This window comes from Macaca fascicularis, chromosome 17, assembly GCF_037993035.2.
Source record: "Macaca fascicularis isolate 582-1 chromosome 17, T2T-MFA8v1.1".
Taxonomy (NCBI): domain Eukaryota; kingdom Metazoa; phylum Chordata; class Mammalia; order Primates; family Cercopithecidae; genus Macaca; species Macaca fascicularis.
In genome coordinates this window covers 66,517,284-66,589,372 of record NC_088391.1, presented here as the reverse complement: position 1 = coordinate 66,589,372, position 72,089 = coordinate 66,517,284, and the positions used below count along the sequence as shown (strand labels likewise).

The window sequence follows — 72,089 nt, the reverse complement described above, 5'->3', positions numbered from 1 at the left end:
CCTGCAGAACCATTAGCCAATTAAAACTCTCTCCCTTACAAATCACCCAGTCTCAGGTGTTTCTTTATAGCAATGGGGGAATGGCCTAATACATTCAATAAATCCCCAGTATCTACATAGGTATCAACTCTAGAATATATAATACATATGAATAAGTTGCCCTAAACATTTTATCTCTTATGTTTGATTAATTTAGCTAAAGAAGTCACTTTCAAGAGATCAGAAGTAAGATGGCCAAATAAAAGCCTCTACCAACCATCCTCCCCACAGGAACACCAAATTTAAGAGCTATCTACACAAAAAAGCACCTTCATAAAAACCAAAAATCAGGTGAGCAATTACAGTACATTGTTTTAACTTAAAATCACTGAAAGAGGCACTGAAGAGCGTAGGAAAAACAGTCTTGAATTGCTGACACCATCCTTCCCCTATTCCCCAGCAGCAGTGAATCTGTATGGCTTGAGGGAGGGAGAGTACAGTGATTATGCTGCCCTGTCACAGTGGAAAGCAACACTTGGCAGAACTCAGCCAATGCCCACAGAGGGAGCATTTAGACCAGCCCTAGCCAGAGTGAATTCATCCATCTCAGTGGTTGGAACTTGAGTTCTGGCAAGCTTTGCCAGTGCAAGCTCAACTGCTCTGGAACCCTAAATAAACTTGAAAGGTGATCTAGGCATCAAAGTCTGGACTTTGGGGGCACATGACCTAATGGGGGACATCAACCAGAGCAGCCAAAGGAGGGTTTGCAGCACCCCTCCTCCAAGCCCAGGGAGCATAGCTCACAGTTCTGAAAAAGACTACCTCCTTCCACTTGAGGAAAGGGAAGAGTAGAAGACTTCATCTTACAACTTGGAAACCAGCTCAGCCACAGCAGGATAGTGCACCAGGCAGAGTCATGAGGCCCCCGTGCGAGAAGCTAGCTCCCAGATGACATTTCTAGACACATGCTGGGCCATAAAGGACATTGTTGTCTTGAAGGGAAGACTAAAAAGCGCATGGGCCCTGAATAATCAGCAGCAGTAGACAGGTAGTACATGCCATGGACTTTGAGTGAGACTCTGGGATGTGCTGGCTTCAGGTGTGACCCAGCACACTCCCAGCTATGGTGGTGATGAGGAGAGACTCCAGATTCAGAAAAACAGAGAGAAGAGTAAAAGCGGTAGTTTAGGTACCAGCTCACCCACAGTGGGGCGGAGCACCAAGAGGGCTCTTGTGGTCCCTGATTCTAGGCCATAGCTTTTGGACAGCATTTCTAGACCTGACCTGGGCCATAGAGGAGCTCACTTCCCTGAAGGATATGTCCCAGGCCTGGCAGCAACCAACCACAAGCTGATTGAAGAGACCCTGGGGCTTCAGCGAACATCAGTGGTAGCCAGGCCGTACTCACTATCGGCTGGGGTGGTGGAGGCCACAGAGACTCCTCTGCCTATAAAAAGGGGAGGAAAGTGTGGGAAGAACTTTGTCTTGTGGTTTTTTTGCCAGCTTAGCCACAGAAGAATAAAGCACCAGGTGGATTTTAAGATTTCCAACTCCATGCCCTGGTTCCCAGATGGCATCTCTGGACCCACCCAGTGCCCAGGGGGACTCACTACCATGAAAGGAAGGATACAACCTGGCTGCCTTTGCCACCTGTTGATTGTAGAGCCCTAGGGCCTTAAGCAAACATAGGTGGTAGCCAGGTAGCGGTTACACCAGGCCTTGGGCAAGACCCAGTTCTGTACTGGTTTCAGGTCTGACCCAGCACAGTCCCAGTGGTGGTAGCCACAGGTGTTCTTGTGTTATCCCTCTCCCAGCTCCAGGCAGCTCAAAACAGAGAGGCAGGGGAAGGCCATTTGTTTGGGAAACAGTAAGGAAAGAGAACAAGAGTCTCTGCCCAGTAATCCAGAGAATTCTTCCAGATCTTATCCAAAACCACCAAGGTGGTACCTCTATGAGTCTGCAAGAACCACAGTGTGACTAGGCTAATGCATATGGTTGCAGTGACCAAACACTTAGATCACAACACCCAAGTCCCTTAAAATACCTGGAAAGCCTTTCCAAGAAAGGGGGTGGGGGGAAACAAGCACAGACTCTGAAGACTACAATGAATACCTAACTCTTCAATGCTCAGACACTAATGAACATCCACAAGCATCAAGAGAATCCAGGAAAACATGACTTCAGTAAACTAAATGAGGCACCAGGGACCAAGCCTGTAAAGACAGAGATATGTGACCTTTCATATAGAGAATTCAAAATAGCCGTTTTAGGGAAACTCAAAGAAATTCAAGATAACACACAGAAGGAATTCAGAATCCTATCAGATAAATTTAACAAGGAAATTGAAATAATTAAAAAGCATCAAGCAGAAATTCTGGAGTGGGGCCGGGTGCAGTGGCTCACACCTGTAATCCCAGCACTTTGGGAGGCTGAGGCAGGCAGATCACTTGAGGTCAGGAGTTTGAGACCAGCCCGGCCAACATGGTGAAACCCTGTGTCTACTAAAAATACAAAAATTAGCCAGGCGTGGTGGTGCATGCCTACAGTCCCAGCTACTCAGGAGGCTGAGGCAGGAGAATCACTTGAACCCAGGAGGCAGAGGTTGCAGTGAGCCGAGATCACCCCACTGCACTCCAGCTTGGGTGACAAAGTGAGATTCCATCTTAAAAAAAAAAAAAAAAAAAGGGTGCAGTGACACATGCCTGTAATCCCAGTACTTTGGGAGGCTGAGGTGGGCAGATCACCAGGTCAGGAGTACTAGACCAGCCTGGCCAACATGATGAAACCCCGTCTCTACTAAAAATACAGAAATTGGCTGGGCATGGTGGCAGGTGCCTTTAATCCCAGCTACTCGGGAGGCTGAGGCAGGAGAATCACTTGAAACTGAAAGGCAGAGGTTGCCGTGAGCCGAGATCATGCCACTGTACTCCAGCCTGGGTGAAAAAGCAAAACTCCATCTCAAAAAAAAAAAAAAAGAAATTCTGTAGTGGGAAAATGCAACTAACATACTGAAGAATGCATTCTCTTAATAGCAGAATTGATCAAGCAGAAAAATGTACAGGATTTTTATTAGTTTTCTCTTTGCTTATTTGCTAGTTTGTTTATGCAGTGAATGTTAAGTTGTTATCTGTTTAAAATAATGGGTTATAAGATAGTATTTGCAAGCATCATGGTAATCTCAAACCAAAAAACATACAATGGATACACAAAAACATAAAAAGTGAGAAACTAAAACATACCACCAGAGAAAATAGTTTTCACTAAAAAGAAGACAGTAAGGAAGGAAAGAAGGAAGAGAAGACCACAAAACAACCAGAAAACAAATAATAAAATGGGAGGCTCAAGTCCTTACTTATCAATAACAATATTGAGTGTAAATGGACTACACTCTCCAATTGAAAGACATAGAGTTGGTGAATGGATAAAAAAAAAAGACCCAACAATCTGTTGCCTACAAGAAACACACTACACGTATAAAGATACACATAGACTAAATATAAAGGGATGGGAAAAGATAGTCCAGGCAAATGGAAACCAAGAAAGATCAGGAATACCTATACTTATATCAGACAAAATAGCTTTCAAGACAAAAACTATAAAAAGAGACAAGGAAGGTCATTATTTAACAGTAAAGGCGTCAATTTAGCAAGAGGATATAACAATTGCAAATATTTATGCATGCAACACTGGAGCACCCTGATTTACAAAGCAAGTATTTAGACCCTAACACAATAATAGCTGGAGACCACGATACCTATTGTTTAGCACTGAACAGATCATTTAGACAGAAAATCAATAAAGAAACATCAGACTTAATCTGCACTATGGACCAAATGAACTGAATAGACATTTACAGAACATTTCATCCAACAGCTATAGTGTACACATCCTTCTCCTTAGCACACAGATCATTCTCAAGGATAGACCGTATGACTTAAAACATTTTTAAAAAACGAAATAATATCAAGTATCTTCTCTGACCACCATAAAATGAAACTAGAAATTAATAACAAGAGGAATTTTTGAAATTATACAAATACATGGAAATCCAACAGTGTGTTCTTGAATGACTAGTGGGTGAATGAAGAAATTAAGAAGGAAATTCAAAAACTGAAACCAATGGTAATGGAGACACAACATACCAAAACCTATGGGATACAACAAAAGCAGTACTAAGAGGAAAGCTTATAGCTCTAAGTGCCTACATCAGAAAAGCAGAAGAACTTCAAATAAACAATCTAACAACTATTCTTAAAGAACTAGAAAGGCAAGGGCAAACCGAACCCAAAATTAGAAGAAATAATAAAGATTGGAGCAGAAATAAATGGATCTGAACAAACAAAAAAAGATCAATGATACACAAAATTGGTTTTTTGAAAAGATAAAATTGACCAACCTTTAGCCAAACTTGCTTAAAAAAAAAGATAAGACTCAAATAAAGCCAGATATGAAAAAAGAGATATTACAACCAATACCCTAAAAATTCAAAGGACCATTAGAGGTTACTATCAGCAACTATATGCCAATAAATTGGAAAACATAGAAGAAATTGATAAATTCCTAGATACATACAACCTACTAAGATTGAACCATGAAGTAATCCAAAACCCAGACAGACTAATAACAAGTAATGAGATTAAAGCTGCAATGAAATGTCTCCCACCAAAGAAATGCCTAGTACCTGGTGGCTTCATTGCTGAATTTTCCCAAACATTTAGAGAAAAACTAGTATCGATCCTATTCAAACTATTCCAAAAATAAGAGGAGGTGGGAATACTTCCAAACTCATTCTACCAGGCCAGTAGTACCCTGATACCAAAACAAGAAAGAAAGAATGAAAGAGAGAAAGAGAAAGAGAGAGAGAAAGAGAGAAAGAAAGGCAGGCTGCAGGCCAATATCCCTAATGAACATTCATGTAAAAATCTTGAACAAAATACTAGCAAATCACATTTGACAACACATTAAAAAGTTCTTTCATCGTCACCAGGTGGGATTTATCCCAAAGACGCAAGGATGGTTCCATATATAGAAATAAATCAGTGTGATACGTCATATCAAAAGAATGAAGAAGAAAACACATGATTATTTCAATTGATGCTATAAAAGCATTTGATAAAATTCAACATCCTTTCATGTTAAAAAAATTTTTTTAACTGGGTATAGAAGGAGTGCACCTCAACATAATAAAAACCATATACAACAGATCAACAGCTAGTATCATACTGGATGGAGAAAAACTGAAAGCCTTTCCTCTAAGAACTGGAACATGACAAGGATGTCCACTTTCACCACTGTTATTCAGTACAGTACTGAAAGTCCTAGCTACAGCAATCAGGCAAGATATAAATGGCATCCAAATTGGAAAGGAAGAAGTCAAATTTTCCTTATTTGCAGATGATACAATCTTATATTTGGAAAAATCTAAAGACTACACAAAAATACTATTAGAACTGATAAATTCAGTAAAGTCACAGGATATAAAATCAACATACAAAAATGAGTAGCATTTCTATATGCCAACAGTGAACAATATAAAAAAGAAATAAAAAAGTAATCCTATTTACAATAGCTCCTAATAAAATTAAATACCTATGAATTAACTTAGGCAAATAAAGCTCTCTACAATGAAAACTATAAAACACTGATGAAAGGAATTGAAGAGGACACCAAACTATGGAAAAATATTCCATGTTCATGGATTGGATGAATCACTATTGTTAAAATGTTCATACTACCCAAAGCAGTCTGTAGATTCAATGCAATCTCTATCAAGAGAGCAATTACATTCTTCACAGAAATAGAAAAAAAAAAAAAATCCTACAATGTATATGGAACCACAAAGGACCCAGAATAGCTATCCTGAGCAAAAAGAACAAAACTGGAGGAATCACATTACCTGACTTCGAATTATACTACAGAGCTATAAAATCAAAATAGCAGAGTACTGTCATAAAAACAGATACATAGACCAATGGAACAGAATAGAGAACCCAGAAACAAATCCACACATCTTCAGTGAACTCATTTTTGACAAAGGTGCCAAGAACATACATTGAGGAAAGGACAGTATCTTAAATATATGGTGCTGGGAAAACTGGATATCCAAAGCAAAAGAATGAAACTAGACCCCTATCTCTCACCATATAGAAAATTCAAACAAAATGAATTAAAGACTTAAATCTGGTTGGGTGTGGTGGCTCCCATCTGTAATCCCAGCACTCTGGGAGGCCACAGAGGGCAGATCGCTTGAGGCCAGGAGTTCAAGACCAGCCTGGCCAACATGGCAAAAAACCTGTCGCTACTAAACATACAAAAATTAGCCAGGCATGGTGGTGTGGATCTGTAATCCCAGCTACTCAGGAGGCTGAGGTGGGAGGATCACTTGAACCTGGGAGGCAGAGGTTTCAGTGAGCCAAGACAGCACCATTGCACTACAGCCTGGACGACAGAGCAAGACTCTGTCTCAAAAAACAGAAAAAAAAAAAAAAAAAGAGACAAATCTAAAACCCTAACCTATGAAACTACTACAAGAAAACAATGGGGAAACTCCAGGACATTAGACAGGGCAAAGATTTATTGAGTAATACCTCACAACCATAGGCAACCAATGCAAAAATGACCAAATGGAATCACGTCAAGTTAAAAAGCTTCTGCACAGCAAAGTAACCATCAACAAAGTGAAGAGACAACACACAGAATGGGGAAATATCTGCAAACTGGCCATCTGACAAGGGATTAATAACCAGAATATATAAAGAACTCAAACAATAGGAAAAAATCTTTAACAATCGATTTTAAATTGGGCAGAAGATCTAAACAGAGATTTCTCAAAAGAAGACACACAAATGGCAAATATGAAAAGTGTTCAACATCACTGATAGAGAAATGCAGATCAAAACTACGATATTATCTCACCCCAGTTAAAATGGCTTTTATCCAAAAGACAGGCAATAAAAATGAGGATGTAGAGATAAGGAACCCTCACACACTGTTGGTGGGAAAGTAAATTAGTACAAACACTATGGAGAACAGTTTGGAGATTCATCAAAAAACTAAAAATAGGACCACCCTAAAATTTAGCAATCCCATTGCTAAGTACACGCAAAAGAAAGAAAATCAGTATATTGAAGAGATTATCTGTTCTCCCCTGTTTAGCGCAGCACTATCCATAACAGCCAAGATTTCAAAGCAACCTAAGTGTCCATCAACAGATGAATGGATAAAGGAAACGTGGTACATATACACAAACGAGTGCTATTCAGCCATAAAAAGAATGAGAGCCTGCCATTTGCAACAATATGGATAGAACTGGCAGTCATTCTGTCAAGTGAAATAAGCCAGACACAAAGACAAAATTCATATGTTCCCACTTATTTGTGGGAGCTAAAAAGTTAATTAAAAACAATTAAACTTATGGAGATAGAGAATAGAATGGTTGCTACCTGAAGGTGGGAAGGGTAGTGAGGGAGTGGGGATAGTTAATGGGCACAAAAAGTTCAAAAGTATGAGTAAGTCTAGTATTTGATACTACAACTGTGTGATATAGTCAATCATTTAATTGTGCATTGAAAAATAACTAAAAGAGTATATGTAGACTATTGTAACACAAAGGATAAATGCTTCAGGTAACAGATACCCCATTTACCCTGATGTGATTATTACAAGTTGGATGCTTGTATCAAAATATCTCATGTACGCCATAAGTATATACACCTATTATGTACCCATAAAAACAAAAAGTTAAAGATTAAAAAAAAAAAAAAGTCACTTTCACTTGGCATTTCATGCACCGTTTAAAAAGAAAAAGAAAAAGAAAAAAAAAAAAACAGGAGATGGCTACTAGTCCTTCAAAAACTAAAAGCCTTCACTAGAATACTTATGACAACTGATGTACATGCTTTAGTCTTCCAAAATGGGGAAAACAAGGTAAAAACTAAAACCATGAATAGTTTGCTTTAAACATTCTTCAAGTTTATATTGCCCGTAAGCCATGTTTTCTAAAGTTCTTAAAATCAGTACTTTTGTGCTTTTATCTTGAATACTTCAATGTACCTGATTATAGTAGCAGAATGTGGTTATAAGAACAAATGTCTCTATCATATTAATATAAAAAATATTTAAGGTATTTGCATTTTGTTTTAAAATGAACTCTTCAGAATACATCTTTTAAGTTATACCCTGACTATGAAATATCATATTTTGGTCTTGATGGTGAAATATATGCACAGAGTAACATTCCCTGTCATACATTGCCTGCACACTGGGATCAAATGTATATTATTTCTGCAGTGGTGGAAGAAGGTTCTGGTTTCAAATACTTAGTATTCAGGGAGAATAAAGAAAATACCCCTCTTGAAAAGTGCTTTCTTGGCTTAGTCACACAGGAAAATTCAGATGCAGTTTTTTTTGTCATCATCTCTCACTGCTTCTCAGTAAGCAATGCAACTTTTCATCGGACAGGTTTTACTACATTTTTAAAGAACAGTCTAATTTACAAACTTTGCATGTGCTTCAAGTTTTTCATGTTTAACATACAAATAAAACCTCAAGCAATTTGTTTTCATCTTGTAGTCATAAAACATGTGCAGAACACAGAGATCCTTTAGCTCTTAAAGGACACACTATTAAACATAACTTATTTATTTGAGTATCAACTATGTTTACATATTGATAAAGATTACAGTTCTGAACCAAATAATTGTGCCATTCATATCACTTAGCTGATTCTTATTTTAAATAATTCAAGTTATACTCATTTCTACCTTGTAGATAATAAGAGCTACATTATATATTTCTAAGCAATTTTAAATTAATTTTGCAAAGTAGTTTTCAGTATGGTCATATACATTTAGTGTCCCTAAACCAGGGCTTTCCTTATCAATTAGACAATAAGGAATTGCTCATAATATCCAGCCTTTGTCTTTATAACCTCCTATATAATATCTAGCTGTAGCCTGTGGAAAAATGTCATACTGAGGACCCTCATCTATCAAGCTGGTAGAAGCAACAGATAGCTTCAGAACCACTATCCTAAACAAAGAAGTCAAGAGAAAGATCTAGAGTAACTTTTACTCAGAAGGAAAACAAGTGAGAATACGCATGAAACTGAGGCATGTTAGGTTGGTCAGATCAACTGGCACCAGTGACACAAGAAAATTAATGCCCTTCACTGGAATCTTCTACAATGCCATAGTTTATGTACTTTAAGGAGGCAAAATTTTGAAAATCAACAGAAGCAAAGGAAATGACAAAACATTTGCTATCTGAAGAGTATATTCCACACTTGGTTTTTAGTAGCAATGTTGCTGAGAACACAAGGAAGCTCATTTTAAGATCTTACCAGGGAATCAGGTGACATTAACTATTAAACTTTATGTATGTGTATATAAATCTCTCTAAATTAGTTCTAAAAACCTGATATAATGATTACAGGTTTTTTTGTTGTTTTTGTTTTTTGTTTTGAGACGGAGTCTTGCTCTGTCGCCCGGGCTGGAGTGCGGTGGCCAGATCTCAGCTCACTGCAAGCTCTGCCTCCCAGGTTTACGCCATTCTCCTGCCTCAGCCTCCCGAGTAGCTGGGACTACAGGCACCCGCCACCTCGCCCAGCTAGTTTTTTGTATGTTTTAGTAGAGACAGGGTTTCACCGTGTTAGCCAGGATGGTCTCGATCTCCTGACCTCGTGATCCGCCCGTCTCGGCCTCCCAAAGTGCTGGGATTACAGGCTTGAGCCACCGCACCCGGCCTCTGTTTTTGTTTTTTGAGACAGGGTCTCACTGTCACTGGGGCTAGAGTGCAGCAGTGTGATCTTGGCTCACTGCAGCCTTCACCTCCCAGGCTCAAGCAATCCTTCCACCTCAACCTCCCGAGTAGCTGGGACCAAAGGTGCACACCACCACACTCAGCTAATTTTTGTATTTTTAGTAGAGATAAGGTCTTGCCATGTTGCCCAGACTGGTCTTGAACTCCTGGGCTCAAGCAATCCGCCCACCTCTGCCTCCCAAAGTGCTGGGACTACAGGCATGAGTCACCATGCCCAGCTGATTACACACTTTTCAAAGTGGTTTTACTTAACTTCAGTCATGGATTTAAATAAGACAAGAAAATTTAAACCAAGGTTATTTGCCTTTTCAAGGTATACATATGTGTGAATGTGTGTACATATATATACATGCACACATACATATACATGTAGATACATGTATATGAGTATACACATATACCTACATAAGATTTACCTAAAAGAAATAAATTTCTATGAATAGGAAAGTTTTTTAAAAGTGATGGAAATATGCCTCTTTGCAATTCTTAACAGCACCATTAGAGGAATCATAAGCCTACAAATGCTTCTTTTGAAAGATACAGTAGTAGACAAACATTCATGTCTAAAAATACCTTTTAAGCTCTACTATTTTCATTAAATAAGCAGTTTGTATGTTATACACAGCCCAGTGATAAAGCTTACCAAATAAGGCTTGCACACAAATCAAAGATGGAATAAAATAAATTTAAATCAGATTCATTCAAATATGTTTTATAAGGAATCAAAGATAGTTTTCATTTTAGATAGCTTAAACTTCGGCTGGCCATAGAATGCAGGTAACTTCTGCTTTACTCACAAAGGAACATTGAAAATATTCAGGTTAAGTATTTAGGGGCTCATAAAAGCTCGTCTGTTTCAATAATTTAAAGCAAACCATTATACCCAGTGAAAGATGATGTTCCCAAAAGTCCACCAAGCAAAAATATTTCGTTCTAGTTCTCATTTTAGTTCTATTTTCCCTGCGATCATGGTCATTAACAGCAGTATACAGAAAATAACCCACAACTTATCAACCTTAGTATCTCCATGAGTTTTCACACAAAGTAAACTATTAATATTTTCTACAAGTGCCAAGTTTTACGAAAGTGACTAAACAAAAGTATTGTAGGGAATAGAGTCGAGAATTAAAGTTTACACGTAAGCTTAAGAGAGCAGTAAAAAAAGTTTTCAAGCTGTCTGTTCCACAAGGGACTACCACCTTAAACTGTATGCCAAGAACGCTAGCTCTAAGTGCCACTCCCTAAAATGATAGAAAATGTTGTTCATAATACATGGAATATTTTTTGAAAGAACTGAGGCATTCTATAATTGCCCCCCTCCAAATATACCTGTAACTTTCAAAAAAGATTGTTCAACCCAGTATTTTCAAGATACTTGACTTCATAATCTTTCTTACCCATTAAGAGTTCTGCAAAGTTAGTGTTCCTCATGCATACTTTGAGAAACTATGTAAATTCTAGGTAATGTGTCACTGATTTAGGATCTTTTAAGAAATCATATAATTGAGAGAAATCCAGCAAGGCAACAGGCAGAAAACTGCTTAGGAATGTTTAAAATATTTAAGGTAACACACAAAAGATAACATAACAAGAATAGAATACATGGGTCATTATTATTGGTATGGTAAGCATCATCTGCATAGACAATCTATCAAATTGTTTCAGATTATTTTTTCATCCGTATTGCCAACATTTCACCCATGCCCTTTTCACCATAGAATAATGGTAAGCTTAAATATCTTTCGAAGTTATTTTCCTCGTTATAGTCTATTTTTTCTAATCTAGTGTTTCCCAAACTTAATTTATTGCTTATGAATAAGAAGGGATCTTGTTAAAAATGCTTAACTAATCTAATCTAGTGCTTCCCAGACTTAATGTATTGCTTACGAATAAGCAGGGATTTTGTTAAAAGGTTTTGGGGGTGGGGTCTGAAATTTCCCCTTTCTAAGAAGCTCCCAGGTAGTACTGATGCAACCACACTTGAGTAACAAAGACCTAGTTCATTCTGAAAGCCACGCCTTACTACTCTTACTACTACTCTTACTACTCAGTGAATTGTGTGTAAACACCTATATTCAATTACTGGCCAAAAACTTCATTCTGGACCAATCTGGTTTTTCTCTTAACTACTATACTCATTTCAACCCAACCCTGGTTTTTTCTTTTAAAGATAAAACATACATGAAGTACAGATTTTAAATATACAATTCAGAGTTACGATAAATGCATATGCCAAGTAACCACTACTACCTCCCCCTAGTTTAGGTAAAATGCATATACAGCAAAGTACAGATTTTTTATGTACAATTCAATGAGTTTTTATAAATGTATATACCCGAGTAATAGCTACTTCTCTCCCAAAAACATATAGAACACTGTCATCACACCAACTGTGTTTTGGCCCAACTCTATAAATGCCCTTTCACTTTTCCACGGCCTTTCCACCTATCCTTAAAGACTCAACTGAAGCACCTCCTTCTTCAAAGCACAACCAAAATTCACTCACGTACCACCATCTAAATTTATTTACTATTTCTGAGACACAGTCTCCCTCCATCACCCAGTCTAATGTGCAGTGGTACAATCATGGCTCACTGCAGCCTCGAACTCCTGGGCTCAAGCAATCCTTCCCGCCTCACCCTCTTGAGTAGCTAGGACTACTGGCACATGCCACCGTATCTGGCTAATTTTTTCCATTTTTTTTTCTTTTTGTAGAGATGGGATCTTACTTTGTTACCCAGGTTGGTCTCGTATCCCTGGCTGCATGCCTCAACATGTTGGGATTACAGGCGTGAGCCACTGCACCTGGCCTCTATCTAATCTACCACTTTTAAGGCCCAGCCATCATCATCCCACTGAACAACTACAGTGGGCACCTCACAAGTGTTTCTACCTCTATTCTTGCTTCCTTCCTCAATATATTACCCATAGAGTTGTCAGAGTGACCTTTTAAAATTATAAATCAAAGCAGGTCCCTATCCTGCTTAAAACTCTCCAATGGCTTACCATCACATTTGCAATGAATCCAAATGCCTTTTTCTGTATCAAAAAGCCCCTGCTTTTCTGACCTAATCTCTTGCTACTTTCCCTATTACTTTCTATGCTCTGGCCTCTTGAACCTCCTTCCTGGTCCTACAATACAGCAAGATGTTCCTACTTTAAGGGACTCCACATTAATTACTTCTTCTGTTCTTCCCCACCACCTTTATGACAGGCTACTTTTAGTCATTCAGATCTCAACTTCAAAGTCACCTCCTCACAGAAGCCTCCCTGACATCAAAATCTAAAGCAGCTGCTTGGTCACTCCCTAACACAAATCCTACTTTAATTCTCCACACAGCATCTATCATTGGTATTTATCTTGATGTGTTTGTTATTTATCTCTTCTCACAATAACATAAGCTCCATGACTAGTACATTTATCAACGGCGTTCAATGCTTTAACTTCTGAACCCAGAACGGCATCCATCTCATTACAAGTAGATGCTTAACAAATGTTTTCTAAATAAACACGTTAACATAGATAATATATATTCATGTTATGCAAATGGAAATTGTGCCTGGTATCCCAATACAAAATTTCCTGTAAAATATAAAGAGAATAAGAAAGCTATTGCTAGTTTTCAAACCCGATAAATCCTTCACAAGAAAAAGAGGAGGAAAGCAATGCGCCTTTAACTTGGAGCAAAAATAACATAAAACACAGGTTAAGGCAAAGTTTAACTCACATAAAGTTTAATCATCAAGTTAAGGAAAATATCAAAATGTTTGAGTTAGTGTATGACAGAGAAAATTTAGTTGCAAATCACACAGTATTTGGTGTTTCCATTATTGACAAGCTATGCTGCAGAAAGAGCAATCGCATTAAATCTTAGTTCATCAGGGTCACGCTCCATAAACTTCTTGCAAACTTCTATGGCATCCTATGGAGGAAAAAAAAAGTATGATTTTTCAATGTATAAGTGTTTTACTTATAAATGATAAACATTTATATTTTTCTAATTCATACTAATTTTATACTGCAAACTTCCTTTTCCAAATGAGAAATAAAGAACACCAGAAGAGTGAACAGCTGGGTGTCCTAATTTGCTTCATACAAAAGTATAAGATATAGTAAGTGTTCTCTTTTTTTTTTTTTTTTGAGACAGAGTCTTGCTCTGTCACCCAGGCTGGAGTGCCGCGGTGCAATCTCGGCTCACTGCAACCTCTGCCTCCCAGGTTCAAGCAATTCTCCTGTCTCAGCCTCCCTAGTAGTTGGGACTACAGTCGCACACCACCATGCCCAGCTAATTTCTGTGTTTGTAGTAGAGACGGGGTTTCACCATATTGGTCAGACTGGTATCGAACTCCTGACCTCAGGTGATCCACCCGCCTCGGCCTCCCAAAGTGCTGGAATTACAGCCGTGAGCCACTGCGCCTGGCCATAAGTGTTCTTAAAATGCTATTAAGAAACTTTTCACCTAGAAATCACATTTCATTGATTCTAAGCCACACAATTTATTCATGTTTTAAAATCTCTAAAATCAGGATCAAGATACAATTAATGGTATTCTAGATTTGATGAAATCTGGGATATAATGAGTAAGTCTTTCAATACTATTCTTGCCTTTTCAAATTTTACATTTGTTCATAGAGCTCTGAAAACCTCTTTATTTGTTGCAGATTTTTAACACTAATATAAATTTTCTTTTTGGATTTTCTAGAGAGAACAAGGATAAAGAAGTATCCAAATACAAAGAAAATGTTATACAAGTGACTTTAGAGATGTTTTAAAGATGACAAAATATTAATAGCACTTAAGATGGGCCAACAAGTTTTACTGTTACCTCTAATAAAGTTTCATCACTAGTTTCACCATGGTTAATTGGAAATGGTTTCCGCCCATCTGTGGAAAACAGACAAACAATTGAATGCTTAGCTGTTTTTACAGGATAATGTACTTTCAACTTCCATTTTCCTCTTCCCTCAGTGAGGCGAGAAAAGTTAAAAGTCATTTTAAATAATATATCCTAAAACAAATGTTTTAATGTGCTACCATGAATATTTTTTATTAAAGGTTATTAGTTAGAACTTTGCTTCCATATTCGAAAGCCTAAATTATCTTCATGAACAGAATTTATTACAATGCCGGCTTTCGTTTCCGGAAATTAATATGCAAAATTATTACGTCCGTTTTTAAAAAATTATCACCCCAGCTTTTATCCTTAGAAATTTTAAAAACTTCTTTTTTCACTTTAAATAGGAAGATCTCAAGTAAGATAAACATGTTTAAAACAATGAAAGGGAGCCACACTGTCATGGCTTATACAATACTACTACTAATTGTGTACTACCAATGCAGTAATATAGAGGAATAATTCAAATAACCCAGGGTTATTTTACTGACCACCAAAATAACCAAATTCACCATCAACTTAAATAAACTAGTACTTTTTGAATATTATTTTTTAAAAAGTCCAGAATTATTTAAACTCATGCTAACCCAAAGTCAACTAACAGTTATATATCCAAATCCATAATCTCAGATGTCTTGTAAATGGCTCTTCATTAAGTTCAATCCATAAAACACAGCCCCTTCTACAATTCCATGGTTTCTAACCATAATAAAAATTTCTGAATATACATATAGTAATAGACTTGGTTGTTAGATACTTTTCAAAAAATGAATGAAAATTAACACATAAATAATCTCCATATAAAGTAATATTAATTTATATAAATTATATCATCAGAATTTGTGATTCCTACTTTTGGACTAACATTGAGATAAGTATTCAAAATCCTAAAGAAACTTATCCCTAAATTACAATGCCTGGGATGTAATTCCTAAAGTTTCTAAGAACATTTAGGAAACATTTTCCTGTAACTATATTACACATGACCACTTAATTATCCATATTTCTATGAACTTATACTATCTTTCTAAGTTGTAATGTATATTTCTCAATAATATATCATAAAATGTCTTCTTAAAATATTATTTTGTGGCAAATGTTTATTCTTCAATAGACTATTCTATATTTACATGACTATCATATTCATTATGTGCCACCTCATTTTGTATTATTTTTTAATGTTTGCATAAAAGCAAAAGTATAAGTAAACAATGTAGGCTGTTCCCTCCCTAATGAAATTATAAATTAATATATATTTTTTCCTTTTGTATTTTTCTTTCTTCTTTTTAATTTAGAGACAGGGTCTCACTTATATTCCCCAGGCTGAACTTGACCTCCTAGGTTCAAGCAATCCTCCTGCCTCAGCTTCCCAAGTAGCTGGGACTGCAGGCACATGCAAGAGCACCTGGCTTAATATATGTATTTTCCTGATTTCCATCATTTTTGTGTGTGTGTCATTCATGAGACTAAAGAGCTAATAAACTTAATTATGGCTGGGTGTGGTGGCTCACGCTTGTAATTCAAGAAGATTGCTTGAGGCCAGAAGTTCAACACCAGCCTGGGCAATACAGTGAGACCCTACCTTTACAAAGAATTAATAAATTAGCCAGGTATAGTGGCACAAGTCTGTAGTCCCAGCTATTTGGGAGGCTGAGGCAGGAGGATCACTTGACCCCAGGAGTTCAAGGATGCGGCGAGCTATGATCATGCCACTGCACTCCAGCCTGGGTGACAAAGTGAGACTCTGTCTCTAAAAAAATAAAATAATAACATAAAATAAAAACAAAAAATGGCAGTGAGCAATTTTCCTTCGAATGCAGCTGTTTAAAGTAACATATAATTAATTTCAATTATTATAGACTAAGATTATTAAACAATTGATTCTGAAATGTCGAAACTGTACAGTCTATTTTTATAATAGCAGTATAGAACAAAGATTAATTATGATTTTTACTGTTATTCTATCCATGGGCCAAATCCAGCCCTCAGTATATTTTTAATGCCTCCTTTAAGCTAAGACTGGTTTTTACGTAGCCCACAAAACCTAAAATATTTACTACTTGGTCCTTCACAGAAAAATTTTGCCACAACAATAAAATGTAAAATTTGCTGTTGTTCCAAACACCGCTACCACAAAACTGTCACTTGCCAACAACTTTGGATGTAATTTCAGTAAATGCATACTGTGCAGAAGAATCCATGAGGCTCAGAGACTGTCACACTTACAGGCCCCTTCTAAAAGAGGCAGGAAAAAGCTGCACCTTGTACATGGGTCATGTAACCTAAAAACCCCAGTGCAAATGGGCTATGCCACTTCCAGGCTGGACAGGGAAGATAATAGTGGCCTGACGTTTTGGTTGTAACTAACCAATTCATTCAGAACTTGTTTTTGCAGAGTTTGATCACAAGCCCCCAGAGAAAGGTGACAACAGAGTTGTACAAGAGACAAGCGACAAACACCATGATATGCTTTTTGGTGCAGATAACCAAGTATCAGCTACTGTCAAATACCCAAGGACAGCCAACGACATGAATGATGGAGGTTAAAAAACAGAGACTACACAGAAATAAAAACTTTTTTTTTTTTTTTGAGATGGAGTCTCACTCTGTCGCCCAGGCTGGAGTGCAGTCGCGCGATCTCGGCTCACTGCAAGCTCTGCCTCCCAGGTTCACGCCATTCTCCTGCCTCAGCCTCCTGAGTAGCTTGGACTACAGATGCCCACCACCATGCCCGGCTAATTTTTTGAATTTTTAGTAGAGATGGGGTTTCACCGTGTTAGCTAGAATGGTTTCGATCTCCTGACCTCATGATCTGCCCGCCTCGGCCTCCCAAAATGCTGGGATTACAGGCATGAGCCACCACGCCCGGCCACAGAAATAAAAACTTTTAAAAATGTACAGGCTTAAAAAACAGATTATACAGAAATAAAAACTTTTAAAAAATGTACAGGCATGCCTGAGAGATATTGTGGGTTAGCTTCCAGAATACTACAATAAATATCACAATAAATTGAGTCACACAAATTTTTTTGTTTCCTAGTGCATATAAAAATTATGTTTATATTACTCTGTAGTCTATTAGGTGTACGTTAGCATTATATCTAAGAAAACAATGTACATACCTTAATTTAAAAAAACACTTTATTCCTAAAAATGCTAATGAGCATCTCAGCCTTCAGCAAGTTGCCATATTTTTGCTGATGGAGGGGCTTGCTTTGATGTTGATATCTCCTGACTGATCAGGACGGTGGTTGCTGAAGGTTGGGGTGGTTGTGAAAATTTCCTAAAATAAGACAATAACGAAGTTTGCCACATTTGACTCTTTCTTTTAGGAAAGATTTCTTTGTAGCATATGATGCTGTTTGACAGCATTTTACCCACAGGAGAACTTCTTCCAAAAATGTTGTCAATCCTCTCAAATTCTGCTGCTGCTTTACCAACTAAATTTGTGTAATATTCCAAATCCTCTGTGGTTTGTGGTCATTTTAACACTGTTCATGACTTCTTTATTAGGAGTAGATTCTATCTCAAGAAATCAGTTTATTTGCTCATCTATAAGAAGCAACTCCTTACTTGTTCAAGTTTTATCATGAGATTGCAGCAGTTCAGTAACATCTTCAGGCTCTCCTTCTAATTCTAGTTTTCTTGCTATTTTCATTATATCTGCAGTTACTTCCTCCAATGAAGTCTTAAACCCCCAAAGTCATCCATGAGGATTGGAACCAGCTTCTTCCAAACTCCCGCTAATGTTGATATTTTGAGCTCTTCCCATAAATCATGAATTTCTTAATGGCATCTAGAATGGTGAATCCTTTCCAGGAAGTTTTCAACTTAATATTCTCAGATCCATCAAAGGAATAACTATGGCAGCTATAGTGTCGCAAATTGTATTTCTTAAATAACAAGAAATGAAAGTCTAAATGATTCCTTGATCCATGGCTGCAGAATGGATGCTGTGTTAGCAGAAATGAAAATATTAATCTCCTTGTACATATATCTATATCAGACTTCTTGGATTTCCAGGTGCATTGTCAATTAGCAGTAATATTTTCAAAGGAATCTTTTTCTGAGCAGTACGTCTCCACAGAGGGCTTAAGATATTCAGCAAACCATGCTATAAATAGATATACTATCATCCAGGCTCCATTGTTCCATTTATAGAGCATAGGCAGAGAAGATTTAGTATCATTCTTAAGGACCCTAAAATCTTCTGAATATCAAATGAGCATTGGTTTCAACTGAAAGTCACCATCTGCATTAACAAGAGAATCAGACTGTGCTTTGAAGCTTTGAAGGCAGACATCGATATCTCCTCCCTAGCTATGGAAGTCCTAGATGGCATCTTCTTCCCAAGAGAAGGTTCGTCATCTACATGGAAAATCTGTTGTTTATGTAGCCACCTTCATGGAAGAGCTGAGCTTGATCTTCCGGATAACTTGCATCTTCTCCATCAGCACGTGCTGCTTCACCATGCACTTTTTATGTTATGGAGATTACTTCTTTCCTTAAACCTCATGAACCAACTGCTGGCTTCAGACTTTTCTTCTGTAGCTTCCTCAACTCTCTCAGCCTTAACAGAACTGAAAAGAGGTAGGGCCTTGCTCCGGATTAGGCTTAAGAAAATGTTGTAGCTAGTTTGATCTTCTATCCAGACCACTCAAACTTTCTCCATATGAGCAATAATGCTGTTTTGCTTTCTTGTCATTCATGTGTTCACTGGAGCAGCACTTTTAATTTCCTTCAAGAACTTTTCCTTTGCATTCACAACTTGGCTTATTGTTTCGCACAAGAGGCCTAGCTATCAGACTATCCTGGCTTTCAACATGCCTTCCTCACTAAGCTTAATCATTTCTAGTTTTTGCCTTAAAGTGAGAGACGTGTGACTTCAATGCTTAGATGCCTTTGTAGGGTTATTATCTGGCCTCATTTCAATATTATTGTGTCTCAGGGAATAGAGAGGTCCAAAGAGAGAGAAAAAGATGGGGAAATGGCCAGTTAATCGAGCAGTCAGAACACATACATGAAATCGATTAAGTTTGCCATCGTATATGGGTACAGTTTGTGGCATCCCAAAACAATTACAGTAGTAATATCAAAGATCACTGATCACAGATACTATAACAGATATAATAATAACACGTTTGAAATGTTGGAAGAATTACCAAAGTGTGAAACAGAAACACAAAGTGAGCACACGCTGTTGGAAAAAATGGTGCCAATAAGCTTGCTCAAAAAAAAGATTGCCATAAACCTTCAATTGGTAAAAAAATAAAATAAAATATATGAAAAGTACAGTTAAATGAGGTATTCCTGTATTATTACTATCCTTAAAATGAGGAAATTCTACATACATAAAAGAAGAACAGAATGCCATATTTTCGAATGCTATGAAAACTCAGAGAACAGAAGAACTCTTAACAATTAAAACTATGGGCTGTGTGCAGTGGCTCATGCCTGTAATCCCAGCACTTTGGAAGGCTAAAGCAGGAGGATCACTTGAGCCCAGGAGTTCAAGACCAGCCTGGGCAGCACAGCAAGACCCCAATTTACAAAAAAAAAAAAAATAATTAGTCAGGCATGGTGGCACAGGCCTATAGTCCCAGCTACTCAGGAGGCTGTGGCAAGGGGATTGCTTGAGCCCAGGATATCAAGGCTGCAGTTTGAAGAGGTTCCTTTCAAAGGCCAAGTCTGCAGTAATTTGAGCATAAAAATACATGATATCATGGATTATAATCATTTAAGTAAGACAGGAATCCATGAGTCTATTCTGATTATAAATGAATGAATGAGAGGAAAAGGAAAGATTCTAATGTTGGAGGAATTTTTTTTAATTGCCATTTGGCAATGATAATCCAGTCAAGAATAATCAATGGATGCAAAATCTGGGGGATAAAAGCTTGATGAACAACTGCATGACACACTTATTAACTTTATTGTGAAGAAACTACCTAAAAGTGACTAAACATCACCAGTAATGGGGCAAATTGACATTATGTGCCTCTTGATATGATGCACTGAGAAGAACGTAGCATTATTTCTGTAGTATTCCTGCCAAAAATGTGTAAATCATGAGGATAAATCAGATGGCCTAAATTGGAGGATAAACTCGAAGTAACTGCCCTATACTCTTAAAATAAATGTTACAGCCATGAAAGACAAGAAAGCATTCTGAGGAACTGTTTCAGATTAAAGGAGACAAAGAAACATGATGAATTCAACACATAATCCTGGATTGGCTCCTGAATAGAGGACATTATTGTGATAATCAGGAAAATTGTAATGGTGTCTGTGAATTAGGTAATACTGGATCAATGTTATAATTTCCTGATTTTGATATTCATACTATAGTTATGTAGGAGAGTATCCACTTGTTTTGAGAAAATACAGAAGTTTTAAAGATAATGGGGCATCATGTCTCCAACTTATTTTCAAACAGTTCAGAAATATGAATTGAATCTGGATAATCTGCAGGAGGATGTATGGGAGCTCTGTATACTATTTCTGTAACTTCTACGAACATTTTAAATTATTTCAAAATAAAATTTCTAAAACTGCTTAAAAGTATTCCTGTTACTTCAGGTAGACAATAATTTATTATTAAAACGGTGTTTTAATCTTTGTTGAATAAGTTCCAAATCCACCTCTAAATCCAAATGCTCTACTCTATATCCATAAGGAGTTGTTATATCTATTTTAAAATATGTACTTCTTCCCCTTTACATATGAAAGAAACTATATGAGGCCCCAAGGAAAAGGAAGGGGTGATAACAAAAGAGAAATAAACAGTCCTTTTCATTGGTTAACCTTACAATTTATTAGAGTAGGGAATTAATACATGAAAGACTACCACCATTCTCTGTTAAATATAGATATCCTATAGAAATTAACTTGCATCATGTCTACAATCATATAGCCTTATTTTTAAAAGTAAAGTTAGAGTCATCTCTTCGTATCTGTGGGGCACTGGTTCCAGGACTCTGGCCCCATCTCGTACCAAAATTTTGAGATGTTCAAGTCCCTTGACATACTCTACCTAAATGGTATAGTATTTTCACATAACCTATGCAATTCCAAATACTTTAAATCATCTGTAGATTATTTATCATACCTAATACAATATAAATGCTATGTAAATAGTTGTTATATTGTTTCAAACTTTGTTTTTTATTATTGTATTGGTATTTAATTTTCTAATATTTCCAATCCACAGTTGGTTCAATCTACCAACGCAAGAACCCACAGAAAGCCAATTGTACTTTGAAATGACTTCTTTCTTAAAAGTTATATAAGGTCTTCTTTTCTTTTCTTTTTTTTTTTTTTTTAAGAGATGAAGTCTTGCCATGTCACCAGAAGTATAGAAGTGTAGTGGCTGTTCACAGGTGCAATCATAGCACAGTATAGCCTCAAACTCTTATGACTTCTTCTTATTCTTTTCCATAAGACCTTCTCGAGTTTTAAAAAAGCCAAATTAACAACAAAAAAGAGAAGTTCTTTTCAGTAATTCTAGATACTGTGAGTCTGGGTTCTATTACCTCTCATTTGCTGTCTATATATTACCTTGTCACATTAATTTTAAGTTACATAAAGGTAGAAGAGTTTTGAAAGGACACAGATTGTGACTGTAAATGTGATCCATCAAATTTAGGTGGATTTTGTGTTTGGAATATTAGCAACAGATCGCATACTTTATTAAAAAGAAATGGCCCAAGCAATCCTGCCTCAGCTTCCCACTACAGGAAGTGGGACTACAGGAACATACCACTGTGCCCAGTGCTAATCTCTTAATCACTGTTTTCTACCCACTAACTCAATACTCCTCTTGCTCAATATTCCTTTTGAATTTATTAGCTCCGCATCAGAGTTACTGCCAGTGTCCTTTGCAACCAATCAGCAACTGCCCATCTTTGCACTCTACCTATTATTGCTCTGACATCGCAAAGATCATGGCTATTCTTTACCAGTCTGAAATTATTTAAACTCATTTTAAAAATCTAATTTCCAATAGGCTTCTGATTTTCCATCAGGTAATTCTTCTTGACAAAGAATATCTAAACCAAACAAGACCTCAGTAGTTCTGCCTTTCTTTTATGAAGTTCTTACTTCAAACCAATTTTAAAATCCTTTTGTGTTGATCTTGGCATGCTCCAAAAGAGATCATTCTTCATATATAGCTTACCCTTGATATATGTCCTTCCCTCTAACTGCCCTTTTAGCCTCTGAGCCAAGAGAGCTATCTAACCAGTAAAATCCAGTTTTGTTTCTTTATTTTTAAGACAACTCTTTCCTTCTCATTGAGATCATTAGAAAGGTTTTCTTTTGGTTTAAATACATTTTAGATGTTATTGTTTCCTCTATACGTCTCTCATTCAGAAAGTCACAATCACATTTATAGTTTCTGGTTATGAATCATACATATCTTTGCTCTGGTCAAATCTACTTTCTTGAAGTCAACAGAATGTGTCTGCTAAGTCCTAGTACTCTCTTTACCTCCTCTTCCACTAGTTATTAATTACAACTCACAATTCAGAGTAGAAAATCTGCTTCCGGCAACCACCCAGACATCTGAAGTCCCCAGTCACCGTTATACTTTATCTCTGCAGATTTTATAGACTGAATTAGCAAGGCACATCTTCCAAACTGTCCTGCAGGTCCATTATATACTACCAAAACAATGACTTCTTTTCATTTAAGTTTTATGACTCCTCAAATCACTCTACTATTGTAGACAACCCTCAAGGTTGCACATTTTTATAAATATTATGTTCTTTCTTTTCCTTGTCCCCCTTGATAGGCCATTTCTTTTTAATAAAGTATGCGATCTGTTGCTAATATTCCAAACACAAAATCCACCTAAATTTGATGGATCACATTACAGTCACAATCTGTGTCCTTTCAAAACTCTTCTACCTTAAAAAACTTAAAATTAATGTGACAAGGTAAAATATAGACAGCAAATGAGAGGTAATAGAACCAAAACTCACGGTATCTAGAATTACTGAAAAGAACTTCTCTTTTGTTGTTTATTTGGCTTTTTTAAAACTCAAGACGGTCTTATGGAAAAGAATAAGTCATAATAAGTATTGTATACCAATTATGAAAAAATTACAAGAAGTTTATTCTGAGTAAATTATCTAAAATTATGTGATCTCCTCCAACATATCATGAAATAGTCCACTGAAAGATAAACTTAAAAGAAAAAAGTACAGGTATCAGCCAAAATACTAAGTAACTAATCAGGGGTACTCTGACACATGCCTGAAGAAACCAATGCCAGAAAACAAAGGCTTCTGGAAAATCTTTAAAAAATCACAGGAACACTACAAAACCCTGAAAACTAGTGACACTCATTATTGAAAACAAAGCCCAATCATTATGACTATTACTCTATCCTGTTTTTTTTTTTTTTTTTTTTGAGATGGAGTTTCGCTCTTGTTGCCCAGGCTGGAGCACAATGGCGCCATCTTGTCTCACTGCAACCTCTGCCTCCCATGTTCAAGCGATTTTCCTGCCTCAGTCTCCCGAGTAGCTGGGATCACAGGCATATGCCACCATGCCCGGCTAATTTTGCATTTTTAGTAGAGACTGGGTTTCTCCATGTTGGTCAGGCTGGTCTCAAACTCCTGACCTCAGGTGATCCGCGTGTCTCAGCCTCCCAAATATTACACTATCTTTCAAAACTAAAGGTTGTTCAGCCAGATATTGATGATAACCCACTCAATAATTTCGTAACGACTGCCAGAGTGATTTGCAGAGGTTCCCTGTAATGGTTTTTACTTTCTTGCTTTGCTAAAATGTGAAGATGGTACGCAAACCTTTTTGAATGAAAAGCTGCTTAAACATAAAGTAACATTTTTCTAGCAAACTATCTTAAAAGGAAAACTGTCACTATGTCAAATGAATTTTATAGGCAATCAGTTAATTTAAGTAAACACAATAAATATCAATAGTCCTGTTTATCATAAGTAGAGACTTTCCCATTTACCATTTCTCTCCCCCAGGACAAATTAAAATAGTTCTTACCTAATTCATAGAGATGCCCATCTACATGAACTAATGCAATAAAATGAAGATCTACTTTTTCATCTATATTTGGTGCCTGGAATAGGAGGGAAAAAATAGGTATTATATACATTAGTTGTCAAACAAATCAGTCATGTATATATAAACATATGCAAATAACATCAAGTTATAAAAGAGAACATTTATCCAATATAATTCAAGGCTTAATGTTTGGTATAACGGACAAAGAGGGACCATGCCTGTGTTTGCGACAATGTGCTCATTTATCAGCAAGGAAAACAGTGACTAAAAGTACAATTTTCTTAATCTCAACTACCTAAAAACCAAAAATTGTGTTCACCTTAGAAGCCTCAGCATTTAGCACAATGCCTGGTATACAGCATATGCACAATGCATACTTATTGAATGAAATGAATACATGAACTGATATGTATGAGTTTTTAAAATTTGAAATAAGAAAGTTAAAATATTTTTACGCCTAACAGTTTAAAGAAACCCTTTTCAAGTTAAATTTTAAGATGTCAAAAGAGATGTTCCCTTAAAGACTTGAACTCGATAATCTGATGTTTTAACAGTGCAGTGTAAACAGTCTTTGCGTAAAAGAAGCATTTTAACTCACTCTAGATTTTAAACATTTAAAAATGAATACATGCAGGAAAATAGCCCAGGCGATTAAAAGGAAGGGAAAAAAGAATAAATTAAAGTACAATTCACAGTAGCCTACGATTTTTCTCTTGCTTTGATGCTTAATAAACAATTTGAAATTAAGACTACATCTACGTTTCTTTAGCTTACCAATCAATTTGCCTGAGAAATATCTACATTTCTAAGGCATTCAAAAAACATACACAAAGTCGATACATTGATTAACTGGCACTTTCTATGATATGTAGTAACTATACAGCTAATATTAATATGAGTTAGCTATACATCAAATCTAAATGGTTTGAAATGAAATACAATCACTGTTAAATATGCAAGTAGAGCACAAATTTTAAAGGAAAGTTTTCAAAAGGCATAAATCAAATTATATCTCAGATTACTTAATATCCTTGCAGTAACAGATAGTATCTTAACTAAAAAATTATATTCTTTTCATCCTCAAGTAACTATATATTTTCAAGTAGTTGTAATATAAAGTTTTCTGATGCAGATATTGAAAGGTACAGAATAAATATTACTATCTTGGATTTACAGAATGTTTCTAAAATATTTATATATACAGTGTCTCACCTAATCTCACATTATTCTTCAGAGGTTATATCCCTCAAATTATGAATGGAAGAAATTCAACATAAACTGATGTGGCAAGCCAGTTCTTCTAGCGTCACTCTAGAACTACAGAATTCCACAGGTGTTAGCAATCAGGGTTATCTAGTTTTACTATTGCTCCAATACTGCACTTCTCCATCTTGTGGTAGCCCCTCTAATGTCAGAGGCTCCTCCACTAGGTTTTGAGGCAGTCCATTTCATTGTTAGACAGTTTTGTTAGAATTTTCCCTCATACTGAGGCTAAATATGTCTCCTTGTATTTTCCATCATCTTAGAAAAAAGTCTAATCCCTCCTGAACATATTTCTTCAAATATGTGAAGACAGTGATAATGAGTTCCCTTACTTTCCTGGTCAGGGAATCAAAAAATATTAGTGGCCACACAATCTAATATCTCCACTTATAAATAATCAGAAGAGAAACCAATTTTTCAAGTCTAAACCTAGGCAATTATATAAACCATAACTTTAATTCTATAACAAAAAGGTTATAATGAATTATTCATTCAACTAGAAAACAGTCTTGTCTTTACTCATTTTAAGACAATTTTCCAACAGGATATGAAATACTCTAAATCTTACAAACTTTATGCTTTCATAAATTATTAGTTACCTTAATACCATCTCTTCTTAAGAATTACACATCTTATAGCTTCTATGTTTCATATTGTGCCAGTAACTACAACCATGCTAGAGGTAAAAGTAGTACAACTGGAGTCAGAGAACTGAATATGGACCCAATCCCTGTAAGCCTCGGGTTTCTTATCCATCTCAAGGTTTAAATGAGCTGCATGAACGTATTTTGTAAACTGTTAAGTGTTATATAAACCTTATGTATTACTCCAATAATAATAGTACAGTATCGCAAATGTAAGCAATTACCAAATGTAGTGACTCAAAATTGTGCATCATTGTACCTTTAACCTAAAAGTGTATACTAAAAATATAAAATTCTAAAGAGGGCATGAAAAGCCTTCAAACTATTATAAAAGATAAGCAAAGCTCAAAACTTCTAAGCCTTCCACAAAACCTCAGAACCTGTGATAAGCCTTTTCCTTCGGTCAGCTTCAATTAGTCTCAGAGTCTAAAAATCTGTAATTATTTAATTGCTTAAAATTATTCCACTAAAAACAAGAAAAATAAATAAAAAGCAACTTTCAGCAAGTCTTGTTTCAAAAAATGACCAAGAAATAACTACGTGAAGGGCAAAAAAAAAAAAAAAAAAAAAGCTATAGATTGGATTTTTTTTTCCTTCATATATCCGTATATATGAAGGAAAAATTAAAATTCCTCTTTACATCCAACCACCACTTTGGCTTTGAAGCTGCCTCCTGATATTGACACTTCAAAGATGTAGTATGACTATTCTTATATGTCTCTATCTACTGATGAGGATCCCACTCTTTTAGTATAAACAGTACCACTGACTTCCAATCAATTAGTTTTGATACATATAATCCCTAATTTAGAATGCAACACTTCTTAGTTAACTCAAAGAATTAAAAAGTGATAACAAATCAATTAGATATAAATTAAATACTAAATATAAACATCACATTAAAATACACACTAAATTTAATGCATAATTGTATAGCACTTAATATATACCAGGCACTGTTCTAAATGTTTTATATGTATCAAATAATTAATCATCATACTGGTTGAGCATCCCAAATCCAAAAATCTGAAATCTGAAATGCTCCAAAACTCCAAACTTTTTGAGCACCAACAGGATGTTCAAAGGAAATGCTAACTGCAGCATTGTGGATTTCAAATTTTCTGGCTTGAGATACTCAACCAGGTAAGTCTAATATAAATAATCCAACCAAAATCCAAAACACTTCTCATCCCAAGCATTTTGGATAAGACATACTCAACCTGTATAAACCCAATAAGGTACATAATATGATTATGCCCATCTTACTCTCGGGAAAACTGAGGCACAGAAGCATTAAGTAACATGCTCTAGGTCATATAGCTAGTAAGTGGTAGAATATGGATTCAAACCCAGGCAGTGTGCTTCTAGAATCCATGTTATTTACTACTATGCTATGAAAATATTCAAAGCTATAAGGCAACGGAATTAATATGGAGCCAAGATCAACATTATATAAAAGCATATAAAACAGGAAATGCCAAATTTTATATGTTCATTTATATTTGGAACATTTTTAAGTAGAAAAGAAATAATTCACATTAGAATTAGATCAATTGTGCTCATGTCAGAATTTACACCTTTAGGATTCTACCCTGGTCATCTAATTCACCTTGTATCTCTCACTGTGCCAAATGGCATATGGCACGGTAGAGAAGCAACAAATATCAAATGGATGAATGAATAAAAATGAAGAATGTCATGACCCAATGAGGATAGTGAAACAGAAAGAGAGAGATGCCAGTTTGTTGATACTCAGTACAAATGGAGAAGTATTTGATGATCATACTGGTATTTGGTGGAAGCAAATATTTAAGGAAAGATACCACTTCACGGTTTGAGTACAGCACTAGAAGGGTAAGTAAGGGGAAGGAAAGAATGCTTGACATTGACTTTTAATTGTTCTTAAGCATGAAATGTATGTGTAGTCAGACTTCCTCCTCTGGCTTCAAAAGCCATCACGATTTATAGAAATGTCAAATTTCTTATAAATGTATGGCACACACCAAAGTTTTAAGATACTGCATTTCTAGGGAGGCTCTGCTAAACCACAGTCATTGCCTTTAGTAGTCCAAAACATTAGAAAGACAAGAGCTATAGTTGCTTAATTCTGTAGTGTATCATAGCTAGAATTCCATCATCGGTCTCGACACTTAAGATAATTAGTAAGATTATAAGAAAAATGTATTTTTAATAGTTTGTGGATATCATTAGCCTATAAAAGAGAAATCATAAATTTGTGGGAAGCTTACATCAATACACAAGGAGGAAATCTTCATTTCCTACTTGGAAAAGATCTTTAGAAATTGAATAGGCAGGAAAGATCAGATCAAGATTAAACCAAGTACCTGAGCCACCTCAGGGAATAAAATAATAGCTTAGATGAAACACCCTACACCATGAAGGATTTAGGTTGAGAATAGAGTAAGCAAAGTAATCCCAGAGCATGGCAAGAGACTAAAGTCATGCTCAGAAACATTAAAAAAAAAAAAAAAAAAAAAAAAGTAATAGCTGGCAAAGAACTCAGAAGGTACACAGCATTTGTTGACCTGAGTCAACTAAATGATTTCAGAAAGCTGAAGGGTAAGAGAACCCATATTCACTTTAACAATTAACTAGACTTCAACATTATCACGAACATGGATCAGTACTCATCAAAACGCAGGCGCCACTATGTTGGCAGGATATGGAGTGGAAAGATGGATGTTGCAGGCACTGGCAAAAGTCAAGCTAGACTGCAAAGCATAGAGGTGTGCTTGCAATCTTATTGGGGGAGAAAAAAGCTAATGGTTGAGTGAACCAAGAGAAAAGCACTCTGAAGACTGAAGTTGTTTAAGGAAAAAAAAAAAAAAAAAAAGGACAGCCCTTGTCACTGGAGAAGAGATGGAAGATTGACTAAACTTACAACAGAATGGAGACCCAAAGATGGTAGGCGTAAGAAGGGTCGCCAGCGACGAAGACGGAGAGATGGACTGGTAGCCTTTGCAGGGCCTACATGGTAACGTTTGACCCAGGGCAGGGATGCATGGTGACACAATGATGAGGCCTTCGTTCTGCAGTGGCTAGAATGAGGCTGTGATGAGGATGGCGAGGAGGACTACATAATTAAAAAAGAGAATATTTTACTTAGACCACGTTACTGGGTGATCATTTATTCTTAAAAGCAACGTCTGGTCATGCTTGTAATTCATATGGTCTACTAGTTTTAATAACCATAATCTAGCAAAGGATCATATATGAATATTGGTTAAAAGCAGGTAAAGTGGAAATATATAACCAAGTATCAGGTTATATGCCATAGTTCTATAAGTGTACATTGGAAATATTCACATAGCCTCATTTGCATAGCACAGACTCATGGAAATACTTAAAAGCCACTAAAATTATTACATCAAATTGTTTTTAAAAAGTAACACACACACAAAAACTAGGTAATGCATATAAAATGTACAAAGAATAATGGGTAGAAGAAAACTGTATGGTGATAGGCATTGCTAAAAAAGAATTCCTTAAAAGGAATAAGCTCCAAGAAGAAAAAAAAAAAACAACTTTAAAATATAAACAAGAGTGAAATTAATCCCTCCAAAGCTGACGACCTGAATAAACTATCCTCCTACTTAGGCTGATACGTTACATGGAAAACATCATGGCCTCTTAGCTATCTTTTAGGAAACGATATCATTAAATAAAATACACATCTTTTTTATGTCAGGTGCTTTTTAAGGACTTAACATATATCAGTTCATTTAACCTCCCAATAACCCACAAGCACAACTATTCCTGTTATACAAGTGAGGAATCAGAGCACAAATGGGTTAAGTAACATAACTAAGGTCACATTGCCAGCAGGTAACAGAACTGGGATTCAAACCCAGGAAATCAGGTTCTAGAGTCCAGTGATCTTAATCACTGTGGTGTATAGCCGAAGTGACCAAGAAAAATATGTTATTGCTAAATGGAACAGATAGTGTTAAGGAGAGAAACCATTCTGATAATGTTAGGGTATTTTGGGAATCACCTTTTCGAACACTATTGTACCACAAAAGGCAAATCTAGCCAAGAGTTTTCTACAAAATATACAAGGATATAACATAATAGTAGTAATCCAAATGATTTCATAATTGTCACATTCGATTAATAACACCAGTATATAAAATAAAAAATTTGAGGGAGTATGACAAAATTACAATCACTATAATCATAGTGAGAAGAAATAAAAAGAATGGTAATATAAATCCTCACTTGGTGATAATAGATTTTGCTAACCATAACAACCATAATAGATTTCTCTTAAGGAAAATGAGTTTTACTTTCCGAATGATTTTTAAAACTCTTTTCAACTCTGAAAATTCTCTAATCCTACTTAGTATTCTCAATCTAAATAAACAATATACTAACCTTAAAAAAAAGCTATCGTTTTGATGGGGGTTTAAAAAATATGTTCGAACATTTTAGCTGCTCATAATAAGCATCAGTCAATCAAAAATACATAAATGAATTCTATACTTGGTTCTACATGGGAACAAAAGTGTATATGATAGTGTCTCCTCTCACAGACATAATTTAATCAGAAATTAGTAATATTACTAAACCAGAGTTGTACAGTGAAAGAATATATAAAGTTGGGATGGGTGAAATAGGAAAATATTCTTGGCAAAGAATTCAATGTGAGAAAAAGAACAGAAATAGAAATAAGGAAGACATGTTTAGAAGAGTAATGTGTCAGGTCTGAAATTTGAGTTTATTCTTTCAATTTAATAAGTTAGCCTCTTACTTTTTCATGGGTATTGGCAAAAGGCATGAGACGCCTGGGTCAGAGAAAAAAAAAAAAAAAAACTTTATTACTCATAGCACAGCAAGGAGCATGATCATCAATACGTTTGTGCCAATTCACATGAGAACAACAGACATAGCTAGGGTGGATGGCTGCAAAAGAGAAGGCTGCGTTACAGGAGAGGAACACTGAGCTGGGGAAACCACTGGTTTACAGCAAGCAGTAAGCAAACAGGCTCTTTGTTCCGGAGGCAAAGACATTACCTCATCCCTTAAGGTTGCTTACTCCAAACACACCTGTGAGAAATGTGATTTCCACCTTCAAGTATGATGACCCTCTTCTTTTGTCATTTTTGAAGAACCTTTTTGAAAACTTTTTTTAAAAAAAAATTTCAAATTTACAGTTACAAAAACAAGCATAATACAGGAAACACCTAGATTTTGACTATGACATTTTACCTTCATTTGCTTTATTATCTCTTTACCTTTTTCTACATAACTTTTTTTCCTGAATCATTTGAAGATAAGTTACATACATCATGGCCCGTTAATCCTAAATTCTTCAGTATTTCCTAGGACTAAGGGAATTATCTAACATTAATATCAGTGCAGTTATCACCCTCAAAATTTTATATTGATATAATACTTTCTCCTCATCTCCCATATTTTAATTTTGCCAGTTATCTAGTTGTGTAATTTACAGCATTTTCCCCCAGGATCTAATCTAAGCACAGATATTAAATTTATTCATCATGTCTCCTTAGTATCTTTTAACCTGGAACATTATCTTTTATATTTTAAGCATCAAGCCCTTCTCCATTTTTCAACAAATCATTTTCTATTTAAAAAGTCATGCTCTCTGTGACTAGAGACTGCTTTACTTCTCCCTCTTTAAACAATATTTCCTTTATTTCCTTTACTTGCCCTACTATATTGGCTAGGACTTCTACTACAGTAATGAATTTCATTGACTTCTGCTTTTATCTTTGTTATTTCTACCTTTTAAACGCACTTCGGATTTAACCTGCTCTTCTTTTGCTACCTTAAGGTAAAAACGTAGATCTCTGACTTGAAGCCATTTCCCTTTTCTACTATAAGCATGTAATACTATAGTTTCCCTAACCCGTTTTTTTTTTTTTTTCTACTATAAGCATTTAATGCTATAGATTTCTCTCCAACCCCTGCATTAGCTGTATCCTGTCAATTTTGGTATACTTCTTTTTAGTCAATTCAAAATGTTTTCTAATTTCTCTTGTGAAATCCTCTTTGATCCATGAGTTATTCAGAAGTGTACTATTTAATATCTAAATATTTGGGGGATTTTCCAGGTATTTGTCTGTTGTTGATTTGTAGTTTAACTCCACTATGAATAGAAAACATTCTTTGTATAATTTAAATTTTTTTAAAAAATTTAAAGTTGATTTTCTAATCCAGAATATGGTCTATCCTGGTAACTATTTCATGTGCACTTGAGAAGACTGTATATTCAACTATTCTGTTTCAAATTTCTGAAGTGTTCCACAAATATCAAAAGGGTCCAGTTGTTTGACAATGTTGCTGAAATCTTCAATTTTTTACTAATGTTCTGTATTTGTTTTATTCATTCTGAGTGCTGACATCTTCATCTATAATTGTGAATTTGTCCATTTCTCTCTTCAGTTCTAACAGTGTTTGCCTCATACATTTAGAGGTTCTAACTGTTAGCTGCATACACATACTTTGTTATGTGTATGCTATGTCTTCTTGGTGAGGTAACCTCTTTATCCTTACATAATGTCCTTCTTCATCACTGAAAATATTCCTTGTTCTGAAGTCTACTTAACTTCATGTCAATATAACTACTGTGGCTTTCTTTTGATTAGTGTTTGTATTGTTCATCTTTTCCCATCCTTTTGATTGTCACCTTCTTACGTTTTTTAAAGTGACTTTCTTGTAAACAGCCTATAATTGTGTCTTGCTTTTTTACCAAACTGGTCTTTCTTTCAATTTGAGGGTTTATAGACATTTGAGTCTTTATATTGACATTTCATTAACTTCATGTGATGTTTTATATGGCTGGATTTAAATCTACATTGTCAGTTCTTTATTTTTTCCATCTGGTCTGTTACTTTTCTGCTTTTTGCATTATTGCTATCATTCCATTTTATCTGTACTGTGGGCTTCTTGTTTATACTTTTTAAGCTTTGCAGTAATTGCCCCAGGATTTACAAGATATACCTTTAGTTATGGAGTACCTTCAAATAGTATTACACCACAACATATATAGTATAAGAACCTCACAACAGTATTATCCCAATTTCTCCCTCCCTTCCTTTGTGCTATTGTCTTATTTTATATGTGCTATAAATTTACAGTACATAGTTGCTATCTTTGATTTAGTAATCCTTATCATCTTCTAGAGAAATTTAAAACAAGAATAAAATTTATTTTATATTTACCTTCATTTGTTCCATTTTCAGTGCTTCCCAAATCTTTGTATAGCTCCAAGTTTCCATCTGGCATTGTACTGTTTCAGCATAATGAAATTCCTTTACATTTCTTATAGTGCAAGTAAGCTGGTGATGAGCTCTCTCAGTTTTTGTTTGTCTCAAAGTTTTTATTGTTAAAATATATTTTTGTTCCATTGAACTCTTAGCTTTCTAAAAATATCATTCTTTTCTGGCTTGCATAACTTCTAGTAAGGAGTCTGCTGTAATTCTCATGAATTCTTAGTATCTACTCTGTCTTTATCATGTGGCTGCCTTGAACATTTTCCATTTATCTTTGTTCTTCAGCAACACTTTCCATTTATTTTTGAATTTTAATGTGTCTCAGTGGTTATATGTGTGTGTTTGTTTTTTTGGAGGATAAAGGTATTCATCCTATCTAGTGTCTCTGAGATTCCTGAAGCTGTGGTTTGACGTCTTTAATTACTTTTGGAAAATAGTTGCCATTACCCTTCAAATACTTTTTGTCTCAAGGCCCCACCCCTCACCCACTCCCACCCCCATCATATCTTTCCATCTCTCTTCTCCTTCTGGGATTCCACTTTCACATATTACATCACTTGAAATTGTCCCACAGCGTTTGGATGCACTGTTTGTTTTGTGTGGTTTTTCTCCCCCTCTTTTCCACTACTTTTTCCCCTTTGTGGGTAAGTTTGGGTAATTTCCAGTGATTTATCTTCACAGTCACCAATTCTTTTGTCAACTTTGTTGAGTCTACTGGTGAATCTGTTAATGGCATTCTTCATCTCTAGTACTGTGTTTTTCATTACTGGCATTTCCATTTGATTCTTTCTTATGTTAATAGTTTCCAATTCTGCTGATACTACCCATGTGATGGAACATGTTTTCCTCTTTTCCTCTTGAGCCTTTAAGTATTTTAAATTTTCTGTCTGATAGTTTGACATCTAGATCATATCTGAGTCTAACTCTGCTGAATGCTTTTTCTCATGATTTTTGGTTAAAAGCCATACACTTTTCTAGGAGTATAGATAAATAATATGTATACCTAAAAATGGGCATGTCTCATCTTCTGCTATGACTTAGTGCATGGGGATAAGCCAACCTAGTCAAGAGTTTAACTGTTTGGGTTTTACTGTTACTATGATTACCCTGAGAATACCATTGGTTTAAAATTCATCTGGCACAACCTTGGGCTTAGAGTGGGAGTTGGGTTGTAGGATGTTTTCTTTTTCATTGCTCTTGTTCCACCCTCAGCTTTAGGTTTTTGCTCACGGGGTATGCCTCAGAGAAAGTCTCTCTCCATATTATTGACCCATCCCCACACATTTGAGACCTGTTTCTTGGTGCTTGCTAGTCTAATGGTGGGTATGTGGAGGCATTCTTTATTGTTCTATATCAGCCTCTGTCCCTGGATATCAAGGCCAAGACTTTCTCAGGGGTCCTTTCCTCCAGTGGTAGAAGAACCTGCCCCTCCCACAAAAGGGGTGGTTTTATCTCTTCCCTTCCCCAGGAAAGGTTTTCTGTCTGAGGGTCTTTAGACTTTGTTCTATAGGGGAGAAGAATCCAGGCTTGGTGCCTTTCCCACAGCAGCAGCTGCTCTCCTCCCCTAGGCCTGCACTTAAAGATTCACATCTTGTCCCCACTTAATCTCATGAGCACCCATTGAGGTCTGCAGAGAGTAGATACAAGCTCACCCTTCAGGGCTGTTTACAGGGATTTTATAGTCTTATGGTAGCCTACTTGTGACCTTAAGCAATTTGTTAAAATTTTTAGCTATTTTGTTTCATTACCCATAAATTTTGGGCTTCTATTCATCTCAGTAAGTGTATCTCTACATCATTTTTCTTCTCCTTCTCCTTCTTCTTCTTCTATTCATCTCAGTAAGTATATCTCTACATCATTCTCCCCCTTCCCCTCCCTCCCTCCCTCCCTCCCTCCCTCCTCCTCCTCCTCTTCCTCCTCCTCCTCCTCCTCCTTCTTCTTCTTCCACGGAGTCTTGATCTATCGCCCAAGCTGGAGTGCGGTGGCACACCATCTCAGCTCACTGCAAGCTCCACCTCCCAGGTTCAAGCCATTCTCCTGCCTCAGTCTCCCAAGTAGCTGGGACTACAGGCACATGCCACCATGCCCAGCTAATTTTTTTGTATTTTTAGTAGAGACGGGGTTTCACCATGTCAGCCAGGATGGTCTCAATCTCCTGATCTCATGATCCGCCCACCTCAGCCTCCCAAAGTGCTGGGATTACAGGCATGAGTCACCATGCCTGGCCTACATCATTTTTCATGGCAACATATTATTCCTTAAATAGATGTACCATAAATGTAACACTGCACCTTTAGATTGTTTCTGGTTTTCTACAATTATGCTTTAGTGAAAATGTGCACACAAGTATCTATATATGCATCAGTCAACAGTAATAATATTGGTATCCAAAATGATGTTATAAAACAACAACCATAATAGCTAACATCAAGTGCTTACTATCTTTTACCAGATGTTCTAAACGATAGATGCTACAGATCTTCACAATAATCCTATAAGGTACATATTATGATTATTTCTATTTTAAAGATAAAGAATAATTTTTCCCCAAATGTTATCACACTAGTAATTTTAGTCTTCTTTTTGATCATCAGGCTTTCTAATAAAAACTTACATAACAGAGGAAGGAAGAAGAAAACGATAATGAGTCTGAAAGTACACTCTGTTAAATGAGTCCCATACATCAAAGCTTGTGTGTATGTGTTTGTATGTGGCTAATGTTTTATAACATTCAAAATAGGATAGCACATCAATATATTGTAATTGTTTAACCACTTTGTAAGGCTTGGGGGCAGGCAAAGCTCTTGTCTACCTTACTGCTCCTGTGATAGCTTACTAAAGATTGTTTCTAACAAGCATGCCAAAATGTTAAACATTAGAACCAGTAACTCTAAATTTTTACTCTGGTCATATTTATTTTTACCTCCTAATGCTAAATGAACACACTATACACATATTATCTTCAACTGTATAATTTACACTATACACATATTATCTTCAACTGTATAATTTCCAGAGATAATTCATAATACAGACAACACAGTGTACATCATATATATTTGCAATTTCAAAGAGTTGATCTAATTCAGAAAAAGACTTTCAAGCAATAACATTTCAAGAGATGGAAGGACTTTGAAATAAAGTGTGCTATTATGGAAACCTAAAATTCATAGGCTTTCCTCCTAGAATTACAAAGATTAAAGACACATACACCAACTTTAAAATCTTCATAATATTAACAGTTAATGCAATTGTTTAAGCAACCTAATTTTTAGCTCTGCTTTCAAATATGAAAATGTAAACTGTGAGCTGAATCTTGAGCTAGATGGCTAATTTTTCATATTGTCTTCCACACTAATTGGAAAAGATTAAATGTCTACAGTTTATTTTTGAATATTTCATAAGAGTCTTAAAGAGAGTTCACTTTTTAGAGAGTCTGAATAAAGAACTCAACTTCCTCGGTTTTTTCATTCTGGTGAAGAGTCCAAAATCACTAACAATTATTTATTTCATTAAAACTATTAACACCACCAGTGTTTGCCAGGACATTAACAGTGAACCTGTGCCCTCACTGTTGACTGTGTGAGCACTGCAACAGTATACTGTGACGTACATATACCACTTTACAGGAATATAAATTCATCTCTTGATTATAGTTCAAAAAAACCTAGTCTAGGCTTTTCAGAAACCCGAGGAATTTTGAAAAGCGGATTAAATGTTTTACTCTTCAGGAAGAATGCTAAGATATTTAATAAGTAATTGTTGCATGAGATGTTTAAGCATTACTTCTGATTGAAACCCTCTGAGTTTAAACACACACACACACACACACACACACATTCACTTACACACACAGAGAAAGTGAGCTATGAGAATACAGACCATAACCATGACAGTTTTGGGTTTTTCAGAAGCACGAGGACCTACTTGACTTGCCCAAAGCCACATAACTAGTGAGTGTGAAAGCCAGAGGCAGACTCATGACTCCCAGCTCCAATTTCAGTATTTTCCATTGCATACAAAGCCACTGTCCATCAACTGTCAACTAATTTGACTGATTCATAAAGGCACATCTATTACTATTTCTATCTGAATTCCTGAATATAATTCAAATCTACCTTCTAGTTGTCAAACTTAAAACTAGTTCAAAAAACAACAACCAAGCTACTCGGGAGGCTGAGCCAGGAGAATGGCGTGAACCCGGGAGGCGGAGCTTGCAGTGAGCAGAGATCTGGCCACCGCACTCCAGCCTGGGTGACAGAGCGAGACTCCGTCTCAAAAAAAAAAAAACAAAAAAAAACAAAAAAAACACACAAAAAAAACAACAACAACCATCACCACCTAGGTCCTCAAAGGCCAAATTACTTTTCCTTCACAGTTAGTGTGCATGCACTTTTTAATACGGAAAAAAATGAATAAATTACTCTTTAAACTTTTAAATAAAATAACCAATGTATTCGAAATGCTGTAAAGGCTAAAAAGAAATGATCCAGACTTTTAAAAAAAAAAAAAATCAAAGAAAGCAGAGGATCTGCCTAAGAATACTCCTCTATTAAGAAGTCAAGTGTTTTGCTAGTGGCTCACACCCGTAATCCCAATACTTTGGGAGGCCAGGGCAGAAGGATCACTTGAGTCCAGGAGTTCAAGACCAGCCTGGGTAGCATAGGGAGACCCCATCACTACTAAAAATAAAAATAAAAAAATTAGCCAGGTGTGATGGTACATGCCTGTGGTCTCAGCAACTTGGAAGGCTGAGGTAGAAGGATGGTTTGAGCCCAGGAGATCAAGCCACTGCACTGCAGCCTGAGCAAGAGAATAGGAACCTGTCTCAAAGCAAATAAAAAAAAAAAAAAAAAGGAAGAAAGAAAGAAAGAGTTTGGTTTGGTGGGTACTGTAAGTGCTTAAATCTAAATTATGTTAAAATTCTAAAATAAAGTAAGTGGGTTTTGGTTTACAGCCAAGGCATTTTCTCATTTAAATTGACATACTGTTATTACGAAAAATATCCTTATAACCATGTAATTTCTTGAACATGAAGGGATCATTAGCGGGTAGATAGTTAAAATAATTACTGTTTTCTAAAATGTACATAACATGATTACCAAAAGAATGTGGCTGGTTTATGGGTAAGATTTCTTGTTAAAAGAAAAAAAAATCTAGTGTTGAGTAAGAACTGACTTAGATGTTAAAGGCACAAAAGAACAAAGTATTTGGCACAACTCTGAATGACTATTTGTAACTTATTGCATGTTTGCATTAAATTACTAGCTGTGAATAGCCTTGCTTTTAAGGCAAAAACAAAAATTTAAATTCTAAATTCCTCATTTTATTTAGTTTGAGCAATTTGATTTACCTACATGTTTTGTTGCCTTAAGAGCATGGAAGTACCCACTAGCTGTGTGACCTTGAATATACTAGCAACTTCTTAGATTTCCCATCTGCAAAATGGGGTAACAGTTATCTTATGGAGTTGAGAGGATCAAACTAGGGTACATACAGCACTTAGTTAGCCTAACCCATAACATGAATTCAGAAAATGGTACCCATCATTATAATAATATGGCAGACATACTTTCAAAAGGAGTAAGAATTAAGAAGGTGAGAATACTTGAAAGCTGGTGAGCACCTCAAACAATTTTGAGGAGAGGGAGGGGGAGAGGACAAGACCACTGAGTCTAAAATATGGCACAGGGAAAAGAAAATAATTGGGAACATCTCTAGAGCTGCCAAATGCTATGAAAATTAGATTATAAATGTGTGTACACATATGTGTAAGGACATGTGTGTGTGCATGCATGAGAACACATACATGTATAACTTTGAGTTTAAAATCAAAATTATAAATTAATTCTAAATGAATTTCTGTAGATTTTTTAGTAAATTTCAGTGTATGTAATACATTGGATTACAGCAAATTTAAGGTTCAAATTTTAAAAAGGAAATTAAAACCAGATCCATGCAAAAGATGCAAAGTTTCCTACAGTGTATCCATGTTCGGTTGGCAAAGAAGTCACAAGTTAAATATGGGATAGATATCAAAATACACAAAATACCACTACATATTCCATGGAAAATCTGGATAATGGTAAGTTTCTTCATTTTGCTCACCTAATAAATCAAGATGCCCACAGACATCAAGATATTCTAAATAGACTTTTTTCCCTGACTGGTTTAACAATTATGTTTTCTCCCTTCACTTTATAATTCTCCATGTTAGAAATATCTATTAATACAATACCTGTACATCTAGATGTTACATTAAACCTAAACTTACCATTGTTAAACTGTTCAAACTAATTCCCGGAAATTATTTTCTTTACAATTTGAGAGTAGCCCCAAATAAAGTTCTCCTTTATTACAAATGAAAAAAATCTTATATCCTAACATTACCCTCTATTCTGGAAAGCTGTGATATAAAACAAAACTAACAGAAAACTTTCACCATCACCAAACACAACATCAATTCTATTTTTATTGCTGAAAGCATTCTTAGACGAGTCTCATCTAGTCAGATCTGGAAGGGTAAACTGGTAAGTTTGGTCTAAGAATTTTCCTTTAAAATAAGTAATAATTTAATATCTCCATTTCTAGAATTCTGAGATCAGCAAAGAAGAAAGAAGGGGTTAGGAAAGGAGAGAAATGGAGAGGAAAAAAGAAGGAAAGGACAGAGGGAGGGAGAGAAAAGGGGAAAGGGAATGCCTCTATTCAGGGAATGTTCAGAAGAAACAAAAAAAGATAGAAGAGAGACAGAGGCAAGCTAGAGAGTCCCAGAGCATTTTTGGTTTTAAAAATAAAATAAAATAAAATTGCCTCCAAAAGATTAAGTCATGTTGAAATAAAGAAAATGAGGTATAAAAAGTAAAGAAAAACAAAGATCAGAAAGTTGCAGTTTCAGACTTTTGACAAAACTGGACTCTACATCTTGAACTGCATGATACGTGTATTGTTTCCGCCTGATTCTTACAAGATAACCAGCAACTTAAATTTTGTATTATTTAAGAACTAAGCTTCTTCCTAATATCCTCAGATTCTTTCAAGGTGAAGGAAGAAGGAAATAAATTCCAAAAAGAGGGAAATAAATATGTGAGCACCTTAATTTGTGTGCAAATCATTTTTGGCTTATTGGAATGGTTTCTGTTATCTCTTTGGAATCCCAAAATAATAAAAATAACTAAAAACTATACTTCAGAGTAAAATGAAGCCATGCAACTATACATATACATCTAATGAAGATGAAACTTTATCCTATTTACTACCACTGACAGTCTATACTGGCTGGGCCAAAAAAGCCAAGTAGATTCTAAACAGAGGATTTTCTTAAATTAAAAATATGCACACCCACAGAAACACATACATGTATCTTTAATTATGTATATATATTTATGACGACATACTTGAAATCAGAAATTATTCACTGCTTACCCCAGTGGTCAAATAATCCCGCTTTTACAGGTCAACAACACTAACCAAAATAGATTACATATTAATATTTCATTGTAAATTAATTATAATTTTATTTTATGATTCAAATTAACTTCATAAACTTTTACTAAACATCTTTTAAATATCATTAGCAATCAAACATGCTATTTACCCCTATTAAATAAGCAAAAATTTAGAAATAGAATTCAATACTGGCAAGGACAATTTTCAAAGCTGCAGTCACCACTGAAGTAAAAGATCTTTGAAGACACAAATTATGTCTCACTTATCTTTGTATGTACAATTCTAAGCACAGTGCCTAGTACAGTAGATGCTCAGACAGGTTATCTGGTTGAACAAATGAAAGAAAAACAACTTCATATTATTTAACAAGAATCATAAAAATGTTCATCCCTTTGAATCAGTAATCCCACCTACAAGAAACTACCTTAAAGAAAGAACCCAAAAGAATACTTAAACAGGGATATTCAATTAAGTTACATTTTTAACTTGAAACACTAAAAATAATCTAAACATCAAAAGTTAAGGAAATGAAAAATAAATTGTGGTTTACTCACATGATAGTATACAGTAGCAAAGGTTTTTTTATGAGGAAATTTTGATGAAACAAAAAAATGTTCACGGTAATATGTTAAGAAAAAAGTCAAACAAAATTGCTTGATCTCAACTGTTCTTAAAATGTACTAAAAAAAGAATGGTAGCAAATATACATAGATGCTAAAAGTGTCTTTTGCTATTTTTTCCATCCTGGTATGTTTATTTAAAAACAGAAAACAATACTGCTGTTATTTTTCATTATTACTATTAATTTACATGGGGTGTTCTGGGCAGTACAACAAACTTACTCTTTTTACAAAAAGTTAAACAATAAATCATCAGGCAATCTACCCATATCTGGGTTGGCTCCTAAATTAATGTGGACAAATCACAAATGTTAGGAATTACTTTTTAGTTAAGTGTCAATGAAGTAAAAGTAGGGTCTGAAGGCACATAAAATACCCTTTTGGATTTTTGTTTCTTGCCTTCACATTTGACTTGCAGGCTGTTTCCACTTGTACATCACTGATATTTCTTCACACTTTTAAAAACACTTATTAGAATCTTCTGTGAGTAGAAAAGCCTTAAAATAAGGAGATCTTCTAATCTACTAGACACTTCAGTGGAAGCCCAAACCATATCAAGTTGGAACTTCCTGCCAATCTTATTATTCTACAGTTATTCTGAAAGGTCTTAGTTGCAGTGAATACACAGTCATCCCTTGATATCCATGGACTATTGGTCTCAGGACCCCCTGAAGATACCAAAATCCACGGACACTCACAAGCCTTGTATAAAATAGTGTAGTATCTGCATATAACCTATGTACCTCCTCCTGTATATTCTAAATCATTTCTAGATTACTTGTAATACCTAATACAATGTAAATGTTATATAAATTATTGTTATACTATATTGTTTAGAGAATAATGACAAGAAGAAAGTCTGTATCTATTCAGTACAGACACAACCATCTTGTTTTTTCAAATATTTTTTCTCCTTTTTGTCTGAGACAAGGTCTCTGTCACCCAGGCTGGAGTGCAGCAGCATGATCACAGCTCACTGCAGTCTTGACCTCCTGAGCTGAAGCCATCCTCCCACCTCAGCCTCCCAAGTAGCTGGGACTACAGAGTAGCTGGAACTACGGGTGCATGCCACCACACCTGAATAATTTTTTTGTACATACAGGGTCTCACTATGTTGCCCAGGCTGGTCTCAAACTCCTGGCCTCAAGCGATCCTCCCTTCTTGGCCTCCCAAAGTGCTGGGATTACAGGCATGAGCTACCCTGCCCAGCCTCAAATATTTCCATTAAGTGGTTGGTTGAATCCACAAATAAGGAATCCACCATTACAGCAGGCCAACTGTATACATTCATTTTTAAATTTCTTAACTGGTCATGCATGTATCAGGTTATATTAATTTTAAAATCAGTAACTATTTTTCTAGTAGAACTTTCAACCATATTTCGTTTAGGGCTGCACATTACCATAACACACATGACCGATACATTAGTCAATTGAAAGCTTAGCTTTATATGTCTATTATTAATTTTTGTAACACAGTGCTTCAAAACTCAACCATGAACTCACTTTAAAGAAATAAAATTCAGGGCCAGGTGCAGTGGCTCACGCCTGTAATCCCAGCACTTTGGGAGGCGAGGCGAGTGGATCACGAGGTCAGGAGAACGAGACCATCCTGGCTAACACTGTGAAACCCTGTCTCTACTAAAAATACAAAAAATTAGCTGGGTGTGGTGGCATGCACCTGTAGTCCCAGCTACTTGGGAGGCTGAGGCACAAGGTCAGGAGATCGAGACCATCCTGGCTAACACTGTGAAACCCCATCTCTATTAAAAATACAAAAAATTAGCCGGGCATGGTGGCATGTGCCTGTAGTCCCAGCTACTTGGGAGGCTGAGGCAGGAGAATTGCTTGAACCTGGGATGCTGAGGTTGCAGTGAGCAGAGATTGCGCCACTGCACTCCAGCCTGGACGACAGAGCGAGACTTCATATCAAAAAATAATAATAGTAAAGAAAAAATTAAAAAAGAAATAAAATTCAGGAGTAACTGAAAAGCTATCAATTTACTATTTCTCAGACAATCTGTTTCCTATCTCAAGCTAGGATATAAATAGTCACATTAAGCCTAATACAAAACACTGGTCTTAACAAAACTGCTACAAAATTAGCTGTCAAACTTTTATTGAAAGTGTTTGGCCGGGCACGGTGGCTCATACCTGTAATCCCAGCACTTTGGGAGGCCAAGGTAGGCAAATTACCTGAAGCCAGGAGCTCAAGATCAGCCTAGCCAACATGGCAAAACCGCGTCTCTACTAAAAATATAAAAACTAGCCAGGCGTGGTGGCACACACCTGTAGTCCCAGCTACTGGGGGGGCTGAGGCAGGGGAATCACTTGAACCTGGGAGGCAGAGATTGCAGTGAGCTGAGATCGTGCCACTGCACTCCAGCCTGGGTGACAGAGCAAGACTATGTCAAGAAAGAAAAGAAAGAAAAGAAGGAAGGAAGGAAGGAAGGGAGGGAGGGAGGGAGGGTGGGAGGGAGGGAGGGTGGGTTTGTTTGAAGGTAGGGGTGACAGGAGGAAGACAGAGGAACTAGGACTAGATTCTGCAGCCGGACAGTTTGAGCTCAAATTCTAGCTCTACCACTTAGTAGATACGTGACCTTGGGGAAAGTAACTAAAACCTTCTGTGCCTCAATTGCTTCATCTAAAGAAGGGGGACAAGAGGACAATGGTAATACCTCATAAGGCTGGTACTGGAATTAAATGACAGGTATCAAACTTCTGTAGCACTACCCAAAAGATGCAACTCTAATAACACTATTTTATTCTATCCAGAACAAAGCATAAAATGGTGGTTGTAGCAAGTGAAAATCAATGGAAAAAAAGAAAACACTCTTTGCCACTAATAATTTAATTTCCTCATTGTTTCCTCATATCCTATTGTTCTTTTGTTTTTACTCTTAAGTGAAAGATGAAAGCAATACCTTTCAGTGTAAGTTAATGAAGCATAAGTGAGGTGGGGCTACTATTCAGATTTCTGTATTAGCCGATCTACCAGACAATCACAGTGGGATGGAGAAATGTACGTAAGTAAACAACTACTCTAGAGCAGTATGCTATGGCCAATCTTCTGAAAAGACTACTGTATTTTGGTGACTCAACTTACAGATTTCTCATTTAGTCTACAAATCTCAGCATGCAATAAGGCTCCTGCCTCCTCCATTCCCATGAAAACTTTCTGACAGAGAGTACCAATGATGCCAGTGATGATTCTACTTGTTATTACACTATATTATTATTGGCTCCTCTTCTTCTACCCACTCCTTCAACACCTACATGCCCCAAGGATTTATTGTTGGTCTACCGCTATTCTCCCTCTGTAGAATTCTCAGGGTTCTAACTAGTACCCAAATACTGAAGACTGGATATCTCGCCTGAGCTCTAGACTCCTACACATATGACCCAAAAAAACTCACCTTAAACTCAATAGGCTGAAAAGTAAATGTACCATCTTTGGTGGTTCTCAGTCTATAAAATCCAAGCCCCCCCCCCCCCGATATGGCTTCACTCTATTACTTCAGCCTCATCTTCTGCCATTCAGATTCATTTTACTGGATGCCAGTAAACAAAATTACTGCCTACTATTTATTGAATGCCCATTAAATGCCAGGTACTATTCTAAGCAGTTTATATAATCAACTCATTAATTTTCACAACAATCCCATAAGGTAAATGCCATTATTTCTATTTTGTGCTGAAGAAAGTGTCCTGCCTAAGCTAATAAGCAGTGGAGTCAGTATACAAACCTATATCCTATGCTCTTACCTTCAAACTATGTGATTCTTAAACATGCCTATATATGTCCAGTTTGTCTTGGGGATTCAAAGTGAACACACAAACAAGGCCTATTCCATCATGGGACTTACATTCTAGTTAGCAGAATAAACATATATACACAAGGAAGAAATAACTTATTATTGACTATTTTAAAGTGCCAGGAAGACAATAAACAGGATTTTATGACAGAAAATAAGACAGAAGAACCTAATTAACAGTGATGAAAGAAGGCTTCTCTTAAAAGTGACTTTTTTGTTTTGTTTTTTTTTTATTTTTGAGACAGAGTTTTGCTCTGTCACCCAGGCTGGAGTGCAGTGGCACGATCTCGGCTCACTGCAAGCTCTGCCTCCCAGCTTCACACTATTCTCTTGCCTCAGCCTCCCGAGTAGCGGGACTACAGGAGTGTGCCACCATGCCTGGCTAATTTTTTTGTATTTTTAGTAGAGACGGGGTTTCACCGTGTTAGCCAGGATGGTCTCGATCTCCCGACCTCGTGATCCGCCCACCTCAGCTTCCCAAAGTGCTGGGATTACAGGCATGAGCCACCACGCCCAGCCTGAAAAGTGACTTTTAAGATGAGACCTGAAAGATGAGAAGTCTCCAATTCTGCAAAGAGAAGTGGTATACCCAGAAGTATACTGCGCCATTAGAAAGCACAAAGATGGTGTTATGGACTGAATTGTGTCCCCTCTGCCAAATTCATACGTTGAAGCCCTAACCTTCAACGTGACTGTATTTGAAAACAGGGCATGGAAGGAAGTAGTTAATGTTAAGTAAGGTCATAAGAATGGGGCACTAATCCAATAGGGCTGATATCCTTATAAGAAGAGGAAGAGATATTAGTCGATTGATGTGTCTCTGTCCCTCTCTCTCCGGCTCTCTCTCCACGCCCCCTCCATATGAACACACAGGACAGGCCATGTGAGGCTACAGTGAGAAGGTGGTAGTCTACAAGCCAGGCAGGGACATCTCAGTAAAAGCCAACTCCGCTGACACTCTGCTGTTGGATTTCCAGCCCCAAGAACTGTGTGATAATAAATTTCTGTTGTTAAAGTCACCTGGTAATAATTTGAGATGAATGCCCAAGCAGACTAACACAGACAGGAAAGACCTAGGTATTTTGTAGGAACTGACCAAAAAAAAATCAGTAGGCTGGAATACAAACAGCAATGGAGATAATAATACACTGAACACTCTTAAGCCCATAGACGGGAGATAATTCTTTTTTTTTTTTCCTGAGACAGAGTCTCGCTCTTGTCGCCCAGCCTGAAGTGCAGTGGTGGGATATTGGCTCACTGCAACCTCTGCCTCCCAAGTTCAAGCAATTCTCCTGCCTCAGCCTCCGGAATAGCTGGGATTACAGGCATGCGCCACCACGCCCAGCTGATTTTTGTATTTTTAGTAGAGACGAGGTTTCACCATATTGGCCAGGGTGGTCTTGAGCTCCCGACCTCAGGTGATCCACCCACCTTGGCCTCCCAAAGTGCTGGGATTACAGGCGTGAGCCACCACGCCCAGCCAGGAGATGAATCTTAAATGAGATGATCAGAGAAATATTAAAAGTTCCTGGTGCAGGAATTTAAAGTCAGATGACAGCTGGATTTTGAAACGCGTAGTGTAGGTTTTTGTTCTCTCAGTGACTGGAAGACACTAACATATGGCAACTAGAGGTCAGTATATTCCACCCTGGAGTGCACAAAACAGCCCTGCACAAAAAAGAATTGAACCCTTTCCAAAATGTTAACACTGTCCTATTCGGAAACAATGGCTAATGGATATGTTTCGTTTACTCAGAGGACTACAGAAAACTAACATTTGCCGCCCCCATCCCCCACTTTTTTTTTATTTCTTACACTACCAAGGACAGTTCTGAGCTAATTCTGGTTAATTAATACACATACATGTGTTGTATTTGTGTGTAAGGAACAGTATTGGATAATTTGGAACATGCACAAATGAATCAGATGCCAGTGCTAGGCCTAAGAGTCACAGAAAGGGAGATATGATACCATACTTCATACTTCACTAAGGCGCCATTGGTTACATGACACACCATTTTGTGAACCACTAAGAAGGGAATAACGCCAAGTTAAACTATGACATCAATTGTAAGATACATTCTAATTTTAGAGTTTTTAAAATGTGAAAAAAATGCACATCTTAAAAAATGAAAGAGAATATGAAGTAGCTAAAATGCAAATAGTTGGAGTAGTCATACAAAGAGTTCATATAAAGGATAAAATACATCCAGTTCTGATAATCAGGAATTGCTTCATGCTGAAGATCATACTAAGCCGAGTCTTGAAGAATGGATAGAAGTAAGAAGTGCAAGAGATTGAGGGAAAGAGTATTTTCAGAAAGAGAGTACTGCAAGAAGAATAGCAATAATAAAATAAGGAAATAAGGGACGGCTAAAAAGGAATAAAGTTACAAAGACAAGGTAAAATAAAGAGAGAGAGAGAAGGAAGGAAGGAAGGAAGGAAGGAAGGAAGGAAGGAAGGAAGGAAGGAAAAAGAAAGAAAGAAAGAAAGAAAGAAAGAAAGAAAGAAAGAAAGAAAGAAAGAAAGAAAGAAAGAAAGAAGGAGCGAGCAAGCAAGCAGGCAGGCGAAAAGAAGAGAAGAGGAGAGGAGAGAGGGGAGAGGAGAGGAGAGGAGAGAAAGGAAAGAAAGGAAGGAAGGGAAGGAAAGGAAAGAAAGGAAAGAAAGCAAGAAAGCAAGGAAAGCAAGCAAGCAAGCAAGCAAGCAAGAAAGAAAGAAAAGAAAGAAAGAAAGAAAGACAGGGTTAGGAAAACCTTGAATGCAGCTAGGTTAAAGAGCCTGGAACTGACTGCACAGGCTTGAGCAATCATATTCTCAAACAGTTTTTTTTCACTCTGACACATTTTAGGGTTATAATATACATAAAAAATATGGCTCACTCCAGTAGTGTTTCTAAACTGTGGGAGATGGGAAAGGAGCAGAAAAGATTAATTCTTATGGGAGTACACAGTAGTGTAAAAAAGCCCTCCAGAAAATTCTATCTGCATTCCACCTTGAGAATTACTGCTGTATGCTCTAGGAAACCCCTAGAAAAATTTTAGCAGCCAACTGATTCAGGTACACTTCAGGAAAGGGAATCCAGCAGAATTGTGTGAAAATGAATGAGAATTGGAATAAAAACTGAGAATCTGCATAAAAGGCAGATCTTCTAAACCAGAAGTTAACAAATTTGTACTAGATTAGTTACAGTGGGAAAAAGTATGGTAGAACTACTGTAAGAAACAGAAACAATAAAGGGAAGAAAAAGTTTAAGATACAGATAATAAGCTCAAACAAAAGTGCATTCTAAAATACAGTGGGTCATTCAGATGATGTCTAACAGGCATCCAAGACTGGAAAGAATGAAGGAGGTTAGGTCTGAAAAAAGAGACATGAAGATCATTTAAAAAGAAGTTTAAATGTAAATCCATAATTTGGACAAAACTCCAAAAAGGGGGCAAGAGAAGTATGGCAAAAATAAATATTTTTTGTAGTTAATATGTATTAAAGCATTTAATTGCTTTATTACAACTAATTGTCTTCATATCTTTTTTTTTCTTTTTTTTTTTTTTTTTGAGACAGAGTCTCGCTCTGTCGCCCAGGCTGGAGTGCAGTGGCACGATCTCCACTCACTGCAAGCTCCGCCTCCCGGGTTCGCCATTCTCCTGCCCCTGCCTCCCGTGTAGCTGGGACCACAGGCGCCCGCCACCACGCCCGGCTAATTTTTGTATTTTTAGTAGAGACGGGGTTTCACCGTGTTAGCCAGGATGGTCTCGATCTCCTGACCTCGTGATCCGCCGTCTCGGCCTCCCAAAGTGCTGGGATTACAGGCGTGAGCCACTGTGCCCGGCCGTAATTGTCTTCATGTCTTAACAATAAACTTATGCTGATCCTCATCATCACCAATTTTAACACTATAAATTTGCAAACAAAAAATCAAAGCATAGTGAAGATTATTAATATGTTCAGGATCATATAAAGCAATACAAAACAGCATTTCATGAATTTCCAATCTGGTGTTAAAAACATTTAGACGGGCCTCTTACGTGTTTGTGTATGGATAAACTTGGTCAAAAACAATAATCCACACCTTTGAAAGCAGCGCCTAAGAGCAACCTCTATATATATATATTTTAGAGAGACAGAGTCTTGCTCTGTCCCCCATGCTGGAGTGTAATGGTGCAATCACAGGTCACTATAACCTGAGCTCAAGTTATCCTCCCACCTCAGCCTCCCTAGTAGCTAGTGCTACAGGTGCGTGCACCACCACACCTGGCTAATTTTTATTACATTTTGTAGAGACAGAGCCTTACTATGTTGCCCAGGCTGGTCTCAAACTCCTGGCCTCAAGCGATCCTTCTGCTTTAACTTTCCAAAGCACTGGGATTACACAGGTGTGAGTCAGCATGCTCAGCCAAAATCAATGATTTTTAAATCAAATATTTTTTCAAGTTTTTTTTTAAGTATAAAGGCAATGTCCTCTTTTACATGAAAGAGTGTGGTTTCGGCCAGGCGTGGTGACTCATGCCTGTAATCCCAGCGCTATGGGAGGCCGAGACGGGCAGATTACGAGGTCAGCAGATCGAGAACATCCTGGCTAACACGGTGAAACCCCGTCTCTACTAAAAATACAAAAAACTAGCCGGGCGAGGTAGTGGGCGCCTGTAGTCCCAGCTACTCGGGAGACTGAGGCAGGAGAATGGCGTAAACCTGGGAGGCGGAGCTTGCAGTGAGCTGAGATCCGGCCACTGTACTCCAACCTGGGCGGCAGAGCAAGACTCCGTCTCAAAAAAAAAAAAAAAAAGAAAAAAATTAGCCGGGCGTGCTGGCGGGTGCCTGTAGTCCCAGCTACTCGGGAGGCTGAGGCAGGAGAATGGCGTGAACCCGGGAGGCGGAGCTTGCAGTGAGCCGAGATCGCGCCACTGCACTCCAGCCTGGGCAACTGAGTGAGACTCCATCCCACAAAAAAAAAGTGGGGTTCCGAGTCACATATGGGATAAGAAAGAAGAAAACCTCTAATTCTCTGGTATTAACCCTTAAATGTGCTATAAACATACCAAACAGCTTTAAATTATTTTTGACTAAAATACTTTCTGGCAAACTTCCTCTTAGAGTGACAGAGCCAGGGCTGGAGGGAAGGCAAGAAAGAAAAGATGGAAGGAAAAACGAAAGAAACCAATAAATGAAAAAAGAGGCAAGAGAAGGAAAGGAAAAGCAACCCAGCTGAACTAGCTAACAGGGTAAAGATGGTAAAGATCATTACTTTACCCTCAAACAAATTTATTGAGCAAAGAAAATGATGTGGTTTTCTGCTGGAAGCAGGACATAATAAAGGCACAGGTTATTTAACCGTACAATAGTGCAGGTATTTGTCTCAAAATAGTTGGAAGTCAAAGGAATCTGATAGGGAAGACACAGGCCACCGTGTAAGCCGCACAAACAGCACACAATCTGCATTATCTCTAAATAGATGAACTGAAAGAGCAGACAGCAGCATCTTAACAGCTTGTCAAAACACGTTCGTTTGCTACTTTATGACTGCTTTTGCTTAAGCAAATTATCTCAAAGGAAAAAAGAAAAAGCCAGGTAACTATCTAAAACTGTATGTCCTATAATAATAACACTATGGTTAAATTTACACATAGCAAGAAAAATTTAGAAAAAATGTGAAATACCTCAGTCTGACCTTCATGGGCACTGGTCTCATGAGTAACTCGGATGGCCTGTAATAAGAATAAAGGTATTCATTGGAAAAAAATGACTATACCCAACTTTTTAAATGAAAACAACAAAGCTAAATTTTAATACCTAAAGTCTTCTAAAAGAAACAACAAACTGAAGGAAATTTAAGAACAGCTTAATACTAGATATTTAAGAATGGTATCTGGGTAATCAAATGAATTACTATACTGTGTAACTCACAAATCTCTGAAAACTTAGGAAATTGAATATCTGATTATTTGCAATTTCCAGGCTGTAAGTAGGGGCTATTTAACTTATTCAGTTGTTAGAACTACCACTTAACACTTTATTCGATTGAGACTAGAATAAAGTAAGCATTTCACAGATAGAGACTAAAGAAGCTTATCTCATCTGTTTCTCCAGGTTCCATGCTCCTCTGCAGCTCTGGCTGTATTTATGCTTAATCATGCAGTTTCAGTCAGCAATTGAGAAATGTGGAGCACAACTCATGCATTTATCAGAAGCTACAGAATTTAGTTTCCTGAACTAAAAAATAAACTACTTTTATAGTACCCACTATTTGCAAACATCCAGAGAAATGGGCACAATAGTAAATTACAGGTGAAAGTACAATCTTTATAAACAGCAATTTGGCAATAAATATCCAAGCCTTAAAAACATGCAAACTATTTTATCCAGCAATTTCTCTTCTAGGAGTTTATATATTTACATATAATTCTACATAATTATATATAATTAAGGATATTTACGAAGATTTAGCTACAATGATGTACCTTGCAGTAGTTATTAAAATAGTGAAAAAGAAGAAAAACTATTAAATTTCTAACAATAATTTATTGGTGAAATACAATACTACATAATGGAAACTATGCAGCCATTAAATAATATCAAATATATACTTACTGGTATGTAATACGTTTGTGATAAGTGAAAAAAGCAAGTTATAAAACAGTATTACAGTATGATCAAATTCTTGTTTAAAAAACTGTGTATATACATACGCTCCCTAAAAAATATTAATGTTTATCTACCTCTCATTAGTAAGATTACTGATTTTCATGTTGTTAATTTTTATGTATAATAAAGATGTTTTATGAAGTCTCTAGTTTTTTTTAAAGAAAAAAATTTAAAATTCTCAAAGTATATTGGAAAGCATAAAAACATAATCAAATCAATTAATTTATCAGGCACAAATTCTACATAAAGCATTGTTCTAGCCAAATAATTTGTAGACTATATGCCTAATTTCAAAGAATTTATAATCTATTTATTAATGTTATTAAAAAGTCAAAAGATTTCAAAAGAAAAATTGATTCCAAAAGTAATAAATTTTAAAAACAATTTCAGAACAGTTATATGAAGTGGTACAATCACTATCACCTGAATTAAATATGACTTATATTATATATATATATATACCCTAGTTTATGAGGCCTGGTTATTACATTGATAAAATAGCCACAGTATGGTCTAACGTCTACCTTGAAACCTTTGCTTTTTCCTTTCATCTTCAGCCTTGTTCCAAATTCCCAATAAAAGATACATAGGGTACTGGCAGGTATATATTTATTTTAGGGAGGGAATGGTAAGGAATAGTCAATCATAAGATATTTTATTAACTTGTAAATCAGGGCCAGGCACGGTGGCTCATGTCTATAATCCCAGCACTTTCGGAGGCCGAGGCGGAGGTACTGCTTGAGGCCAGGAGTTCGAGACCAGCCTAACCAACATGGCAAAACCCTGTCTCTACTAAAAATAGAAAAACTAGCCAGGTGTGGTGCCACGCACCTGAAATCCTAGCTACTCAGGAGGCTGAGGCACAAGAATTGCTTGAACCCAGGAGGCAGAGCTTGCAGTGAGCAGAGATGGCACTGCTGCACTCCAGCCCGGGTGGCAGAGCAAGACTCCATTTCAAAAAAAAAAATTTGTAAATCAAACTGCTTTTATCCATTAAGACAGCTCTGAACATAGAAAAGAAATGTCAACTTATCAGCATTTATGGATATTTCAAAGTTATCTGAAAAGTACAAAAGGCTTTTCTTAATGGATACAATAAAATCCATAACTGCTCAAAACTATGGTTTCAAGACAAAACCCCCAAACACATCTACAATCCCACAAAACTTTGTCCACATATGAGATCAAAACAGAAAGAAGGTACCGACATCATAGTTCTCCAGGTATCTGGCTCGTTCTTCAGGGCTCATTGATACAGATTCCTCCAGGAATTTTTTCAAGGTTGATCCAGATTCTGAGAATATGAAAGAAGATAAAATTTAAAAGGCTTGATATAGCAGAGAGACCAATATATGAAAATACTAGAAGTATGCTACTATTCTTCAGGTTAAATTATTTCACTGGTAAATTAGAAATGTAAGGATCATGTTATAAATGATAAGCCTTACATTATTAATATTTGTTCATTTGTTTAACCTCTATTAGTCAACAATATAAAAGAATGAGAAGGATTAATATTTCTTCTAACAGTATATACATTCCCATCATAAAAGAAGCAGGGAATGCTTTATTTTATAGTTTGAAGAAAGAATTAGAGCACCACCTACTGCTCAATGAAAGTAACATATATTAAGGGCAAAAAAAAATGCAGTAATGAAATATCATTTACCAAAGTGCATCTTGTCTTTATTGTTTGCAATAGCATGAATCAGTCCAATTGTTCCACAGGCATTGCTGATCGTTTGCTTCATGAAATATACTGATGATGTAACAGCTTGTCCCTGAGATTTTATTTTTTCTTCCTCTTCTGTTCTGAATACTTCATACTGTTAAAAAAAAAAAAAGGCAACAGTGTATATGTGGAAAATAACATTAAAAAACTCAGACTGTAAAAGAAAAAATATAAATGATAAAAAATATTTTTATAAAAGAGTTTAAAATAATTAATTTATCACCTACCAGACTGATAAAAGATTGAAAAATGAATAGCAGTAGCCAGTGATGGTGAAGGTATGGGCAAAAAGGTATTCTCTTATGCCATTATTAAAGGTATATATTTGTACAATCATGTTACTGGGCATATGGCAATATGTATTAACATTTTAAATTCTCATACACTCCAATAAGCAATTTCATTTGTAGGAAATTGGTCTAAGACATAATCTTTAAAATGATATATAATTCTAAGAGCACAAAACTGGAAAAAATTCTAAATATCCATCAATGGAGATTTGGTTAACATATATTATGGCATATCATAATAGAATACTATAAAGCACACTAGATTTACATATTCTGATTTAGAACTTTGTCCACAACTAAGTGTGGTTATAGGCCAGTATGTATTAATAACAATTCCCATTTATGTTTTTAAAATATGTACATACATATTGGAAAGTCTGAAAGGCTATGCAAAAACTTAATAGAGGTTATTTTTGGGCCAAGAGATTACTGGAGAACTTTTATTTGCTAATTGTTACATTTCTTATTGTTTATCATTGGCAAAAATATTTTTCCTTTTGGAAAATCATAGCATATTTATAAAATTCACATTATATAATCTGTAACTGACACTAACCATTATCTATAATAACTGGTTATAAAAACAATAGGGTATAATAATAAGCATCAAAAATGTGGGCTCTACAGCTGACTGCCTGGGCCCACATCCTGGCTCAGCTGTTATTAGCTGTGTGACTTTAGCAAATTACTTCATGTCTCTGTATCTCAGTTTCCTAATAGTGTAAGAAAGAGTAAAAAATAGCAAAAAGGTTAAAAAATTGGTGAGGTGGGGAGGAGAAAGATGATTTTATTGTTTTGTTTATAGTTTTCCCATAACTTTCTGCTTCTAATAGAACGGGGTCAGCAAATAACAGACTACAGGCCAAATCGGGCCCACTGCCTCTTTTCTTAAGTAAAATTTCATTATGTATTGTCTATGGATGTTTACAAGGCAAAGTCAAATAGTTGCAACAGAGACTTTAAGGCCTGCAAAGCTGAAAATATTTACTATCTAGTCTTACAGAAATATTTTCCTGATTCCCTGCAATAAAAGAAACAAACGATGTCTATAGAAAACCTATAAGTAGTTAAGAAACTGCTTCTTTTATCTCTTGCCTATCGGAGAAAAAAATAATAAACTGCTTCTAACAACAAATGTATCTATGTTCAAAATATGAATTTTATTACTGTGCTTCTAAATGACATTTCAAGTAACATTTTCAGAATGAAAAGTAAGTCTGATAAAAAACTAGAAAGATTCAGTATATTATGATCTTATGCTGAAAAGTTTACAGTTCTACAGCTTAGTCTGTTGTTAATGTTCCTGATGACAAAGCAAAATAAGATTTGATAATTTCAAGATGTAATGTATAGGAAAAAAGTCCTAAAATGATACAAAGCAAGTAAAGGAAAAAAAAGAAATTTTAGATCAAAAAGTAAAAAATATTAAGGCCAAGAGACATAAACATCAGAGAGAAATAAATTTATAGCCTCTTTGCCTATGATTTACTGGCTGGACTGCACTATCACAAAGAACATATTCAAAACACTATCATTGGCCGGGCACGGTAGCTCACACCTGTAATTCCAGCATTTTGGGAGGCTGATGCATGTGGATTATCTGAGGTCAGGAGTTTAAGACCAGCCAGGCTAACACAATGAAACACCGTCTCCACTAAAGATATAAAAATTAGCCAGGCATGGCGGCACATGCCTGTAATCCCAGCTACTCCAGAGACTGAGCCATGAGAATTGCTTGAACCCAGGAAGCAAAGGTTGTAGTGAGCTGAGATCGCACCACTGCACTACAGCCTGGGCAACAGAGTAAGACTCTGTCTCAAAACAAACAACAATAAAAAAAAAAAAAAAAAAAAAAAAAACTATCATTGATGGCAATTATCAAAAAGAGATAATAAATGTTGGTGAGGGCGTGGAGAAAAGGGAACCCAAGTGCACTGTTGGTCGGAATACAGATTCGTACAGCCATTATGAAAAACAGTATGGAGATTTCTAAAGAAATTAACAATAGACTACCATATGACTCAGCAATTCATATCCAAAGGAGACGAATCACCTTGTAAAGGAGATGAATCTCTACCTTGTAAAGATATCCGCACTTCCATGTTCACTGCAGCATTACTCACGATAGCCAAGATATGGAAACAACCCAAATGTCCATAGATGGATAAATGGATAAAAACATGGTATAGTCTACGACCATACTACCCCGAATGTACCCAATCCCGTCTGATCTCAGAAGTTAAGCAGGGTTGGACCTGGTTAGTACTTGGTTGGGAGAAAAAGCGGTATACATATAGACACACATACACACACACACAGAAATATTATTCAGCCTTAAAAAAAGGAAATCCTAGCATTTGCTACATGGATGAACCTGAAGGACATTATACTAAGTGAAATAAGCCAGACACAGAAAGAAAAATATTGTATAATTATCACTGATACGTGGAATTTTTTTTTTTTTTAAAAGGTCAAATACACAGAAAGAATGAAACAGAGGTTGGCAGGGAGGTGATGTGATGTAGGTCAAAGGACACAAAATAGCAGATGTGTAGGAAAAACAAGTAACAAGTCTAGAGATCTTATGTACAACATGAAGACTAGTTAATAAAATTATATTGCATTAGAGATTTTTGTTAAATAAGTAGATTTTAGCTGCTCGTCACAAAAAAATTAACTATGTGATGATAGATATGTTAATCTGCTTCACTATTGTAACTAGTTTAGTATGTATATGAATCCTATATCATGTTGTAAACTTCAAATATACATAATAAAATTTATTTTTAAAAACCCACCATGATTGACTTTAAAGGGTAATAAGTCACACCTATAATCCCAGCACTCTGGGAGGCCAAGGTGGGCAAATCATTCAAAGTCAGGAGTTTGAGACCAGCCTGACCAACATGGTGAAATCCTGTCTATACTAAAAATATAAAAAATTAGCCAGGTATGGTGGCACACGCCTGAAATCCCAGTTACTCCAGAGGCTGAGGCAGGAGAATCAGTTGTACCTGGAAGGCATGGGTTGCAGTGAGCCGAGATCGCACCACTGCACTCCAGCCTGGGCAACAGAGTGAGATGCTGTCTCAGAAAATAAGTAAATGTATACATACATACCATACATTACATATATACATAAAGGGTAATGAGGTACCCATGACAGTTCCTTTGCTTAAGTCATTCACAACTACATATTCAATTTTTAAATTGGAACTTCAAAGACAAACACTTTGCAGCTCCTAAAGAATGCACTAGATAGCCTCTTAATAACTTTGCAATATATCACCTATAAGCTGAAATAAGGATCTACAAAACTGTAAGACATCTAAAAGTGGTACATGCTATTTATATTCTCTACTTATATGTTATTATAGTTATATAAGTAAAGTATTTATGCTTATTTATATATTTACTTACATAAATTTTCTACTTATGTAAGTACAAATTTACTTACGCAATACTTTAGAACTGTGTTCTACCTTTCAACAGGGAGTTGAAAGTTTTTTAGCTCTGATAATCTACTAAATTAAATCCTATTAATAAGGATAATATGCCTTTTTAATACTGATGACTCACTAACTGAAAGAGAGCAAATCTAATTTATTTTTTACAAAAAATGTCATAAAAAACCAATGGTTTGGAAATTTCCAATTCAGACAAAAAACTACTATTTGTATCACATCACCTAAGAAACCCTAAGCTTTAGGCAACTGATTTTTTTTCAATTATTTACTGTTCATTACAATTGGGGTCCTGGGATAGTTATCTGTTGGCTTATTTTTGTAATCAAAAAAAGGTAAAAATAACATTGGATTAAAAGAGAGTAAACTTAAGTTCTTGTCTTAACTCTTCTATAAATGTCAATAATCATAACCTTACCATTGTGTAGAGGTTTGGTCTAATACTAGACAATCACTAAGAAATTCCTAACTCCAAATTTCTCTATTATGAATAGCAAATGCAAAGAAATACCATTTCTTTTACTGAATAATTTGTTTTGTAGAACCCTTAAGTAGAAGAGAGAAAATTTTCAATGTTATTTAATTTACCTTGAATTGAGGCTAATTTGTTATGGCATAAAGAAAATGATCCAGGAATTTCCAGGACTAAGCAAAGTCTAAGTCTTAAATCCTGTGGGATTTGGCTCCATTTAGTCCTGAAGAGTAGGATGACCTGAGCACAAATATGCCAAATCATCAACATATTTCTCTCACATCGTCCCACTTACTTCATTTTTTCATAACTACTGCAATCATCCTACTGTTTCTAATTTCAAAAATAAAAATCAGAAGGATATAGCCTCAAAATCTATTATAAAATGCACTCAAAAGTTCTGGCTCCACTATGCATATACATGTGCGTGTGTGTGTATATGTACACACATATATGTATATGTATGTATACATATACATATATACACACACAGAAACATACACACACATCATTCTAGAAAAAAGGACTAAAATATGTAGACTTGAATTTAAATACAGAGCTCAAAGAATAGCTTTTTATAATCCCCAACACACCCCAAATCTGCCAATTAAAATGTATTTAAGCTTAGTGATTCCCATTCAAGTTTATTTTGAAAGTAATGTAACCCACGGTATCAGTTTCCCTACCAACTTAAAATAGGCAAAGGAGATTCCTTTTTTATTTGTATTAAAAAAGTGTATTTAAGTTTATTCTAATATTTAAAATTTCTAAAATATATAAATCACAATGTGATTACATGTGACATCAAAACACAGCTGAGGCAAACAAAATTTCATAAAAGAAGAAAACTACCCAAGCTTAAAGCACTAACCTGGCCGGGCGCGGTGGCTCACGCCTGTAATCCCAGCACTTTGGGAGGCCGAGATGGGCGGATCACGAGGTCAGGAGATCGAGACCATCCTGGCTAGCACGGTGAAACCCCATCTCTACTAAAAAATACAAAAAACTAGCCGGGCGAGGTGGCGGGCGCCCGTAGTCCCAGCTACTCGGGAGGCTGAGGCAGGAGAATGGCATAAACCTGGGAGGCGGAGCTTGCAGTGAGCTGAGATCCGGCCACTGCACTCCAGCCTGGGCAACAGAGCGAGACTCCGTCTAAAAAAAAAAAAAAAAAAAAAAAAAAAAGCACTAACCTAGGACTTTACTGTCATCAAAATCTAAATATCATCTCTTTAATAAAAACATTTTTAAGATTTCTTCACTGCCTAGATTGCCTAATTTTATGCAAGAAGGGGATCATTTGTTCTTAAATATTGTATTTATCAAAAACTTTGTAAATTAAAAAAAAGAAGAAAAAGAAATTGGGCTGGGCACAGTGGCTCATGCCTATAAGCCCAGCACTTTGGGAGACCAACGCGGGAGGACCACTTGAGTCCGAGTTGGAGACCAGCCCAGGCAACACAGTGAGGCCCTGCTCTACAAAATTAAAATACAAGCATTAGCTAGGTGTGGTGAAACATGCCTGTGGTCCCAGCTACTTGAAAGGCTAAGGCAGGAGGATCGCTTGAGCCTGGGAAGTTGAGACTGCAGTAAGCCATGATTACATCTCTGCACTCCAGCCTAGGCAACAGAGTGAGATCCTGGCTCAAAAAATAAGATAGACGAAAACAAAAATTGTATTTACCAGAAACTTTCTATTTTACTTAACAATTACCTTTTCTGTAATAGGAAAGAGAAGTAATACTGCGCAGACTGGTCTTGGTACCATGCTAAGGAGTTCAGGATCCATTCCATATACATCGACGAATTGCCAGTTAGGATGCAGACCTAATTGTTTGAGAAACTGGTAAAAGAAAGAAAGAAAAAAAAAACAATGGAACATTAGTTGGTAAAAGAAAACTAGTATACTATACATAGTGTTAAAAGGGAAATGATCAACAAATATGTACTCTGTATCTAATACATACAAGGGGATAAAATACAAATGTAACCAACATTCAGTAGGAATGCAGTAAAGCAGCACATATCAAAACACCACAATGTACACTCTAAATATGTACAATTTTTGTCAATTACACTTTAATAAAACTAGAGGGGAAGAATGTAGTAAAGCAGATTTTCTATGAATAGGGTGAGAAGAGATAGCCATTTATTTATAGCACATAACAAACATTTAAAATTAATAACATGTGAAATAAAACCTCTTTTTTCAAACTCCATTTCTTTGGAATTGAATCTAATAAGCCTAGACTTCATCAAATACATACAAGTTGGCTTGGTTGATATGTTAAACTCATTTCCAGCACTTGGTTTTTAAGGAGAGGCATTTAAGTTACAGTAAATAAATATTTTATCAGAAAATCAACAGAGTTTATCCTATTTACCAAAAATGATGTCTGAAGTTTAAAGATAGATTGATGGCCATGAACTGTATCAATGAGCAAAGAGTAATATAAGCCAAAAATGCATCTAATGCATTGTATGAACAACAGAAAATGCTTGATATAGGAAGTAAACTACTGGCTTCCTGACCTCTACTACACAATGAAACCTACTTAACTTCATTGCCTCCCTTATATCTGGCAAAATAACTGTAACAAAAGATTAGTGCTTGTCTACAATTCTTAAGATGTCACAGGAAAATAAAATGTCAGACCTTAATCTATCACATAGAGAAAAAATGAGAATGATGTCATTTTCACAATAAATTAATAACTTTATATTGAAAGAAGCTGATAATTTTTTTAAATACATCATTACAAAATAAGTGTTAGATGACAGAAAAAAGGAATAGAGGAAACAAAAATCATATTAAAAATACATCACTGTATCTTACCTCAAGAACACATTATAGTATTTGCTGGTCTAACATCTGAAATTTTGAAATTAAAAACAAACAAAAAAGGTGCCATAGGCATTTCTCAGTGAAGAATGATCACATGTACTTAGATCATCAAATGAGGTCTTGCAAAACCAGTGGAAGCCATGACACGTATATAAACAGTGTTATTCATCTCAAACGCATTTGAGTTTGTAAGACAAGACCTTCCTGTTTAAAGGGCAACTGTCCTTATCCCTTCATTTCTCTGTTTGTAGAAGATAATTTACTTGCCAATCATATCGTTGGTCAAAAATAAGTTTCTAGGTATGTTTAATAATAAATGTACTGATTTAGAAAAACTTTCTTAGAAGAATGCGTTCAACATAGATTAGGTTCATTCTTGCAACAAGTCACGTGCCCCGTAAGAGTCCAGGGTTGAGGAGATCAACGGGCTCCTCTGTTATATCCATTCTTCACTTTGATTCTATTTATAGCTCACTAAAGCACTTCAAACTACTTCCTGCTCCTTTCTCCACTTCCTCCAAACTTCCTAGTCTATGCTTTTTCAGTATTCAATTCTATAGAAAAACCAAAAAGGATAAAAATTAACTGCAAAGTCAAAGGAAAAAACTGTGTCTTATTCAATGTTTTTAATCCCATTGCTCAGCACTGTACATGGCTGGATCACAGACACCCAAGTTATATTTCTAGAACTAACTAAAGATTACATCTCTACTTTAGTAGATAACCTAGCCATCTGTATGTCTATATACATCAGTGAAGCCTTGGTATAATGAAGAAAAGAAATAGAAAAGATACATTTGGCTCCTAATCTAAAATCCCTAGCATTCATTTATCAAATCTGAAGACTACCTAAATATGCCTTTTAAGGGAAAGTATCATGAACCCTGATAAGATAATTTAAATTTATTTGTTAATTTTATGTACCCCCAAAGTCATCCTGTTATAAAGTTATAAAACTAGATGGTACATACAACAGAGCAATTTTACATCTGTGCTGCAAACTAAAAGTCACTGTTAGAATATTTTAGTGAAAGGTCTGGACAAAATCAGCAAGTACTGTAAATCAGTTCACTGCAAATCTACTCCATGTCAGCCAAAGCTAACAAGTGCAAAAAGTACTAGGAACCAAAGGCAGCAACTGTAGTGATACCAATTAGTATGAAACTGAGGACATAATGAATGATTAAATAGTAGATAAAATCATAACTTGATTAAATTTTAACCAGAATCATGCTTTTTAACTTTTTACTCATATCAACAATTAAATGAGATAAAGTTTAATGCAACTAATATCTACTGAATATATTAGTTACATCCTGACTCCAGATTGCCATGAGTCAGGCTCACTGGAAGCTAGCTATCTGAATACAAAGAAGAAAAGCAGCTATAAAGACTACCTCTGGGAAGTGGAGAAAGGGTAGAGAAGAGGGTCAACTTTTACCACCCACTTCTTTTGAAAAAAAAAAAGTCATTAAAATGTCCTACTTTTACAATTTAAAAAAAACCTGTGTTTGAAATGATCGTATGCAAATACAGAAAGATAGGAAGGAAATTTTCTAAAATGTTAGCAGTTAGCTTGGGTGGCGTGAATCCACCTTTTTATTTTCTAGTATTTTATAAAAGCATTAGTTTTACAATAATTATATGTAGCTGTAAGTTACAAATCTATAGAACTGATATGCATATGTTTTCTATTTAAATTTACAAAACTAAGAGAAAACACAAAATGATGGTCTTAAAACTATACCAAACAAATTTTTCCAGACTACTCACAAAGATAATTACCTATACATGCATTTGCAAAGCCATCTCTACACAATTAATTAGAAGCATCCCATTCATATCAAACAGGATAAAAGGTTTCATAACCTCTAACACCAGTCTTCTGGCTTTTCAAACTTAAATACTGAGTAATAAAATAACCAAAAAAAACTCTAACTCAACAAATTTTCACAATGCCTCTAAAATTTTGGCCAACTGAGAAAAATAATTAATAAATTTTAATATTTGGCTGTTAAAAAATCTTTAGTCAACTTATTCTTTTTATTCCATGGTCCAATGACAATTTTCTTCACCAGATAAAGAATATTTAAAATTATTTGTAAATATGTTTTGAGACCCTTATATGTGAGGAGCTAGGAGCAGTACCCCCTTCACCTCCACTGCCATGGCAAGGCAGGTTTCATTTTATCTTCTTTTTTTTTTTTTTTTTCAGACAGCGTCTTACTCCTTTGCCCAGGCTGGAGTGCTCACTGCAACCTCTAACTCCTGAGCTGAAGGAATCCTCCTGCCTCAGCCTCCCAGGTAGCCGAGACTACAGACATGCATCATCACAGCCAGCTAAATTTTTTTATTTTTTAGTAGAGACATCTCACTATGTTGCCCAAGCTGGTCTGAAACTCCTACACTCAAGCAATCCTCTGGCCTCGGCCTCCCAAAGTGCTCACTAGGTATGAACCACTGCACTCAACCCAGTGTATCCTTCTACCAGGCAATTAAGAAAACCACGTCTGGGAGGTTAAGTGCTTTTTCAAGGTCCCTGCCAGAATTCACATGCAAGGCTCTGAACACTATGGCACCTGTTTACTTTTCCAGCTTCATTTCTCTCTGCCGAGTATCTCTCTGGTACTTTATTCTCTAACTTGGCCACAATGGACTCCTGAGAGTTTTCAAAGTGTCTATAACCATCTCTTCCCTCCAGGTTTTTGCACACAAACTAGACTTCTCTGTCTTAAAAAACTGTTCATTCCTGTTCCTACATTATAACAAATTCTTCCTCATTCTTTTTTTTTTTTTTTTTTTTTTTTTTGAGACGGAGTCTCGCTCTGTCGCCCAGGCTGGAGTGCAGTGGCGCGATCTCGGCTCACTGCAAGCTCCGCCTCCCGGGTTCACGCCATTCTCCTGCCTCAGCCTCCCGAGTAGCTGGGACTACAGGCGCCCACAACCGCGCCCGGCTAATTTTTTGTATTTTTAGTAGAGACGGGGTTTCACCGTGGTCTCGATCTCCTGACCTTGTGATCCGCCCGCCTCGGCCTCCCAAAGTGCTGGGATTACAGGCGTGAGCCACCGCGCCCGGCCCCTCATTCTTTATATGACAGTCAAATAACAAAAATTCTGATTTTATACATTAAAAAAATAGATAAAATTCACTTTCCTTTCAAATTTGTTATTAAAGCCACTTCCTCTGGTCTTTAATGGTCTGCTCAGGGCAGCCAGAGATTCTGCCTTGTTACTAATTTATTAATGATGTGAATTATGATGTAAAATTATACTTACCTAGCAATTACTTGATATTACTACCAGTAAACTAGTATTAACTGCTAAATGTAGAACTAGGAGAGTAACTATTAATTAAATGAGAAAATGGCAGTGTAGAAACTAGCAAAAATAAATTTTAATAGAGACAGAATAATTATTAATGTACATAATGAGGAAACACTGGAAATATTTTATGTGCAGATTAAGAAAAAATGAAATTTACTTCACTACAGGCTCAATATGGACTAACAAAATGGCCAACAAAGGTGATATAATGTCAGTCTGCTTTAAAAGAAGGATCATTTAAGATAATGTAATAGCCCACTGTATTCAACAAAGATTATTCAGCAGAAAATACACTATAGGAGGCACATTTTATGAAAGTCAGTGACCAAGAAAAGAAAGCCCAAAGGCAGGTGACCAGAAGGATAAGGTTCTGGAAGACATCACAGCTGAAGTTTCTAAGCATGTTCAGAGAGGACTGAAATTACTATGATCCCTGTCCCTAGATATTTTTAGTAATATCATAAAATAGCAATTAGGAGCCAGGTACAGTGGCACAGCCTGTAGTCCAGCTACTCAGGAGGCTGAAGTGGCAGAATTGTTTGACCCCAGGAGCTGGAGGCCAGCCTGGGCAACATAGTGTGATCTCCATCTTAAAAAAAAACAAATTTTTTTAATTTAAAGAGTTTTTTTAAAAAGCAATTAGATTTACTCTATAGTTTCAATGGGAAGAATGATAGACAACTGGAGAAGGTTGGCCGGGCGCGGTGGCTCAAGCCTGTAATCCCAGCACTTTGGGAGGCCGAGACGGGTGGATCACGAGGTCAGAAGATCGAGACCATCCTGGCTGACACGGTGAAACCCCGTCTCTACTAAAAAATACAGAAAACTAGCCGGGCGAGGTGGCGGGCGCCTGTAGTCCCAGCTACTCGGGAGGCTGAGGCAGGAGAATGGCGTGAACCCGGGAGGCGGGGCTTGCAGTGAGCTGAGATCCGGCCACTGCACTCCAGCCTGGGCGACAGAGCAAGACTCCGTCTCAAAAAAAAAAAAAAGACAACTGGAGAAGGTTACAGGAAAGCAGATTTTGTTTCAATAAAAGAAATATAATTCTTCTACTTATATATTATTCTCATTATTATAATAAAAAAATTAAACAACTTTAAAAGACAGAACGCTGCTCATTGAGATAGGCAAAGGATTCATGACCATATTAAAAATAATGTTGGGGGATCTTCTGGATCAGGAAAGCAGTTCTATAAGATCTATTCATTCTTCCATCTGACAACTACCTATTTATTGACGGCCCCCTATGAGCCAGGCACCGTTCTCATACTTCAGACTCATCCCTGCTCTCACAGAACTTACATTCTAGTGGTAAGATACACATGATAAACAAGTATACACATAAACAAGGTAATTTCACAAGATGGGAAGTACTATGAAGAAAACATGACAGTACAGATTTGGGAGGCTAATTTCGCGTGTACTCAAAGACTCACTGATGAGATGACTTGAACTTGAGCCACAGATCAAAAGAACCTACCATGAAACAACCAGGAGTGGATGACTCAAGCAAAGGATGAGCAAGTGCAAAGACTCTGAAGCAAGAACAGACTCCACATTCAAAGACTGCAGCACAGCATCAGTGGAAAGGAGATGGGTAGTATCTCCTCATTCAGCCATGATACAAGCTTGAAATGGAGCTGGATGCCATTATCCTTAGCAAACTAACACAAGAACAGAAAACCAAATACCACATGTTCTCACTTGTAAGTGAGAGCTAAATGATGAGAACACATGGACACAAAGAGGGGAACAGACACTGGAGCCTACCTGAGGGTGAAGGGTGAGGAGAGGATCAGAAAAAACAACTATTAGGTACTAGGTTTAGTACCTGGGTGATGAAATAATCTTTCCAACAAATCCCTGTGACACGAGTTTGCCTATATAACAAATCTGCACATGTACCCCTGAAGCTAAAAGTTTAAAAAAACAAAAAAGTTTTAAGTATATTCTAAGCACAAGCATTGGAAGACCAGAAGAGTATGATAAGCAGGAAGTCATAACATGTGATTCTCATTTATTTAAGGCCACTTTGGGTATATATGAAAATTAGATTTTACAGAAGCAAAAGGAGAAGCAGAAGAACTACTTAGGCGCCTACTATAGTTGTCCAAGCTAAGGATGATGGTGGCTTGCACTGTGGCAGTTGAAATGGAATAGCCATATTTGGAATAGCCTTTGCAAGAAGAGTCCTTAAGATCAATTAGATCCGAGGAATAAGAAACAGAATATTAAAAATAGCTGACATTCATGGAGAGCATGCTTTGTTCAAGACATTGTTGTACATATTTTACATGTAGTAATTTGTTTGATCCTTACAGTGATCTTACAAGATTAGAAAAGATTATAAGAAATGAAGGAACTCACTGCTTGAGGCCAAGCATTTGAGACCAGCCTGGGAAACAGAGTAAAATCGTCTTGTCTCTACAAAAAATATAAAAAGTAGCCGGGTGTGATGATGCAAGCTTGTAGTCCTATCTACTTGGAAGGCTGAGGTGGGAGGATTGCTTGAGCCCAGGAATTCCAAGGTTATAGTGAGCTATGATTGTGCCACTGTAATCCAGCCTGCCTGGATAGAACAAGACCCTGTCTTTAAAAAAGGAAAAAAGAAAGGAAGAAATTAAGGAACTAAGGCACAAAGAGGTTAGGTAACTGCCCATGGTCGCAGAGCTGGTAAATAGCAAAGCAGAGATTACAATCCAAGAATCAAATCAAGACACTACAGCCTCTCTGGAATGGCAATCTGAAAGAAGAATCAATGGCATCAACTCGTCACCTCAAACACTGCATGGATGGCTATGCCCTTGGAAGATAGGGAAGAAATGGGTTGAGAGCAGAGATGGGAAGATGAAAATCCGTACTTCTTTTTTGGCCATATTAAGTTTAAGGTATCTATAAGACATCCAGATGGAGATACCAAAGAGTTGGCTGAATACACAGATTTCCAATTTGGTGGCAATGTCAGGGTTTCGAGGAACATGGGGTCATCTATGTGACAACTGATGGTATTAGAACTGTACAACAGAAAACATTACTAGGGCAAGAAAACACATAGAAAAGATTAGCAGTCTAAGATGAAGTGGCTGAGGAGCTCCTTAGAAGTTGGAAGGGAGATGATCTAGCAACGGAGACTCTTCGAAGCAATTAGGAAAGTAGAGGACAATCAGAATTATCACAGAAACCAAGAAAAGATAATGTTTCAGTAAGGATGGAGTGGGCTATACTACCAAATGCTGCTGAAAGGCCAAGAAATACGGTGACAGAAAAGTGATCACTGTGGCAAAGTGGCAATCATTAGTAAACTTGACAAAAGTAGTTACTACAAAATGGTACACACAGAAGCAAGCTACAAAGGAATGAATACGGAAAAGAATGCGAGCTGAGGTAGCAGTGGCAGCAGCTATGAACAATTCTTTGTGGAAAGTTTACAAAGAAGGAGAACAGATAAGGCAGCAGCTCAAGGAGGACAGGATAACAAAGAATTTTTCCTAAAATGGTATCTACTAATTATAGAATTCTTATGAGAATTTATATGATTTATTGTGATTAAGGCAATAAGCCAGCAGATGATCTCTAATTCTTTTTCTAACTCTAAGCATACAGGCTAAATAGAATAGTTATGCTATAGTAAATTTATTTCCCTTTCGCTATTATGCTAGAAAATATTTTGCCTCCTCAATAAAATCACAAGTAGAAAAAATCATCCTTGGGTTGGGAAGGGGTCCATATAAAAAAAAAAAACCATTAGTTCCAAAGCACAACAATATGTAAAATATACATGTGGTTGTACTGTACTCAAATCACAAAAAAATAATCACAATGAAGATTTAGTATGGTCATAAATAATAATGACTGCCTATATCACATTCTATAAACGTTGTAATTCTTGATGTTTAATTATCTGTAACTTTCCATCAGCTGCAACCTGCATTTACCCCTTTAAATGCATAGGTAAATAGATAATTTACCTATGCATTTAATAATTTTTAATTATTAAATAATTAATAATTTTTAATAATTTAAATAATTTTTTTGATCACTTAACTCATTTTATTCTGATTAAGTCCTACCTGTAGCATGACACAGTATCCTTAAAAGGGCTGACAGCATGCTAACCAACAAATCACTGTCTACCACATTTGCTGAGACACATGGTTACTAGCTAATGTCTAACAATTAATACTCATCTGCATGTAGTAGACATGTGATGGCCATTCTTATACAACACTAGGCATCATCAGAGTCTAAAGCAGTATTTGCTCACACTGATTATAACAACAACACATGCAATTACCAGATGGTAACAGCGTGAGTCCAAGATCCTACCATTCCATTAGGTTGAGGAAATAAAAGAGGGTGGGATGGATATTGTTGTTAGGGTTTATTCATTCTCCAAATTCTAAGTCAGTTAACTACATTTCTATCCGTCTTCTATTCTTGGTTCTGCCACTAAAACATAGAGAATAAAACAACCACAAAAGTTTTAGTTATAACTAATCACTTCTTACATACTTGTCCATTCTCCCACTAAAAGCACATTATTTCTTTAAAAAATAAATTTAAAGGCCGGGCGCGGTGGCTCAAGCCTGTAATCCCAGCACTTTGGGAGGCCGAGACGGGCGGATCACGAGGTCAGGAGATCAAGACCATCCTGGCTAACACGGTGAAACCCCGTCTCTACTAAAAAAATACAAAAAACTAGCCGGGCGAGGTGGCAGGCGCCTGTAGTCCCAGCTACTCGGGAGGCAGGAGAATGGCGTAAACCTGGGAGGCGGAGCTTGCAGTGAGCTGAGATCCGGCCACTGCACTCCAGCTTGGGCGACAGAGCGAGACTCCGTCTCAAAAAAATAAATAAATTAAAAAAAATAAATTTAAAACAAACTAAATCATGCAAAAGCATGTCAGATATAGTATAAAATCATATACTAAATAACATTGTTTGTCTGTTTAGATCATCTCAGAAAGGTCTCCTGTCACTATTCCATGTATTACATTTTCCCTGATGGTCTCTATCAAAGCACTATGTTCTTTTTCTTATTGTACTTATAATAAACGCTAATGACTTGTTTGCTTGTTTACTGTCTTTCAACTAGATTGAAAAGCAGAAAACCATGAATATTTTAATCACCAAAGAATCACCAGCTCCTGTTCAGATTACTGGTATTAAAAAAGGTGCCCCTAAAATATTAATGTGTTTGATAATTTTTCAAGACACCCTAGGAACAAGGTCCACTAGCAGCTGAATCACAGGACATAAGTTCCTACTTACACAAACTTACAGTTTGTTAAAACAATTAACATCATCTAAAAAGTGTTTTTAGTCTATTGATATGGCTAATCACGTTGATTTTTGAATGGTGAACCAGCTTTGCAACACCAGGATAAACTGCTCTTGGTCATATGTTACTCTTTTTATATATTTATTGCTGTATTCTATTTGCTGATATTTTGTAGGGGATTTCTTACATCCATGTTCATGAGGGATACTGATTTGCAGTTTTTCTTATTATGAACTGTCTAGTTTGGCGTCAGGGTAATGCTAGCACAAAATTAGTTAGGAAGTGTCTTTTTTTTTTTTCTTTTTTTTTGAGACAGAGTCTTGCTCTGTCACCCAGGCTGGAGTGCAGTGATGCAATCTCGGCTTGAAAGCAACCTCCGCCTTCTGGGTTCAAGCGATTCTCCTGTCTCAGCCTCCCGAGTAGCTGGAATTACAGGAGTGCGTCACCACACTCGGCTAATTTTTGTATTTTTAGCAGAGATGGGGTTTCACCGGCCAGGCTGGTCTCGAACTCCTGACCTCAGGTGATCCGCCCACCTCAGCCTCCCAGAGCGCAAGTGCTAGGGATTACAGGCGTGAGCCACCGCGCCTGGCCGTCTCCCCTCTTCTATGTTTATGTAGGATTGGTATTATTTCTTCCTTAAATGATCATCTCAGAGATGCAGAAAAATCATTTGCGAAAATTCAACACAGATTCATAAGAAAAACTCTCAGCAAACTAGTGGGAAAAGAGGAACTTCCTTAACCCGATTTAAAAAACATTTACCAAAAACCTAAAGCTAACATACTTAATGGTGAAAGATCAAATGTTTTCTCCCTAAGATAGAGAACAAGACAAGGATGTCTCTCTGTCCAGGGAATTTGCTACAAGCTTTGAAAACCAAAAACCAATTTTTTTAAGAACACGGTTAATTGTTCCCTGGTGACGAGAAGGAAGATGGTGGAGGTGAGGGGAGTATGATAAACTCGGAGAGCAGTAAAAAACAAATGAGCTGTTGAGAATGAAAAAAAAACCAGGGTAAGATAAGGCACACCTGAGCAGATCAAAAGTTTACACCTGGTAGCACTTACTGTTCTTCTGAGTAACTGGGAGATGTTCCCTCGTCCCTCCCCAAACCCCAACCTCCAACACCTAGAAGGAACTTAAACTGCTGTAGATTGCAAAGAATGGCGTGGGAACTACTAAACTGAGCTTTCTTTGATACAACAGCAACTAAATGTCCAGCTTTAAAAGACTGTAAGATAAAGGGGGCGTGGCGGGGAAGAAAAGTGACTTGATGGGGCAAGAGATGATTGGAAGACGATTTCATAGTGCAGGCGGTGGATGAAATTACAAGAACTGGGTGGGCGAGTTTACAAAGCTTGGAGTCAGGAAGTGTGGGCAAATTAGTCATCCAGAAGGTACACCAGAAGGAAAATTATGGAATCGGCACTAACAGGAGGCAAAACGAAGAAGGGGAATAGGAATACAGGGTAAAAGTCCCTCCAAACCTCTGACCCGGAGTCCCCAAGATACGTGGTGGCTGAGGAATGGGACCAGAGGAGTGGTGGGAGCATCTCCAGGAGCCAGGTGGCAGGGAGATGGCCCTTTCTGAAAGGGGCGGACCCGCGTAAAGCCGAACAAGAGGGGCCCTCAAGAAATTAAATCCCAGAATCCTTGGAAGCGTGGAGGTGAAGTCCAGCAGGGAAGCGGACCGAGCAGACAGAAAGGACTCCGAGGTCCCGAGCGACAGACACCTCACTCACCTGGTTGGTGACCTGAAAACGAAACAGAGAACACGCTTTAGAGACAAACTACCGTGGACTCGCGGCAGCAAGCCGGCTCCCTCTGCGCCTGCCCACGGCCCAGGGCTGCCCCGAAGCGCGCCCACCTCGGGATTGGCCTCCAGCGGCAGCCAGCGTTGACCCTCCATGGCCGCGGTGCCCGGCCCTCCAGCTCTGACAGCCGCCGCCTTCGCCGCCGCCGCCGCCGCTTCCGCCCACGCGCGCCTTGACCTGGGCCCTCCCAACACACCGCCCCGAGTAGGGGCGCCTAAACACCAAAAAGAGTTTGGCCTCTCATCCTCTTAACCGGTCCCTGCAGGTCCGTAGGTCAAGTGTCATATTTCAAATTAAGATGCTGTCGAGGAGGAAAAAAATAGGAGCCAAATACCTATTTCGGGAGAAAAACAGTATCTGAATTCACAGTCCTGTCCCCTCACGCTTGGACTCTTCCGAGCCGAGCCATGCCGAGCGCTCGCGTTCTACGCATGCGCCATGCGCAGGTCT

General features: G+C 36.7%; 1 protein-coding gene across 8 annotated transcripts; it reads right to left on the bottom strand.

The window, feature by feature from the left end:
• Positions 1-13,516: 13,516 nt before the first annotated feature.
• On the bottom strand, positions 13,517-71,783 carry UCHL3 (ubiquitin C-terminal hydrolase L3). 8 transcript variants are annotated; one of them, XM_065533328.1, is made up of 9 exons: positions 71,568-71,783; positions 60,089-60,217; positions 54,089-54,245; positions 53,628-53,713; positions 51,435-51,482; positions 29,544-29,735; positions 24,714-24,789; positions 14,625-14,683; positions 13,517-13,721 (listed from the first exon to the last, which is right to left on the bottom strand). In XM_065533328.1, exons 2-9 carry the CDS (start codon positions 60,161-60,163, stop codon positions 13,638-13,640), a joined length of 777 nt encoding a protein of 258 aa, XP_065389400.1. In that variant the 5' UTR covers positions 60,164-60,217; positions 71,568-71,783; the 3' UTR covers positions 13,517-13,637. The 8 variants fall into 8 exon arrangements, with proteins under 8 accessions (XP_065389400.1, XP_065389401.1, XP_065389399.1 ...); XM_065533329.1 differs by having other exon boundaries at positions 71,620-71,783; XM_065533327.1 differs by having other exon boundaries at positions 71,693-71,783.
• Positions 71,784-72,089: the final 306 nt, after the last annotated feature.

Excerpts from the sequence above, each read along its gene's own strand:
- UCHL3 (XM_065533327.1), bottom strand. The coding sequence starts at position 71,734 with ATGGAGGGTCAACGCTGGCTGCCGCTGGAGGCCAATCCCGAG. Across the intron at positions 29,736-51,434 it reads CCCATGAAGGTCAGACTGAG|TCCTCCTCGCCATCCTCATC; the intron begins GTATTTCACATT and ends TTAATTATGTAG. Across the intron at positions 13,722-14,624 it reads GTGATGAAACTTTATTAGAG|GATGCCATAGAAGTTTGCAA; the intron begins GTAACAGTAAAA and ends TTTCCTCCATAG.